We start from the raw sequence: 61,780 nt of genomic DNA, 5'->3' as shown, positions 1-61,780 counted from the left end.
ATTAAAACATAATCGTAACATAATACCCAAGTACTTACACTTCAGGCACTTAGAGACTCATCTTAGAAACATTTACCAGGTACAGGACAAGGGTATTATTTATAGCACAGAAGTACCAAAGGGCTCACTCTGTCAGGATCAGCTGCCATTGAGCCTGACAGTATGCAAACACAAAGCAACAAAGTCCCTCAACCCTACAGCTTGTGAGTGGCTCAGGACAGAAGGTTTGTTTTAAAACTCTGTGCATATGATCTGACAATTGCTGCAACTACTGTTAAAAGACTGGTGTATACTTAAAATACAAATGTATCCAAGCCTTGGCAAATTCAAAATCTATATCTAGTCTGAAATATGATGTCGTGAGCATGATAAAAAGACAACAGCAGACCAAATTATATGACTGGGAAAGCTGGCTGGCAATGAAACTTAATTTTAGCAAATCCTGTGAAACATCCGTTATGAAATATAAAATCATCTGTCCTTGCCCTGGAGTAGCAATCACCAGCCAGCAACACTTTGTCAGCATCAGACCAGAAACAGTCCTGACAAGGGTTGTGAAAAAGGGGAGTGCAGCAGAAAACTGGTTTCAGCAAGTATATGACACGTTAGGGATGCAAATGTTCACAGCAAAGTTTTGCTGAAGTTACTAAATGCAAGAGCGCAGCTACCAGCAAAGACCCCCCCAGGCTCACCCTCCACGCCTTCCCTTCACCAGTGTGTTTAAACCATTTGTGTACATTAAACGCCCTGAGATGAGTTCCTTGGACCCTCTGGGTGGGATTCAACAAGCACACAGACATCCCACTTGAGCCAGGGACCCTGCAGTCCCACGCACCCCTGTGTCCTGTACCTTTGTGTGTTTCTGCCCTCCCAGTGCAGCTGGTCCTGCTCTCAGCCCACCCTCAGCCAAGCTGGTGGCACTGGCCAGGAGAGATACTTCTACTCCTTTTTAGTCTGCCACGTTCCTTAACTTTTTCTTAAACGATCTTTAAATCCTTTCTTTTTTATTTTGAGTGTCCTCCCCTGTCATATGTGTGGCACTGAAGCCCACACGGCACTATTCAGTAGCATTTCTTTCCTCGGGAACTGGGAGAGTTTACTTTTCCACAGACAGAGCTTTGCTATTTTGAGTGTGGAATGAGGTGCATGACTGCTCCTGAAAGTCCCACTCAAAAAAAAGAGAGTAAAGCAAAATGTTGGATGTCTCCCAGTGCAGTGCTGAGCCGAAAGGGGTCATCTTTGCCAAAAAGGATTAGCAAAGCCTCAATTATGTGTTCTTAATACAACAGAGAGAACGATTAAAATACCGTAGGTAACAGTAATACAGCAAGCTCTGAGGTGTATGTTATGTCCACAGCCCATCATGCTGACAAGTATCAAGGTACATGTGCTGTGAGTGAGACTGCCTCCAGGAGCATTTGTGGCAAGGTCTACAGGGCACAGGAACAGCTTTGAGATGACCAGCTGCTACAGCTGGAAAACCAGGCAAGCTCTGGGCACGTAAGCATCTCTTTACATCCTTAACATTTTGCTGTTTCCCTGTGCTCCACCAGCCATCTCCATTTCTTATTTCTTGTCAAGTAAAAAGCTTTGGGCCACTTCAGTCCTATGTTTCAGCAGTGCCCAGACCTCAGCTGCCATAGAATGCAACTCCTCCACCCTACAGTTACACCAAGAGTCATGAATAATAATACCGAGGATACGTGTCTCTCTGATACAACTGCAGCTCAGGGAGGCTTTTTGTCCTATTTCTTCTTTACACCTCCTTGGACATAAATTGTAACTAAAGCCAGTCAAAAATACAAAACAAACGTTTAAAGATCACGATTCTTAACTTAGATGCCATAAAATATTCTGCCCACCTCAAACAATAGATGATTCATTTGTGAAAACCGATGATTTATTTATAAAGATGCAAAGTGTAAAGCTGCACCAAGATCTCAGAGAAAGAGAGTGGAACACGCAGCGTGTTACGAAACCCTCCACTGACATCCGCAAAAGATAAAGTGTGCGGCAGAGGAAGGAATACAACAGGGAGAACGTCCTGAGCCTTAGTACAAAGCGAGTAAGGGTTTCTTTGGACTCCTCCATTTCTGCCAGAAATAAACCACTTGAATAGCTCTTTTTAAAATAGCTGTTGGCTTCATTTGTAACGCTATCAAATGCCACAAATCCTCCAAAGGGCCTTCCTCTGTTTCCCCATGCCACGTCTTTTTCCCACGAAAGCTGAAGCCTGGATTTGTTTTTAGGAATAGCGACCAATAAACAGAGGCTCAGTAACACTAGCAACAGGAAAGAAACATTACCAGATTCAAATACGAAAAATGAAGGAAAACAAAACATTTTCAACAATGCCTGAGGAAGCCTACAGGTCCTAGGGCTGATCCAGAAACCCTGATAATCCAAGGATTGCTTTTCACCTTTAGGATACACTTTCAAATTCAGCCAAAGCTGTCGCTAATAATTAATGTAATACTAATTTTTGGGTGCTCTCCCCTATATACATTCCAGAGTACACCATTCCAGCATTGAATTTATAACTAAACAACTCAACTTTATTTGTAGGGTATTTCTGTGGATGGTGAAGTGATTCAGATGCTCTTTGCGTTCTCCTTACAGGGCCTCCTCTCCCAACAGTAATGGTGCCCAGCCTGCTTTCAGTGCTCAGCTGTTCCCTGAGCTTCACTTGGTGCAGTGAGAAGGGAACCACCAGGGGAAGCAGCGAGTAGCCCCGATTCACCACCCCGCAGCCTGACAGCAGCAGAAGCATCTCTGCATCCCTCACAGGCAACAGGCACAGTGGGATGGCCCCAGCCCATGCCCTGGCCTCACTTGGTTTGGCCCCAGCCCATCACTATAAAGTCTTTACCAAAGCCTCTACTTTTTCTTCCTTAACAGGAATTTTCCATCAACTGTTTCAGCTGGAAACCATCAAACTTCCTGCCCCAGGAGAGGCAGAAAGCGGCTAGGGAGAGCAAGCCCCAAACACTACGTAAGGCTTTACATCTGCCAGATGCCCCAGTAACTCGCCAGTCTGCCTCAGCTGCAGGGTATGGGGTCACAGAGCCAGCCCCTGTCCTCCCGTCAGAGCGCCAAGCCCGCTGGAGGAGTTGTTGCTGTCAGCATCCATAGTTCTGCTGCCTAAGACGTTTCCAGCCCTCGCAGACTGGCACAAAGAGGCTTTTCACAGAGGTCCAGATTGCCTCCAGAGTCTGTCCCTTCTTTATTTACAGGAAGGCTCTTAGGTTTAGTCTGAGGAGGTCTGCAGATTGCCAGGGGGCTCTAGGGGATGGGTTTTGTCAAAGGACGTATGTTGCAATGCATCCTCAGAAGGGTCTGCTTTCTGTTTAATTTAATCTTTTCTGGAAATTAACTTCACAGCCCCAGCTCCTTTGTGCACCATTTATCTTCAGATGGTATGTGCCTTTCACAGCCTTTATAATCCACTTTGTGCCTGAACAGCTCGATCACTTTGGATTTGTAGAGTTAAAGACAAGACAACTTGGAGGGCCAAGTGTGTACCTAAGCAGGCAGCTCTGTGACAGGGGGAGGCAGAAGGTGGCTGGCTGCCAGCTGCACACACACTGCCCTTGCTCACTTCAGCGTTCCTGCTGCGTCCCTTTCACTAGCACCGCCGTTCAGCTGACTCCGAAGCAGACTGCTTCAGCACTAAGGGGAGCAGTGGGAGAGCGATGCCAAGGGCAGAGAAAGTAAAAGTGTTGTCCCTTTTGGCTACCAGTATATCTACTCAAGCGTCAAACTGCACCACAGAAGAAGCATGACGAGAACAAGATCCCAAAGCAGACGGCTGAATGGATCCGGGCAACAAAACCAGCGGTGGTGACCTCAAAATTTTCTTGTCTTTGCATATTGTTTTCAGACATAGGGAAAGGATTTAGTAACGTATATATTGGTATCCAGTCCTACGTAGCCACCCAAGAATAGGTGACATATGGAGCTGCTGAGACACCTTTAAGCACCCGAGGCATCTCAGATGGCACGACAGGGCTACATTTAGGCAGCAGAATCCCACCCAAAGCTTCAGATACCAACCTAGAGCTGTCAAACACCTGGATTGCCCAGGACAGAGCCAAGGTCCCTTGCAAACAGGGGAATGGCCACTGCCTCCATCCATCTGGGTACTGCTGTATGTGAGGGGAGAGAGACAGCAATTATTACCAGCTGGTAACAAGCTCATATTTTTCTTACCTATCACGCACTGGTTTCTCTCTAATTCTACAGAGAAGACAGATATCTTTTGGTTTTTTGAACTAGAACAGGTCTCTCTCTCTCTCTCTGTTTATGCATGTGTAGGCACTGGGGCCAGCTACCCACAGCAGTACCATCTGACCCTGTTTCTACAGATTTTCCATAGGAATACAGATGCAGTCAGACTCCCCATAAGGTAGAATATCAAATGAATAAGATAGCACTGAATCCATGTCACACACCTCCATTAACCACACCTGGCACACAAAAGGGCAGCACCATATTCAAGCAAGACCATTAATGGAGTATTTGGGCCATGGAGCATATAAATGTATTCGTAATAGTAATGTTGGTGGGATGGCTTAATGATAGAAAAGGAGAAAGATGTGAAGAAACGTGAATATATTTTATTGGACCAGCTGATACACTTAGGAAAGGTAGGCCAAAAAAAATCAGGATGTAATTGCTTTCATGACAAAATGGCATCTGGTACAAAATGCTAGCAGCAGCAGCAGTGTGGAAATGGAGGGGAAAGCATCATGGAAGAAATTATCCAAAGATTCTCATAAAATAAACAAATCCTGCATTATCATGATGGGATAACTTGTGATGCTTCTGGAATTTTGTGATCCATGCACGTGTGTGATGAAATTGATACTTTTTAAAACCAATCCTGCTATCATGCTAGGATGAAATTACTAGTATGGTTTCTAGTTTAAAATTACCATGCAGATAGAAAGAACTGCAGCACTAAGAAGATTTCATTTTAGTGAAATTGCCATTAATGTTTTACCTAATGTAAGCCAATTTTCTCCTTCACTTAGGAAAATGTATCCTTTCACACTCTATTTTATTTGATTGCGCCAACAGAATTCTATACCACCCGTTCAGAGGAAATCAGCAATGTGTTTCTTTCGTACAACAACAGACCGAACACCTGTCTTTTTTATAATTATATGATTGTATTTTTGTTAAAAGTAAAATAAAGAAAGGTAAATACTAACCTAGTTGGAAGAAATACCTTTAAATCCGAGGGTCAGTAACATACAGTTCCATTGCTTATCTTGTTCACAGATTAGAAGTCACTCTCATTCTGAGGTTAGTTTGGGTGGGACAGCATTACAAGTGTTTGAGCCATGAGAACAGCATTCCTCATATAGCTGTTTGTAGCTAACACAGTGGGTGGGATTCCCAGAGGAAACTATCAAGTAGCGTTACCGTATGTTAAAATAACTTCATTTTAAAGCCCCAAAAGCTATAGTCATTGATAGGACTCTGCCTGAAAAACTGAAGTGCTCAGGAAGCAATTGTTTTCAACAACAAAATCTTCACAGCAGCAGGCATCTAATGTTCACATAACCCACACCAAAAAAAAAAAAGTGCAAAAGGTGTTATAACAAGTAGAAAACAAAAATAAAGGTATGTTGATGAATGCAAACAACTACAACGCAAGGTAATTATATAAATTACATTCCGGCTATCCTTTCCACAGAGATACCACGGTTTTACTGTATTCCTCCCTACTTATCTTTAGAGTTTGGACATGCATGGAATGCAAAATGTTTTTATCTAGAAGTGCTAAATCCCTTAAAATACCAGACCTTTGATCTCTCTGGCCTGAAGTGACAATAACAGAAATGAAGAGACAACAGCTAAATCGGCAATTAGTCATTAGCCGTGGCACACCTGCAGTAACGAGCGTTTAAATGTGCCGCAGTTCTGAATGATTCAAAAAGTCATGCAAGTGTGCGGCTTGGTTTGAGAGAGGAATCATACAGAATCAAGTATTTTCAAAGAGGGCAAATTAAATTCCTATTTTAAAAAACCACGCAAGAAAGTTGTGTTTTATAGTACCTATATCAGCTACTAATTCTGAAAATAAAGTGCTCCGCATCTGTATTTAAAATGTCACTTAGGGATATTATTTAGCCTAATCCTTTAGATTTTCTTGAGAAAATTCCCCTGCAAGGACAGTATTTGGGTACGTTGGAGAGTATATGCAAAACCAGCACTGGATCTTGACAGCTGTGGCACACGCGCTGAGGCACTGTCTGTGACAATGAGGCGTATGAGAGCTGGAGACACGTAGGGGTCGCACGCTGCAGCACCACCCGTTCTGCAGGCGCTTGCTTCTGTGACTCCCAATACCACCTGCCTCGGACTGCAAGGAAGGCAGACCTCCTCCATTGCTCTCAATTTGGCAAGATGTTCAGGATCATGGCAAGGGCTGCCACGAAGAAGCTGGAGGCACAGGGCATCAGAAGGGGTACGATCAAACGAACCACAACACCCTCGGCAGACAGAGGAAGGGGCTGGTGGTCGGCAATTTTTAAGCTACTGCTCATCTATCAGAAGCTACCAACACTGAGTGAGTGAGATGATTTTCGGTACGATAAAAGAGAAAGAGGGCTACATGCCAGGAACAGACACTCCTCTGGGAAAACAGCAGATTTGAAAACCCGGGAAAGCTATATTTAAGTGCAAACTGATAGGACTCAGAGCCTGGCTGAACAAGAGACAACATCCACGAGTCACAAGAGAAAATAGACAACCTCCCATAAATAGTTCCACTTTTAGTTGAGTCTGACTGGTTTGTTACAGCCCTCGGGCTGCTCTCTGGCTCTGCATAAGGCGGGACATGCCTGAAGCTCTGCACGATTCCCAGACTTTGTGCCAATAGTCTTCATAAGAGGCAGCCTTCAGACCCCCCGACGTGTGGCCATGCAACCCTGAATCCTAGGCGATGTTGCCAGTATCACCTTCCCACACTCTGCTCCTTTCTGCCATGAAGTAACTAAAGGAAATAAACTGTTCATAGTAAGGATGGAGGCTTGACAGCGCTTTCTGCTCATGATTAGACCCTGCTTCCCCCCGCCAGCTTTCTGGGGCCACCCAGACTGACCATGAAACTGCCGGACTGCCAGAAACCTCCTTTAAAGTTCCATGCTGTCTGCTTCCCGCACCCAAGGACATCCACCAGCTAGCAGCCGGGTGGTCTCCAGGCGCAAAAGAAAGGGCAGATCAATATGACAAAAATGAATGCAAGCCATGCCAATGAAAGCGCCGTTTAAATGGGCAAATCTTCCCACTGACTTTGGTGAGAACAGGACCATACAAAAAATGAGGAACTGACATAAAGCACACTGGGGTTTTACCTGTACCTCTCCCACCAGCCTGTCTGAAAGCTCTCCCCAGACATGGTAGCTAAACTCTGGCATTTGTTTCCTGATGCAAATTCAGACAGAAACACACTTCTGCCACCTAACAGAGAAACAGGGCCGTGAATCGGTGATCACACCAGAGGTGTAACTCCTAAAGCATGCAGTCACATCACGGAGCCTGCCCCCCCTGCTCAGCTCCGCAACTTGCTCTGCTCTGTCCCCCTCCTTATGTAGGAATTGATGTACCTGCGGAGAAGGTAGCATTGCTGACTGTAAGCTGCTCCATTCCTTTCAAAAGTTGTCTCCACACCCGTAGACTAAATCTGGGGTTTAGTACAAGGTAGCAGAAAGGATACATCAGTCCTTTGAAAGCCAAATAAAGCAATGGGGGAAAGGCTCCCCTGCTCAGAAGCAGGACATGGACTCATTTGCTCACTGAGCCTGACCTTTCCCACCCTTCGCCAGCCCACACCCATCTCCATTTACCCCTGGGAGGGCAGTGGTGGACTCTGCCCTTGCCAGGGCCTGAGCATCACTTGCCCACCCACCTGCTGCTTCCCCAGCAGGCTGGGCTCCACTGCAGCAGGAGACTTCCATTAGGCTTTCAAAGGGCTGCTGGTATTTTGGGGCTCCTACCTTCTGCGTAGCAGGACACCACCTTGTCACAGACAGCCCATTTTCCCCCAGCCACTGTGTTTTTTTCTTTTTTTCCCCTTACTGTGCCCAAGGAACTAAATTCCCTGCTGCAATTCCTAGGTGTGCACAGCGGGATACAAGAAGAGGAGGTGTGAAGCGCTGCAATTCCTCTTTGAAGGACCCACTCCAGCATCAGTGGCTTGCACAGGTATCCCCCATCCCCTGTAGTCTGGTGGGGCCACCACAGGCCCTACAGCCTCGGGAACGGGTCTGGGCTGATGTGCACCAGGCTCTGGCAGCAGTGCTGTTTCACTGCCCCTGCAAGGCCATCACCCAAAATAACCCTTCCCCCACAGCCAGGCAGTGCTGTCACAGCCAGCCCTGGCCAGGAGGCTGGCTACACACCAGTCCCTTTTCCGGGCTCATTTCGATTTGCAGTAGCCACGTATAAAATGGATGCTGCCACTTCATAAAACACATGAGAAGGAACGAACATGCAATACTGTTTCGCTCCTAAAGGAGTTTATCATAAATAAAAAAAAGTCATCAAATTAAATCTATAGTCCATCTGATTAACTGACAAATAAAAAGTTTCTGTTATGACTAGATTTAAGGTCAGTCATCCCACCAAATACCATCTGTTTAGGCAGTATGATTATGCTTGATGTAAAGCACTCCTTTCAGAAAGTTTTGCTGTTACTGGTAAAAATCATCTTTGGACGGTTCTCTTTCAAATCTATTTAATAATATTTTTCCCTGGATATAAACAAAGTATTTCCCAAATATTCACACTAGGATTTTTTATCCCTGAATCATTTTTCAAATAAAGGCTCAAATATAGTATGCAGCAGTCACCTGAAAGACTACGCGTTTGCAAAACATAAAAAAAAAGGATCCAAGTGTTTTTCCAAAAGAAATCATCCAGTTCAACTTTGTAAATGCAAACTGGGCCTTTATTTTCCAGTCAAGAGTTAACAGTTGCATTCAATTTATCCCATACATAAAGTTATGACCAGGCTAGTTTTTGCAGCTCTAATATTCCCAAAGAATACTCCGTGATTTAAATTATGTGGTGGCATGGGAGAAGGGCTTTCCAAAGAGCCCGCAACCTACATCTCTTCTTCTGCAGAGGCTAACTGCTTATGCATAATTTAATTTTATCCATATAAATTTCTGTCCCTTCCCATCACATAATATTAAGATGCCTCTTACAACATTCCTGTGAGACAGGAAAAATATCATAGACCAGTCGTTGCCCTAGAAACCCCAAAGTCTCCTGTATTCTTTATGGGCCTTAATGGAATTTTTGCCTGATCTGCTAGTATTTTCAATTTGATTTTGTGCTGGTTTGAAGATCAATAGAAGGAGGTGACACTGAGGCACAGTAATTTTGGGTGTGCAGATGCTACAACTTTAATTATACAAGCCTGTCCAAAACTTCAGTGGTAAACAATCTGCTTACACAGGGACAGCAACAGGATCAGGAGCCATGAATGCATGTCCACGAACACCAGCTGCAGCAGCAGAGCTAATTGGGTATATCCTCAGAAGTGCATCCCCTATGGATACCTTATTAAGGGAAGTCAGCTACCTTGTTCAGAATAAACTGAGTTATATTGTTTTACATGGATTTTCACATAGATGAAACATAAGTCTTCAAATTGCTTTCTCTGATGCTTTTTTTCCAGCCAAACATATATAATGAGCTAAAAAAATACGATAAAAAATACAGTAATTTTTTTATAACTCAGCTTTTACAATTGCCACAGTAATGAGCCACAGACCAGAGCAGGTCACTGTAAATGTTAATAGAGAGGTGGTCAGGGATGGCAATTCAGAAAGATGGTACCTGACATGCTCATTAACAGATAAATAGCACTTGGCAACTTCTCAGTCAGTTCCAAAGTCTCCCTTGAGAGATACCATCTCTGAGGTTTGCCTGCGAAGGAAGTGGAACTGCTTTGATTATGCCAGAATATATTTACTACCTGGGAAGCAGTCATGCCAAGACTGTTAATGACAAAGAGTACATAAAAGGAAACAATGTACAATGCAAAGTATATACATCCCAGTTTGACAGTTAAGATTACCTCTGTATAGTAATTTTTGTTAAAAAAAACCCAACATTCCAAGGTAGTTAACATTACAATCTAGGCCCACTCCTGGCTACGGAGACAAGTCTGTTAAGGACTTCCAGATGAATATGAGGCATTGCGTCTAACTCTGGTTCTGAAGGACACATAGAGGCTCCTTTTGGGGGCTGTGGGTACCATCATGCACCTTCAGATCTCCTGACAAATTCTCTGCAGAGCCCAACATAAAACAGAAGCAGTCTCTTTGGGACAACTTACCAACAAAAGCAACAGAAACAGGCATAGGAAAAGAATCTCTAACCACAACTTCCCTTTTTAGAGCATTGTAATCATGGTTCTGAGATGCCAAATCCCACCCATTCTTACCTCATATTTTGTAACATTCTCAAGTTTGTTCACACTTCAGTTGGATACAGTCACCCAGCCTTCTTTGTCACACACGTCCTTATTCTTGGGCTGATGGCTGAGCTCTCTGCCTAACCATTTCATACAGAGCAGAAACCTTATTTAATCCACGATGCCTCTCTGTACTGCTTTCTCCTCTGAAAGAAATTTGACTCATGCATTCATGCCATACAATTCTTATCCTACCTGGCAGGTTTTTTTTGCAGAAAAATATTTTGTTCACAGAGGGGCTGGGCAGGCAGAGCCATCATAAAAACTGGATCCAGTTGCTTTCAGTACTTCTTTACTGATGTGTCAAATAACTTCTGGGGCAGGTCACTCAAATGAATGCAGTGCAACAGGTTGGGCATGTCTCAGTCTGTTCTCAAGTCACAAAACACTATAGGATTTGTTAACTGGCATAGATAAAACCTGCACTGTCACAGTGCTATCAAAATACAGATTGTGGAAGCCATGGCTATTAAGCTAGCTACGTAAAAAATAAGACTACATTTAGCCAAGAAATCGGCTATTATCACAGCAAAGCAAAGCATCCTGCAAAACAATTAAAAAAACCCCAAAATTTTATTACAAAACACAGAAGTCATAGTAATTAAATAAAGCATTTTTGTTCCGAATATGGTAACAAAAGGACTTGGAAAGCATTACATTAATGGCATTTCTAAACTATGTTGACTCTTACCAACTACTCATTCAGAGGCAGCCTCTGGATCTAGGATGAGGAATAATCACCCACAGCCAGTACGCAAAGATTGTTCAGGAAGGAGACTACTAACACCCACCTGTGTAAACACAAGAATAAGAATTTTTACCTGTAGTTATTGGGCTGCCAGACAATAGCACTGGATGAAAGTGAGCACCATCAGTTGCATTACTTTACCTCAACTCAATAGACAGATGTAATTTGTTAACACTATAGCTCTCAGATCATTTTAAAGGAAAACTCAAATCGAATTTCAGTATTCTAGCCTGCAGATCATAAACTGTAAAACAGAAGAATGATCTTCCAATGAGTAATGCTCTAACAGGACTCTGGCTTTCAATAAGCTAAGGCCTGACACAGGTGCTCATTTCTAACAGGAAACTAACTGTACATATTTATAAACAAAATATTGCACTTCCTTGGTCTTTATTTGGAAAAAAAAAAAAACCACGTTTGAGGAACCACTGTCGGTATCTAAAAGGAAGCACCTGCTTAGATATTTCCAGGGTGGTTTTTTTTCAGTAGAGCTCTTGGTAAAATGCACATGACAGCAAACCCATGCATCCAGTGGGTGTCCTCGTCTATGTTGTGGCATTTGTAGTTCCGTCACTTCACCTTGGGATGTTTAGGAACAAAAATCTAAGCACAAAGAAAACATACACACAGTTAAGATTTACAGGCAGACAGACCTATACATTTGAGATAACCTTAAACAAGAAAATGCCTTAAATGCAAGAAAACACTTATTTTTAAGACATTAGAAAAAACCTTTTTTGCTGTGAGGGTAACCAAACACTGGTGTGGGTTGTTCAGAGAGGTGTGGAGTCTTCATCCCTGGAGATACTCAAAACCCAACTGCTCAAGCTAACCCTCCTCTGAGCTGGAAGGTGGACTAGATGATCTCCAGAAGGGCATTCCAGCCTCTGCCCTTCTGTGATGAATAAAAACACTTAGTGGATCTGTATTGTCAATGTCAGGGAGCCCAAAACACATAAGCAGTTGTCTCCAACACCTCATTTCTTCACAGAAAAAATCTCATAATGAGGTAATCTCAGAGATTCACTTTAGATCCAAGTAACATGTATTTAATTGGTTCATTTGTTTGTTACATATTACTTGACAATCAAAGACTGAGGGACACAAGAGGGAAGCGGTAGGAACGTGCACTACAGCCAGGGCAGGGGAAAGACAGTGCTTTTGCCTCTTTCAGCAGCAGCTAATTGCTAGACCAGCTGGATCTATTTCTTAGTATGTACATAGAAAGCAAAAGGTGGGAGTGTGACAGAAAATAGTAACAGAGATACAAGACAGGACAAGTGAAACTAAAATACGTATGCACATCAATCACTGAACATGGATTAGCTGCAAAACACAAGTCATTAATGCAGGCCATACTTCCCACCAGCGATTCCACTCTCATATGAAAAAGTCTGCAACACATGATGAAATAGCAAGAGACAGGTGTCACAAATCCACCAAGTCACATGGTCTGGGAGTGATCTCTTGCCAAGAATTGCATGAACTGCTTTAGCAAACACTTAAAAATGAGGCAGATGAAGCCTTAAGGAAAGGTCCCATCACACTTCCAAGCCAGAAAGAAGGTCACAGTTGGGCAGATGATGAAGGAGAAGCAGCAGTCAAGGAAAACGAAGGAATCTGGAACGTGCATTCTTCTACTAAAAATCATTAGGGAAAGGCAGGCATTTTTGTAATTGCACACTTAAGACTGTGCACATTTTCTGTGGTCTTCAGACAAAAGCTTCTCCCTGGCAGGAAGAAAGAACCAATGCATTCAGATAAACTTAATGCAACTGAAAAAAAACCCAGAAAAATGCACATTAGTGTTCTTTAAGCCCACGCCCTAAGATCCCAGAGATCTTAGCTGCAATGTTCTGCATTACACTGCCTTCATTTCAGGGCATTCAGAGCCTCTCATTTAGGAGATTCTCTGGTGAGCCTTACTGCTGTAGTGTAAATTATGAATTGCCTGCTCCATCCTTCTTCCAGAGGCTACTGCCACCATAGCAAAGCCAGCACAAGGAAAAATGTTCCCAAACTGGAGATGATCTAATGCACAGACCAGCCTTTTAACACTTTCAGAAATACCCAGTGGTAATAATGCTGTGCTGATGTAAAGTGTTACCACCTGCATATATTCCTCCTGACGAGAACTGCCAAAAGGGAAGCCGTGCCCATAGCCCTTTACTCCAGTGCAAAGCTACTGCCCTTTGCCAGCGAGGGTGTCTTTGAGCTGACAGGCCAGACACTAACTGGAGCAGCTGAAGGGTGGGCACCTAGTCTCTTCTGATGGCTATGTTAGGCCACCCTAACTCTAAGAGAGTAACACTCAGGGTAACGTGGGGGGTGATGATGCTTTAAGTGACCATGGCAAGACTTTCAGAGCTCATCTTTCAGTCATAAGAGTAAACCTAACTCCATTTCATTGGCACTTTAAGTAAATCGCAGGGCTTTGCACTGCAATGATATGCAGACCCTTGTTCCATTCTATCAACACTGCAGTCCGGGCAGCTGAGCTCTTTGTACTACTGAAGTGCGATTCCCCAGGCCTTCTCGCTTTGGATTGAACCAACCTAGCAGGAAATCTTCTCTTTTTCCTCATCAAAACCAAGAAATAGTTAAGCAATAAAATGTTGCACATTTTATTTATTTATTTAATGTTGCACACTGTTTGGGAGTGTGTGTTGTAATGCGCTGGAGGAGGAGGAGGCAGAATTAGCTAACGTTGCTAATGTCACTTGGTTGTTGTGGCTATCGAGTCCAACAGAAATGATTGCAAGAAGCCACAGGTAAGATCAAATGCAGTCAGCAGATGAACAGCCCAGCAGCCGTTGAAAATGAACCTGTATAGACATACATGCATCCACCTTGGAACAAGTCTATATTATATAGTGGTAATCTTTGAATGTCAAGAATCCAGAAAATACAGTCTACCCCTCTTTTTCTATGACACAGGCCCCAAGATGAGAACAATTCAAGAAATAGCAAGTATTTTACATGCAGCTACTCCCGCTAACACAAGAGAATGATCTTACTTTACAGACTTCAAATTAGTCTGCAGTAACAATCAGATGGATTATTGTCCACCCTACATACAGCATTATACAACAGACCAAGAACTTCACAGTCCTTTTACACCTCCTTCCTCAACACAACATACTGGTCACTGGGAATGATGGGAAAAATGGTTTAACTTAAGTAACAAATTATATGCTTCCATCACACACTAAAATGTAACTGAGAAAAAGAGAGGTTTTAAGAGATTATACTATACTGAAATATCACCTAAATAATATTCCACCTAATAGGATGCCTCCTTATTGATTTGACCCCCTTCTGTTTATAAAGTCAGACACAATTTTGAGTTAAACTATGGCTTGCTGTATTCCTGTAAGACTTCCACTCTGTTCAGCACACATCATGCGTTGCTTCCTGGCTAACCAGTTGTTCAGTGCTTTGCAAGGTCTTCACAGATCGAAGTGTGGCTCTGTACCTTATTTATTTCATATTATTTTCTGAATTCGTTGATATTCTGCTCATGGGCTTGCCTAACATGACCAGGTTACATGTCTATCTGAATTCTTCACAAACAAGAATGAATTTGCTTCATAGCAGCCCATTCTGCAGACGGTGTATTTCTATTACCTCTATTTTAAACAATGGAAAACTGAGGTATGGAAGGATTAATGTCAAATATCTCCAATAACTTTGACTGCTCACAGACATATAAGACTGTACTGGTTTTGGCTAGGGTAGAGTTAATTTTCTCCATAGTAGCTAGTATAGGGCTATGTTTTAGATTTGTGTTGGGAACTGTGTTGATAATGCAGAGATGTCTTCCTTACTGCTGAGCAGGGCTCACACAGTGCCAAGGCCTTTTCTGCTTCTCATCTGCCCCACCAGCCAGTAGGCTGAGAGTGCCCAAGAAGCTGGGAGGGGGGACAGCCGGGACAGCTGACCCCAACTGGCCAAAGGGATATTCCATACTATATGAAATCACACTCAGCCTATAAAGCTGGGGGAAGAAGAAGGAGGGGAAGGGATGTTTGGAGTGATGGTGTTTGTCTTCCCAAGTAACGGTTACGGGTGACGGAGCCCAGCTTTCCTGGGGATGACTGAACCCCTGCCTGCCCATGGGAAGTGGTGAATGAATTCCTGTTTTACTTTGCTTGCGCATGCAGCTTTTGCTTTACCTATTAAACTGTCTTTCTCTCAACCCACAAGTTTTCTTTTACCCTTCCAAATCTCTCCCCCATCCCACTGGAGGGAGTGAGCAAGCAGCTGTGTGGTACTTAGCTGGGGTTAAACCACAACAAATACAATTTTTTTCAGAGACTGCTTAAAATACAGATGATACATTGATTTTACCTGTGTTTGTGAAAGCTCTACATTTCTGCAAATCAGGCTCAGGTTCTCAATATTGATACCACAAAATAAGGAATGTGAAAATGAGCGATTGTTTATGGAAAATCTATTTTAACTGACTGGCTCCTCACCAGACAGGAAATATGCAGTAGCAAAAGAAACATCCCCGGTTCATCAGAGTAGCATTCAACCGTCAGCATACGAAGCTGTTTTTTTTATTCCAGCTCACAGCATTAGTCACTACACTTTTTCCAATTTCTTCAACAAATGAAGTAAGGGTCCTACATATTATGACCTTTTTCAGAGAAACATCTCATCCACAGAATGGAGTCCAATGGAAAGCAATACTGTCTGAACTAAAGGCCAGAGTACAACAAGTGCATGTAAGAATGTCAAATTGCAAAGGCAACCTTCTTAATAAAACAAAAATCTTAAATCAAAATAATGGTCGGCCTCAGAGCTGAAACACATTACAGCACCCTGCCGCTTCACCTAAAATAGAAAACAATAACCCCAGCAGATTATCCTTTTCTTTGTAGAGAAGTGTAGGAAGGGGTTGGGACATACTTGTAGCCAGTATATTTTATGGATATTTCTTGTAAGCAGGAAAGGGTCAGAAGCCTTCTGGTCTGTTCCAGCTCTGCATGTGCTCTAACATACCATAATAGAAAGGAACACAGTTTCACCAAAGGACTGATGGAAGTTCTCTGCAAAACAAATATCTTAAGGCATGAGCTGTGCCTCTAACAGAAACATTTCTAACCAAAGAATTCAGCTTTCTATATTGCTTTATCATAAAAACTTTTTTTTGTTTCTGACACATTTTTGTCAGTGATTACTGTTCTTATAAAAACTTACTATTTTTATTTTCTACTTTTCTTTTTTCTTTCTGACAATGCTGAATAGCTGCCACTAATTCATCCTGTAACTGACGTAGCTGGGACCAAATTTTCATCAAGATCAGCACATCCACAAAATCTACATGAGCATTTACTGTATGTACAAACATGCTTGTAAATAAGCACATAAGCAGAATTACACAATTTATATGCAAATATGTGGGTTTGCAAGGGCAGCATTTTTCCATTACAACTTTACAGGTAAAATGTACCTTCAACCATGCACCAATTTTTACTAATTTGTACCTTAATGAAGAATAGGAATGAACATTTACTAAATAAAACATCTGAACCTGGCAGTACTGCTTTTAATGAACAGTTCTAAAAAGTGCAGTATGTTTTGCATTTACAATTTAACTGTGGGAACAGTCAGAAGAGACAATATACATACTTCCATTTCCTAGAAACTCACCACCAGACCACACGTCTCTCCATAATTCCCTCTTGACTATCATATTGCTGTGTTTATACCATGTCCACATTTGTGATGCTAGATGATCTTGTGCAGCATGTAATAAAAATATCCTGTCTGAAATATTTCACCTATTTCATATTGCGTTGAAGGCCCATAAGTTGTTATCTCTCTCTTGAGAGTTAATCCTTTATTTAGCCTGTATCATCACACAATATATTTGGACTGAATGTTTAGAATCATTTTTCAGCTCAAATTATCAGGAACAGGGTGGTTAAGAACCGCGATATTTACCTGTATTAGAATTCCACTAGCATGCTCTGGCAAACACCAACAGTTTAAAAAATGTCAGTCTGCACTTGATTTGTACTTCCCGCACGTTCAACATACCAGAACACAGTGATACTACTACCCTGTCAAAAAAACCCAAATCCAAAACCCAGACAACAAAACCATGCTATAGCAAACTAAACATCGCAACATGTACAACTGCTACATCTATCCCGCTAAAGAAAACAAAAGCAGGGAGGTTAGTCTGAACTGCTTACTCTGCTTAACTTTTAGCGGAACGCCTGGCACACTGGAGGGTAGAACGGGCACCAGGCGCAGGGCGGGCACCAGGAACAACCCCCCAGGAGCAGGGCTTGCGTCCTGCACCTGCCGGGGTCGGCCAAGGGCACCTGGGCAGCCCCACACCTGCTGACACCCCTGACACCCACACCCCCGGGCAGGCAGTACTCTCCCTCACTTTGGCATTGTAAAAGGCAGTGACAGGTTGTCATACAGCCTTCACAGTATTCAAAGCGCCTGGAACTGGGGGGAAGAAAATATACACGCAATAAATCCCTCAGTTGCACTACTCTGAGCAACAAAGCCACCCGCCGGGGCTGGGGGAGCTGGAGGGCTGAGCTGGGCCCAGGCTGCCTCAGCCCCAGCGCGACCCTCCCGCCACACGGGCGGCTGCGCCCTCAGAGGGCTGTTCGCGGGGTGCCGTTTAGGTGTCACTAGGCCAGGCGCGGGCCCCTCGTCAGGCACTTCTGTGGAGAACAGCGGGAACTACTGGCACGACAAGCGACGGGCGACGTCCGGTGCCGCTGAGGGGAGCCGCGACACCCAGCGCCGCCGGGCCCAGCCGCCTCCCTCCGGCTCCCCCGGAGGCCGCCGCAGCGCAGCGGGGCCCGCCCAGGCCCGGGGGCGCCGCTCACCCCTCGGCCCCGCCACCGCGCCGGTGACAACACGCGCGGCCGCCGCTGCCACACCCGCGGTGGCCACCGAGGCCCAGGCCCGAGCGGCCTTCGACAGACACGTAAAAATAAAGTAAAAAAAGCTCTTCGGAATTCAGTTGCGAAACCAACTTTAGGCTCAAGTTGGAAGTTCCGGCGTTCCGCGCAGGGCCCATGGGCCCGGCAGAGCCGGTCCGGCGGGGCGTACGGGCCCGCGTCTGCTTGAGCCGGCTCCGGCCGGCCGCCGGCAGCGCCGCTGCCCCGCAGGCGGGGTGCCGGCCGCCGCCAGCTCCAGCGCCGCTCCCCGCCTCCCGCCGCGGCCCGGCGGCTCCCGGCTCCCTGCGGTCGCACCTCTACCTGGGCAGCGGCCCTCCCCGCGAATGTCGTGGGGCCCCGGAAAAAAAACTACACTTACCAGGAGTGGGGTTCGAACCCACGCGGACATACATCCATTGGATCTTAAGTCCAACGCCTTAACCACTCGGCCATCCTGGTGCAGGTACCCAAACTCCTCCCAGCCGCTCCTACATCCATGGCCGCGCTCCTGGCCGCGACCCTCGGGCCGGCGTGGGGCTCCCCCTCCCCCGCCGCGCCCGCCCTCCCGCCTTTATTTCCAGCGCGGGAGGGCGCAGAGTGTACAGGGTGGCTTCTCTCGGCGGCAGCGGGAGGCGGCCAGGCCGGCTGGCCCCGGCGCGGAGCCTTGCCCCCAGCGCGGGGCCCTCGTCCCTTGTCCTACCCGGGCCGGGACGCGGCCGCCCCCGCCGCCCAGCCTGTGGCGGGCGCTGGGGCCGGAGCGGAAGGCGCGGGCGGGGGCGGTGCGCAGGAGTCACCCGGGCCCGGCCGTGACGGGAGAGCGGGAGAGCGGGCCGGGGGCGGTGGGCCCGGCGGCGGGCAGGTGCGGGGCCCTAGAGCTGCCGCCCCGCGCTGCGGCCGGGGGCGGTGCTGGGGCGGGCCGCGGTGCCGGTGTGGTTCATCGGGGCAGTGGGAGAGCTGGGGAGAGGCAGCCCCGGTGGGGCTCAGGGCACCGAAGAGCGACACCGCGCCGCCCCCCCCCGGCGCCGCCCCCGGTGCTGCCTGGGGAAGTTCAAGTGCCAAGTGCCCTTCCTTTTGAAAAGCGCCCTTACATCCAGACTCGTTACTTATTCCTGTCCAAGTGCTTCCTGGAGTGGATCTGTCCTTGCGCCTAGGTGGAATGCAAAGCGAAGTCCAAAGCTATCGATTATGCTTGTTTAGGAGAAAAACACTGCAGAGGAGAGATTTCTTGCCGTTCACCACGGCGTGCCAGGCCTAGGGAAGCACCTGTTGCAATACCCCGGTCACTGCCCGCACTGGGGCCTTCCCCTTCCCATGTCAAGGGGGGAATGGGGACAGGCCCCCACACCGGCTCCCACTCTCACGCCTTTGCTGACCATTTTCCAGAGGTGAAAACGGACATCCTGCATCCCAATGAACTTTGTTGCCTTTGAGCCCTCCCCCAACAGATGAGAAGGGAACGTTTGGCAGGGTGCGGGCTGGGGACACCGGGCTGTGACAGCCCCAGCAAGCCGGGGGAGGCACGCAGAGGCCACCTGCTCCCCCATGAGCAGAACGAGGAGTGCCCGTCCTGCCTGGCTGTTTGGCACCCGGGGTGTGGGTGGCCCTCTGTGAGGGGTCTGCGTCCCAGCCTTGCAGGGGGTACCAAACCCCTTCAGCTGCCAGTGCTGGGAGACCCCCAGTATGCTGAGTATGCTTGTGAAGGAAAATAATTCTCACGTATAACAGAAGTGAATTGTTAACATTTTGCATGCATGAAGAACAGATGTGACACTCGCGCCGCCTTTTTCCTTGATTTTACTCACAGGCTAGAGTCCATGAATGAAAGAACAGCTCTTTGACTGGAACTTACCGTGCTGTATGATTTGCTTGAAAAGGGCATCATACTGTAGCTAGCATTGCTCCCTGTTCAGTAGGGTTGTGCTTTTCAGCAAAGTATTGAGTAGAGAAATGTTATGTTAGATTATCTCATTCTTCATTCACGTCTAACATTATTTCTGAGAAATAGTAAAATATTACTTTTTCCTGTTAAGACTTTGTGCCCTAACAATGTACGTACTGTAAGGTAAGGTGTGATGGCAGAGCTGCCTTCCACTGGTCGTTACAGGCTGTGGCTGAACTAGTACAAAGATGCTATGTAATATGCTAGAAACGTGGAAGGAGATAGAACTGCTCTTGCCTTCTTATGTAATAGAGAAACAAATAACATGGCTACATGTGAAAATGACATTGTGTCAGAAACATTAACTGTAATCACCACATACATTAAATGATGTTTCCTGCCTTCATCATATCTGTGATAATTTCCTAGAGATAAACACATGCACACATAACTCCTTCTTTTTTTCAAAACAATTCCAGATATCTCCCATGGTTCAGATATCTGGATCGTTTTCAAGAAATTATAAAATACAACTTGGACTATGCATTTAAAACATCCTTAATGCAGGTTAGATTAGAAAAGCAGCAGTTTATCTTAGCTACTCATTTCAGCCTCCAGAAAAAAGATACCTGCATCTTAAATGAAGAGCTGTACCTTTACTTTGAGAAGTTTCTCCCAGGACACATGCCAGAGAGATGCCTGCTCAAGTGTGCAAGTGTGTCCATAGTCTGGGTCCTTCACGTTGAGGTAGCAATCATCCCACTCCCATTTCTCTAAAATTAAACCCATGTTTCAAAAGAACAGTCCTGTAAGACGAAATGGAGACTCATACACATATCCCGGAAGTTCACTGTTATATACCAAACATATTTTGTAGTAGGGGATTTTTTTTTCTCTTTTGTATTTATGCAATACTCTCTTACATTTTTAGATGGAGCAAGGCATGCCTAGTCAGCAGTTCTCATTTCTCCTAAGAAAGGGCTGCAATTCACGGCAGGGGGGGTGGAGGGGTTGTGGTGGCGGGGGGTGGGGTGGGGGTGGCAGCGGGGGGGGGGGGTGGCAGGGCGGGGGGGAGGTGGCGCAGGGTGTGAAGCTTTTGCTGCTTTCGGTAGGAAACAAAACCAAAGTAACAGCAACCCTAAAAGCTAAAGCAGCCCCTCTCCCTTTTTAACTACTTCTCCCTCAAACCCAGCTATAGGATATGCCACGAGGGAAGAGAAACAAAAAAACCCCCAAAAAACCATAGAACGTGGTATGCACATCTCCATAGGAGTCATGGTGACTTTCAGAATGAAAAGGCATCTTTCCTTAGTGAGCATGAAGATGTCCGTTCTGCAGCTTGTTATTAGTATGTCAACATATTATCAAGCTACTTCTATCATCTTCTTCCAGCCACCCTGTGATGCAATTACAGTGTGATCAGTTTTTTTTCAAACATGTTTAACTGTGACTAAGCAAGCTCATGGGCTGGCAAAATTGGAGTTCTTACACAACTGAAGGATAGGAAAAACCCCCATGGTATTAAGCAATGAACACATGTTTGCAAGGAAGAAAATTATTTCCTCAGTTACTGGAAGTAATTTCTTAAGTGCGTCTAAGCCACAATGCAGCTTAAAAATAATTTTAAAGGGTCTTAAGCTGGTATTTCAAGAATTCTCAGTTTCTTCTTTGCAGTAACAGCCTTAAGTCAGGAGAGAGGGTCTACAGTTAACTTTTCTCCATGCTTTCACTCTCTTTCCCTGTGGCTCAAATCAGACTGAAGATATGAATATAAGCTTTGCATATCTGCTAATGAAACCATCAAGATCTCTTAGAACAGGCAGAATAAATTTGATCTTTTATTGCAGTAAAGAATCATCTTGGAATGTATGAAAATAATTGTTCATGGTTTTTATAGGAAAAAATGTGATAAGACTATTTGAATATGCAGCACATTTTATTTACTGTGGCAACAAATATTAGGAGGACTTTTTCTTAGGCATTGTTTAATCTCCTTTCACCAACCCAGAGTTTAGTCCAGCATCTTTTAAGCTAAACTTTGACGACACAAGAAACTATTAAAAGCTGCTGATTCAATGCACAACATTCTGCACTTTCAGGTTTTCTTATTAAATCTTTTATTCCATTTGTAGACATACATATGTGCAAAAAAGAAACCAACAACAAAAATGTACGCATTTTAACTAAAAGCATTGGTGAGTGCTAAGAATATGCAGACAAAACTAAATACATATCTAATTCTTCACTAATTAACGCCCACATGCTGACCCTCGGAGGTTGAGGGTATTTCTCTACAAATGCACAGTTCTGTTGACTTGAATGGCAGTACCTACAGATCTGTCTTCTTGAGTAGCACCAAAGCTCTAGTAATGGTGCCAGCTCAACACCCTCCTTTCTCCCACTTCAGGTTTGAAGTTGTTGGGTTGTTGGAGACGTCCTCAGGCAAGCGTAATACTGGTATCATCACAGAATATCAAAATATCTTCTAGTTTAGAAGATTATTGTTCCTCACTCTTCCGTGTTATCACAGACAGGTGCTTCAGCAAAAGAGACTTTCACTTTCTGAGAAAAGTTATCCATTTAGGTTCTATTGTGTAAAAATCCTGTCTGTCTGGCTAAGAAGCATTTCCCACTAGGGTATGAAAGCTTGGAAGTTGAGTGTATTTTGCTGTTTTGTTATATCAATATAAATAGTAAGAAATGTTGGGGTGCTTTTTCACGTATAAAATTAGTGTGCAAAAGATCAGAAGGGAAAAATTTCATTGTGATCGGTGCAGGAAGATGTCCATGTGCATCTCCTGAGGAAAACTCCCACATACGAAATACTTGAAATGTTTAAATATATTTATTTAAATAGGTACAAATAGGACCAGACATTAAAAAAAGTCACTAACTTCTGAAAAAATGTCCTGCATTAATTCAAAGGATATCAATAGGTCACAGTGTATCAGGAAGCCACCTAGAAATACTATAGCTGGAAAACCTCCAGAATCACTCACCAGACCTTATGAATTCGTGTTTCACCAACAACACTCGGTGGTTTCCAGGGCTGCAAATTTTCTGTTCCCTCCTCATATTCCAAACCTACTGTGGGCAGATTCCCCTTACACATAAGGAGAGATTACTTTTCAGCTTGAAAAGAACACTGAAATGACATTCACATATTGTTTTCTTTCTTCTTCAGGTGTACTAAAGAAATAGGTCTGTTTTCTTTCCCAGGTGGGGATTTCATAATAATGGGAGAAAAGTTGTAGGGTTTGTACACCAGTAAAATGGCATATTAATATATTCAAACCTTCATGTTATTTAACATAGATATTAAAAAATCCATGTTCAATCAATGCTTATAAAAACATAAAAAGTCTACTGACAAGATAATTAATCCTGCCACTAAAACTGCTTGTATGTGCCAGCACAGGAGACTAAAATGCTTTCTTGACCCCCCAACTGTTGTCTTCTTATGGGTGCTTCTGCAGAAGGCCACTGCATGCATCTCTTCTGGCTAAAGTGTTAATTGACAGGAAAATGTATTAGAAGCATGAAATCATGGCAGTTTTGAAATTGAGAGTACAGACAGTGGCCCAAGTTAAAAGTCAGTGAGATGCCTCAGCGTTGCAGTGCTTCTAGTCACCTTGACAAAGTTGCAGGTACTCAAAATGGAGAAAAGCAATTCCTTGCACACAAATGGAGCAAAACGTGCATTTTATCATTTAAGGTGCAGATATGTCTGTAAAGACTCATGACAGGTGGAAATCAAGTTGAAATAGAAACTAGTTCTGTGTCCTGCTCCTGCTAACAGGCTCAGTATTTTGTCAAATGAACAGAGCAAAAATCTGTTCAAGTATTTACATTAAGCCGGCTCCAAACTAGTTAAAATTGAAACCTCCTGATTCTGTGGTGTATTGTGCCACCCCAGGTGGCAGGGCTGCAGCCTCACTTTGACAAATAAGAATAAAGTTACTTCTTGAAATTTCTCATCTTCCCTAGGCTGTTATGAGAGCCCATCATTCATTCCTCTTTTTTGCCTACCTGAAACAAGTATCACTACAGAGATCTTATTACACCTCTAGTTACAACAACAGATACATTTCAATTAAAAATAGATGAAAAATAGTTTTATCAGCATTTCTAGGATCACTCAAATAGAACAGCCTTCAACACATTTAGGAAAAAGGCAATGAACAAAACCAACTGCAGAACAGCCCCCCCCATTTATAGGGGTTGTCGTTACAGAGAAGTCACTGGAAAGAACGCCTGATTCTGAAGACATTCGAGTCTGTCTGTGACAGCTTCAGTGGGATAGTCACCTTCTGCAACAGGATAAGCAGCAACAGAGGATTGTTCTGAGGGGGTGTTTCCTTCTGTATTCCAAAGCTTTCTTCACTTGCTCTTTAGCTTCTCCTACATAGTCTTCGACATTTTGCATATTTATTTCAATGACATCAAAGGTGTCCGCCTGTTCCTCCACTAGCAGGGCCACCTGCAGAAAAAGCTCATGAACTTCCTTAATGCGACCTTCTAACTTCACTAGCTCCTTATGACGTGTTTCTATCTCATTCAAGGCTGAGCGAGCCCCCTTAACATCTGACAAGAGATTCTCAGAGAATACATCCCACTTGCCTTGCTCAATCATCTCCTCAATCTGGTTGCCAGAAACATCTTTGCCCATGATCTCTAGCTGCCTCTGAATGCGAATCTTGCAGTTCTCCCGTTGGTCCATCTCTGCTGCATTGTATTCAAACATAGCTTCCTGAAATGCGTGCATGAGGTCAACGTAGTGGTTCTTCGCTACCCTGGCGATGGCAGACATAGCCCCGTATTTTGTTATTGCATCTTCACTGAAATCTCTCATTATCTGGAGTTTCCTGTGGATGCTTTCTCCACGGGCCTTGATGTCTCTGGCAATACAATTAGTATCTCGTTTGATGCTACTAAGACGGCGCATGGAAGTAAGGAAGCGGCTGTTTTGCTTTCTGAGCCGCTTGACATCCTCTTTTAGGAGGTCATTTTCTGTCCGGATGTTCTCTATGTCTTTGTGAAGAATTTCCAAGGCATAATCAGTCTCATAAAGGAGAACATCGTGGGGTGAATTTTCACCATCCTCACTATCAGAAAACTGTTGGTTGTGTAACCTGGCAAATTCACGTAGCTCATTTAGACGGTCTTTCATCCTGCCTGTAAAACAGAGGAACAGGAGGAAACGAGTTTAAAGTAAATAAAATATTGGTTTACAAGGGTTGAAAGTTCCTATCTAATAACTACATCATAACTATAATGACATCATAACTATAACTACAACATAGATAACTACATCAAAGATAACTATTAATTTAAATATGTACACAGTATTTTATACAATGATGGATCTCAGATCTAAAACTCTGCTGCTAGAACACTCCTCTAGAAACTACAAAGCTTGGAAACTAAAAAAGAGCAAGAAAGAGGACAACAAATCCTGAAGACAAATCCAAAATAATAATAACACAATCACCAACCCCCCAAAAATGCCAGTCTTTGGGCAAATGATAGGAAGCCTTCAACAATCAGTGTGCATAGACGTGTTAATAACTGACTGCTTTCCACTGCTGCTCACTACAGAAATCTCCTATAGATCTTGCCCTTTCATTACATCAACCGTTCCAAGTGTCACGGGTCCTCTGTCATTCTAAGCTTGCTTTTCCTGGGAGTAGGAAGCCTCTCTGAAACAGAAATGGCATTTACCAATACAGCTGGGAAAGGAAAGTTTCAAGAAATGGTGTCGAAAGTATCAAGATACACTTAAAAAAAAAAAAAAGAAGCAAGTTTGTGCTCTCCTGATGTTATCATGTTATCATTAACCATAGTGTACCAGGCATCAAACAAAACAAGAAGTGATAGCAACTTTTTGTAAGTAAAACCATCCATCTGACCCCTCTTTTTTCTATGATGGAAGCATCCTACTAAATGAATAAAGGAACACCATTGTTACAGATCAAGATCTGTTTTCTATGCATTTGCCTCAGATGTACGTAACTACAAATTTCATTAAAAAGCCACAGAATGAGTAATCTGTACAGACCAGTTACGTGGTAACAAAACGTAAATCTCCTTTAAGTATGTTGTTTCCTTGAAACTCTAGACCTAGTGTCTTTGCAGAAAGTGAAATCTGAAAGCTTCAGCAAGAGCCCTGCACCAAGTGTTACAGCAAGCAGGAAGCTGAAAATGTCTCATCACAAAAGCTGCATATCCCATGACCTCATTTAAATTAATAAGAAAGAGAACCAATATAAGAAGCAGCACCAAGCAGGACATCTTGATCTCTGTGTCTGGAGGATTAATTTTTGTTTTGCCAGGAACTGAAGTACCTTCACAGAATTTACAAGTATGCTATCAACTGTGAACAACACAGTCCTTCAAAGATTCATCAGTTATTGCCAGGTTAAGAAAAAATGCATGTGTACATACCCAGTATAACAGGCCTAGATCTAATGTGAATTAAAACTTCAAGTTTCATGGGATTTTTAGATGGGTCAAAGATGTTAGGGAGGAGATGGGCAAGGTTCCATCACAGACACAGCCTCTTGAGCTTGTATAGTTCATTGGGGGTATATACTGGTCTTGAGAAATGTCCTGATCAGGATCTCGTTTACACTGGGGCAAAAAAGTGAATTTCCACTTAAGCAATTCTTTTACAAGCAATGTGGATCAAGAAAGTACATTAATATCCTGAGAGAAGAGCTTTCATTCCAGAATCTCTGCACTTAAGATAATTATTTCAATTTAAAACATAAGCCATATAGATTCAACTCAATCATATAGAGGGCGCTTTAGGAAATGACAGGTTTTCCACCTCCTCCCTTAGCAATGATAAAATCAAGACTTTCACCTCATGCCACAACATCAAGATGAAAAATCCCCATATGAAAGGGGGGGGGAAGTGTGGTGCAGCTTAAAAGTCAGGTTTACTTGGCTGTAAAACTGTATGACCAAGTTTGCCTAGTGACACTGAGACAGTGAAAACATCTATCCCTCCTGTCTGGAAATAGAAGTCCATTTTCTAGGCAGCATGGTGGAAAGGGAACAAACAAAGGTATCTAGCAATCTCAGGATTATTTAGATCTCTTCTAATCACTGTTTCTGAGATGCTTTTCACCTGAAATGTAGACCTGGCTCTGAAAACCAGCCACATTGCTTGCCTGACTGCATTCCTGACTCCTACTGGCTGGAGTTGATGATCCTCCCACTTCCACTCTGATCCTTGAACTGATGTGCTGTGTTCAGCAATTTATTCTTTTTGTGCTTAGCATCTACATTTGGAAACAGCAACCAATGTTTTCTGTGACTTTGAAATGACAATCCACAGCAGCAAGGTGCCATTCATGTAAACTAAATCACGTGTGTGCAGGACTATGTTGCCTTTGTGCTTACCATTCCTTGAATTTGAGAAAAACTAAATTTCATCAGCCTTCCGCAGACAGCAGACTGACAATTGGTTCAGCAATAATTATATTTTATTTTTTGTGCTTGACAGAAAACCACACTGAGTAAGAGCTCTTGCATAATAAACTCTTAATTTTGTAGGAATAGGTCTAGCCTTACTTCCCCCTACCCTCAAATGTGTAACTTGCAATTTGTCTTTCTCACCCTCAACTGTTTTAAGGTGTTACATAAAATAAAAATAGGAAAAAATGAAGTAGCAAATACACAGTAATTCACAGCATGAATATACTAATTCTGGGCTAAGTTCATGTGTATTCAAATTCTACAGTGTCTCTGTAAAAGTATGGCTAATTTTTTTTAATGCAATCCAAAAGGTTAAAAAGTCAAGCATTAAAAGAAGAGTAAAGTGCTGTCACATGAGACCTCAGGTTGCACCATGATGTTACCTACACACAGGAAGATCATGCAATTTAACACTGCCCTACCACTTCCACCATGTCTCTGCCCACAGTCTGTATAAGTTGTACAATGTAAAATTTAATAATTCATCCTTCAGTTCATGGACAGGTATCTCATTTACTATGTTGCTCCTGTTCATGTGCTCAGGGATTTCTCCTGTGATGTCCCTGGAAAGCTCCATAAACTTGTAACAGTCTTTGGGGAAGGAGAGCAGGTCTTAACAGCCCCACCCACAGATTCCAGCCCAGAGTAAGTAAGGACAACACTATCACTCTTGATGAGTTATGATGCCCACTTGAGACACCTGGAGCACAGTTCTCTGTACTGGTATGTTCAGAAGTCAGCTCTCTCTGACTTTGGTCACTGCTGCAAGCCTTGGGCACTTGGCTGAGCAAGTTCGCGAAGTAACAAGCTGGACATGAGTGAATGAACACATGGATCAAGGCTACGTGTGAGAAGCTTGTCTCCAATGCTACGTACAGAATCACCCACCATCTCCCTGAGCCAGAAAATCCAGCAGAATCCAATTCTAAATGTGAACAGAAGGAGCAAATTACAGTTGCAATGACAATCTTCAACCTGCGGTTTCCCACTGCTTAGCTCTAAGAGCCTACATTATTTGATACTACATACCAAAACTTACATTCCAGGTGGTCAACATTAGGATCTTTTACTCTGCATTGAGAACCTGTACCCGTGGATGCCACCACTTCAAGCCTGACTTCAGAGTCCTGCAATTTCAGGGTCTTTTTGACATCTTCTTTCATTCTCCCTGACTCCTGTCTTTTTCTCTCTGTTTCTAAAGTGCATCACCTAGCCTGCTTCACACTTCATCTTCATGTTTTCAAGATGCTTATCCTTATCTTCATACAGTGCCTGGAAGGACAGAGGAGGGGAAGAGAATTACTTTCTCCCTGTATTTCAGCATCCCGTTAAGCCACAAACACCTCAGATTGCTGACAACACCGATTCAGCTTTAAGCCAGAGCATGCTCAATCACTCTGTAGGTTAGCACTTGCAATACTTGGCCAGAGAGACCTGCGAGGTTCAAGAAAAATGTTTAGATTTCAGCTTGCTTGAGCACCTTTTGCTCAAGGAACACAGCAAGGAACACACTCAATTTTGGCAAAATTTTATGAGTTTTACATAAGGAAAACAGCAGGCTTGAATGCAACACCACCGCAGAGGCGTTTCCCCATTTCAGATTCCCATTTCAAACACAGGGGAACCGGATCTTCCCAAGAGAGGACAATAACTTCCAAGCATTCCTTTGATAGTGTCAGGGACAGAACTGACACTAATGAGTTGAAACAAATGAACAAATAAGCATGGGAGAGCACATGGGGTCAGCCATTTGAAAAACTGAGCTTAACAGATCAGTATTTAGAAAAGTTGACATCCTTTACCAGATGCTGGTTTTACTCATGGAAGTTTGAATCTACTTACATGTTGATAGCATTGTTTGTAATTGAAACAGCAATATATTGACACATAGTACATTACTAGTTAGGTATAGCCATAGCACTCATTCTTTAAAATGAGTGACAATCTCCCTTATTATAGGGCCCGGTGCAGCAGCAGAAGTTGTGTCCCTGGCTGGAAAGCAACTCTGCAGAAAAAAGACCTTGGTGTGCCGGTGGACACCAAGTTGAACATGAGTCAGCAATGCACCCTTGTGGCAAAGGAGGTCAACAGCATCTGAAATAGCATTTTTGCTGGTTTTTTAATTAATTTACTAATTTTTAATTTAGCAGTTTTACTCCGACACATTTGCTAGAGTAGCAAAAGTGGTCCAGGGAAGTGACCCCTCCCATCTGACACCTGAGAGTCCACCCCTGGAGTGGGCTCCCCAGCACAAGAGACATGGACACACTAGGGTGAGTCCAGGGGAGGCCACCAAGATGGTCAGAGGTGCTGGAGCACCTGATGTATGAGGAGAGTCTGAGCGAGCTGGGAACATTCAGCCTGGAAAACGGGAAGCCCAAGGGAGATCTTCTTGCTATCACCAACTGCATAATGCAAGGGTAGACCCTTCATGGAGATGTACAGCGACAGCACAACAGGCAACAGACCCAAGTAGAAACACGGGAAAAGCCAGCCAAATAGTAGATAGGGGGCAAAGCAACAAAAAACCCCCTTTCAGAAACACTAGAAAAGGTGCCCAGAGAAGTTTTGGGATCTGCATCCTTGAAGATATTCAAAACTCTACTGGACATGGCCCTCAGCAACCTGTACTACCTGTGTTTTGAGGGGGGCTGGATTAGACCCCCAAAGTTTCAGTCTAAGTTGGTTTAGTACCCAGCTTTAGGTCAAAAGTTTGCTAAATTGAACATGAGTGCTAAATATATTCAACCACTTGCACATGTTTATTTAAGATACATCTAGCACGTTAAAATAACGAGGCACCAACTACTCTATACTCTGGAGTAACAGCCCCAAGAGTATAAATACCTTATTTCTAAGCGTGTGTGTTTTAATACATCAGCTGTCAGTTTGATTTTCTTTTAAAATACTGTGTATATTCAAACTGGAACATCTACTTCCATGTTTGTATTTTTGGGCTAGATAAACCTGTCCTTCTAAAAACCAAGTTCCTTCTGCAGTCCATCACAGTGTGTGCACCCAAACACATGCTTGCACACACAGGAAACAGAGGCCAGGCACTGACTGCAGAGGTTACAGCTCTGAAGCCAGATACCCACCAAGTACAGTCAGCTGAGGACACGTTCAGTACACATCTCTTCATGTTAGCATGCTCCTTCTAGGTATTCATCACCACGATGACTAGCTTTCCCACGATGCATGAGAAAGACACAAGCTGTCCTGCTGCAATAAGGCTGCAGCCCCACGCAGCTCTGTATGACATGGGATATCAGAGAGGAAAGGAAATCCACTCCAAAAATCAAAAACTGTGCATATGCATAAGCCCCCTTTCCGTTAGCCCCATATACATACAAATAGGAGTCCTGCCCAGCATATTTCCATCTGCCCTAATGTTCTGAGGCCTGTTATCTACGTAGAAATAATTTAAGGAGGAAAAGTTACTCCTATAGAAACAAACGACTTGCACACTTCTATTTATTTCAGCTTTAACATTTTTATATCCACATCACTGAGTGTGGGGACAAATGGTAAAATAAAGCAGCGGTTTCAGCACAGCATCCATATTTCATCACCAGCAGCTGGGAAGGAACCCAGTGTACATTTTTTTCTTTTACAGCATTTATAAAAGGCAGCTAGCTGCTAGTTAATACCAGCTTCTGGATTACCAGAAGTCTAGTCAGTAATCTTTTCAGCCTTGGGTAGGGCCTTACAAGATGCAACTTCTACTTCAGTTGAAGTGGCCTATTTGAGGAACAACAGATATTTCAAAAAAAGGCCAGTTAAAAATAATTTTTATCAACAGTTCCTCTCCTTCAGAAGGTAAAAGTCCTTTTGTGCTCCACTGTGAACCCACGTGGCTCATCCTGTCTCAGAATGACATGTGCTTTTGGTTGCATGACACACAGTAGATGTGACCCAAGAAACAAGTGGTGAGCAATTAGGAAATAACATGCTCCTATGCAGAATAACTTCATAGCCAAGTGTGCGTCAGCACATTCCAGTAACTTCCCATACTGCTTGTAGAAGGTGCAGTACTGATGGAAACCCAGGCGGACTGGTGGAGTTGAACACACTCCAAGGCAAACAGTGTACTATTGCATAAAATTGCAAGTCACATATAGGTAAAAGAAGTGTTAAATGCAGCCAAAGCCTTTCATTTAAGAGTTGGAGTCCCAGATTCAACCATAATTTTCTAGTATCTTTCCATTTTGGAAACAACTGTCTTAGACCAGATTTAATAACTTGGCTTCCTATATGTTGTCCAAAAATAGATTTGACATATTAATTAACGTGGAAAACAGACTATTATTTACAATAGGTTTTCCTCTTTCCAAAAGAGCTTCAAGTTGACTCATAGCAGAGTGTTAGTCATCTTTTCAGACCAAATCCCCTGTCTCCCCAGTCATGTCCATCACTGGTGGAACAGCAAGCTTGAATTTCTCAAATCACTCCTCTTTTTTCTTGCTTCTTGTCTACAAGAGCTTGAGGAAACACCAAAAATCATAATCTAATGACTAGGACAGTTTGCCTTCTGGAGCTGTTTTAAGATCGTACCTGTATATTAACTTCAATATTAACAACTATGACAGAGATCAACATTTTGAAATCTTTTTGTCGCCTCACTGAGAGGAAGTTGTCTTTTCTGGAGTTTCTTGGATTGGGCAATGTTTAAAAATAAACAAAATGTATTCAGGATTGAAAATACATATGTTAACATAGAACACCAGTTATAAAGCTACAGAAATCCAGCAAAAAGCTGCAAATGTATCTGAAGGCTATCAGACACTAACTACTTCATTTTGTAGTCAAAGCCCACTTACAGCAGAATGTCATCCTAGTGAGAAGTGTATGCAGTTGCAAATGTCTCAGAGCAGGGTTTTTTTTCCCAAAAGCTTGCCTGAAGTGTCAGCTTCTCCATTTGCACCAGAACAAGTTACTTATTACAAGCCAACGCATTCAGAGAAGTAGGGATGGCTCCATTCTTTGCAGGCTATTTCTGCAGTCGTCAGAATCTCCAAGTCTCCCCTGTTTCCTTTCCTACCATAAAGGCTATGAAAGGCCTAGGGGGAAAAAAGAAGTAAAATTCAAATAGTTTGTTGCCTCTAACTCAAAGTAATAAGGCAATAATTTCTCGAATACTGATAGCTTTGGAGGTTCTGCTTTGACCTATCCCTGTTTCTTTACCAGCATTCAATCTCTTCAACATAAAGTAACTCTCAGTTTTGGTACAACAGCATATTATAAGTTCAAGGATCCAGGGTGCATCTCATACTTCCCAGATGTATTCAGTAAGGTTAACCAACCTGGTGTTTTCCATAGACTGGTTATCAGGTTTTCCAGACATTAGTATCAGAAACAGGAGAAGCTGCTGGTACGTATTACATGCACACATAGCATGCATTGCATTTTTTGCATATTTATGGTAAGACTGACAAAAAAACCCTGAAGTCTTAACTTGTTACTGCACAGTAGCACATGCTAATTAAACATCCTTGCATTGGAGAAGGCAGCTTGTTGTACATAGGTTGACTACTATTGTTTGTCTGCTGCTACTGCTACTACTGTCCTGATTTTAGCTGGGTTAAGGTTAATTTTCTTAGTAACTAAATACAGTGCCGTGTTTTGGATTTGTGCTGGAAGTAATTGATAATTACTGTGTGTTGATAATACAGGGGTATATTCATTACTGCTGAGCAGGGCTCACACAGAGCCAGGGACTTTTGTGCTCTCACCCAATCCCACCAGCGAGGAGGCTGGGGATGCCTGAGAAGATGGGAGGGGACACAGCAGGGGCAGCTGACCCCAACTGACCCAAGGGAAATTCCATACCATAGGACGTCACACTCAGCATGTGAAGCTGGAGGAAAAAGAAGGAAGGGGAGGGATGTTCGGAGTGATGGTGTTTGTCTTCCCAAGCAACGGTTACATGTGATGGAGCCCGGCTCTGCTGATAGGAAGTGGTGAATGAATTCCTTGTTTTGCTTTGCTTGTATTCATGGCTTTTGCTTTACCTGTGAAACTGTCTTTATCTCAAACCATGTTTTTTATCACTTTTACCCTTCTGATTCTCTCCCCCATCCCACTGATGGAGTGAGCAAGGGGCTGTGTGGTGCTTAGTTGCCATCTGGGGTTAAACCATGACAACTGGGTTGTCCAAATTTTCACTGTAGAGCTGTGCATCACCACTGACAAATTTTGAATCCTGGATAGATGATAAAATGGATTCTCAGTATCTCCTCTTAACATTTTTCTCACAGGTCACACTAATGAGCAATTGTAACTAAATTTGGTTTTGTTTGGCTGGGTGTGTGTGTTTATGCTGTACCAGGGCTGCAGGCAAAAAAAGTGTCTCCATCTTCACTACATGGCCCATTGAAAAGTGTTAAGTCTCCACCAGCGTTGTTTGAACCCCCTCCCAAATTGGGAACTCTCTCCAGCAGTCATCAATTCATCATGTTTCTGTATAGAAATGGAAATTAAGGACAGGAAAGACTAATGCACCCCCAGATTTAGCTACTTCCTTTTCCTAAGGATGCTAGAAACAGAATATATAGTCAGCAACTGTAGATATTGAAAACCTGCTAAATCCTTGGAATCCTTGAGACCTGTGAGACGATTCCAATCAGTTTTAATGTGCACAGCTTTCTAAAAACAGAGCACCATTACAAAGAGTAGATGAACATGCACAGGATTGTATTTTATTCAAGGGGAAGAAAAACAATCCCACCATCGCTCTCCATTCAGTGTTTTCCAGTACACGCAGTACGCTGTAGGCTGACTGCTGCAGCGTGCCCATTCCTCCTGCCATAGACAACACTGAGCTCTTCAGGTAAAACTGGCTTGGATGGAGACAGTGGAACTGTACCTCCATGGGCTTAGCAAATAGTTAAGACAGAGCCATACCATAGCACTAACATAAACAGTGAGACACTCATCCATGCATTTCTTGGCAATTACTACAGCTCAGCATCTTTACGCGTCACTGTGCAAGGAAATCAGACGACGCGCTCACAGGTAGCACTGTCACTACAGTGCCGTGAGTGTATACATTATCTTATTAATCACCTCTGCTTCCCTGAAACACATTGGCTCAGAGAAATAGCTATGTGCATACCACATTTATATAACTACTATTGTTACCACACAGTGGTATTTATAAGTGATTAAGACATTATGTTGGCATCTGAGTAGAAATATGAGGTTGCATGTGATCATCAGTCAGAAGCAACATGTTCTACAGACATTTTTGAATTAGCACTACAGCATTGCTTTTTAAAACGCACATGTATTTAAGGCTTGTAATATAGTGTTACAATCTGAGATCAAGCACTCTTTATTTTTTAAAACCCCTTTAAGGTTAAATACAGGGTGTTTTACTGGTAATTGTTCCTGTGGGCCAGTACACATGAGGCTCATTTCTGGATCCTACTGCAAAATCTGCACAACTGTAACTTGACCAAAAGTTTCAGTCAAGAAATAACCCCTGCAGCCACACATGCATACCCACAGCCTCAGGCCCAGGACACGTCAGGCCTGGCAGGCTTTACGGCAATTACTCTGCACTACTTAGCAGCCCATGGGTGCTCACAGGTCCGCTCAAAGTATCAGTGAAGCTGAGATAAGATATAGATGTGATTAGGGACACACTGGTCAGCGGTACTCAGAGAATCTGGTCCTGACTGGGCATACCCAAAGCTCAAGCAAGCTTTATTGTTGCTTTCAAAAATAAGTGATTTGTCACTAACACGAAGACGGCACAAAGGAAAGGCACAGCAGGAAAAGCTGGAGTGTTCTTGTATTTTCTTGGGTTTTGTGAATGTGAATTTATCAAGAATAATCTTGGGAATTAACAGGTTAACTGTCATACTAGATCAAGCAAAAGCTGTATGTGTGATAAGCTTCTGAAGTCAAGATATGTGACAAGTCATTCTCCCTGTGATAAACTACAGAAATATGGTCTAGATGAGAAGTGCCAAACACTTTGTGTGATAGGCTAGATGAGATATCAAGATGCTTGACACAATCAGCAAAAGCTATCAAGACAGATGTAGAGACTGAACTTCATTGCTTCCCTCCTGCGGAGCCCCCCTCCACTCCCCAAAAGGAGGTTCCCAGGAGCCAGCCTTAGGCAGGAGCAATGCCACCACTCCTGAGGAATGATGTTCCTCACCAGAGATGCCTCACATGGGGACCACCCCAAAATGCAAGTGTAACCAGAAATACCTTTTCTGCAAAACTGCATGAAAGTGGTAACCCCTCATTTGGTGCTGAGATGAGTTTATTGGATGAAATCAACATTGCCTCAGTAATTTCTGCACTGAGCTTTGTCATCCCTGCACTATGGGGATGACCAAAGAGTCAAAGGCAATCCATGGGCCAAATAAAAGGTAATGGGAAGTGTCTCATCCAGCACCTTCATACTTGACACAGCAGTTGCCTTTTCACCATCAGAACTGGTTTTGAATATGCCAACATTATGGTGGGTGTCTGTCACAGAGGTCATCCGTATTTTCCATTAGCACCTTGGAGAGTGGAAGCAAATGTGAACCTATAGAGGCTCCAGGAGACACTGAACTGGGAGTGGAAGCGAGCTTTTGGTGGTGGAAGGGAGAAGAAATGATGGAATTTAAGATGATCTTGGCAAGAAAGAGAAGTACTAACAAAAATAAAATGAAATTTAATTGGGATGAGCCTGGTATGGTACATTTAGAAGAAATTGTTTGCACAGATAGAAAGTAGGGCACACCTAGTCTGGTAGCAGGAAAGTATTAGTGAGGTTGTAGCAGACTGCAAGCTAAAAATCAAGTTCACAATATAATGCCGTTGTAAAAACACTGGTGTCTTATATGAGAGATGGCATGGGAAGGACTGGTTTTACTCTACTTGGCATAGGTAAGGCCTCAGCTGGAACAGTACATCCTGCACTGCTTATCACACTAAGATAGTTGCAGCATACTGGGCATTGTCTCCAAAAGGTTTAGAAAATACAGCCCTGGAAGAAGAGCAGTTAAACAAATTGTGTTCATCATGAAGAAGACCAGAGAGGGAGAGACAGCACTGAAATTTATAAAAGGAGTTTATAAAAAGAGAAATGATCACTTTGTTCCCTGTGTCAACACTGGAGACACATGAAGTAATCAATTTGTTTCACACATGAGATCTATGTTGAACTGGCTGTGCCCAGCTGAAAATCAGACCATTTATCTGAGGAAGTACTGCGGGACTCTCTTCCTCAGGGGACAGAGAGAGGCTACAGAAACCACTCTCAGGTCTGGTTTAGAAGCACTGCTACAATGCACCAAATGGATTAGGTAACGTCTGACACTCTCCCCATGGCCCTGTATTTCCATGATTTGTTCAGTGCCCTTGCTCACAGTCTTGCCGTGTGTCCAGCACAGGTGAGCGCAGGCCCACTGCCTGCGCTGGGGAGCAATTTGGTTGAGACTCTTCACCCAGCAGATTCTTTTCCCTCTCTGTTATTTCTGCACCAGTGGCAACTACCATTTCTCCTTTTGGAGCAGATCTTGGTTACTGTTATAATATAATGGAAGCTGTCAGAATCCCACAGCGTCAAAAATTTCCAAGGCTGTGATATAATATGCAGTTGTATTCCATAGCATCATGTTTATCTGCAGGCCCCATTTTAATGCCTCAACAGATCTTATGTAGTTCTTCATGAAGATTTCTCATGACAACAGGGTTTAACTTGCAGTTTTAGTTTCAGCCAAAACACCAGATACATTTGCCATGTGACTTCATGTGCCATTTCAGTTTCAGAGCAGTGGTCATACAAAGCAGTCAGTGAAAAAAAAGAAAAAAGTCATCAGAAGTGTTGGGCATCTCAACCATTCTTTCTTAAGGATGACTTTTAGTCTGTTTGTCTGTTAATCCTTTGGTCTTTTCTGAATAAAAAAATGTTTGGCTCATCCTGTAGTCTCAACACTTCCATATAAAACTATTTACATAGCAAGTAACAGCACTGGTAAGAAAGCAATACCCTTTAAACTTCATACTCATCTTACAAAGTCATATGTTGCCATTTTGATCCATGACAGCTTAGAAAACGGTTCCTAAAATACCATCTAAAGAACAGGAACAAGAAGTGTGAATGTCCGGTTTAGGCCGGTGTTACTCTTCTAGTCATTTCCTTTCCTGCTATCATAGAGTTACATGCAGTTATCTCAGACCTACACGAGTACCAGCTCTTCTTGGCAGGAAAGAAAATGAGTATCAGTTAATAGGAAGCAATCAAAGAATGCCAACTTTTGCACCCACTCGCAGATCTGGCCACGATGATGCCCAAGAAAGGACTAAAAGCTATTATAAGCATATAAACCAAATTTTCTACAAAATCTGCTCTGGAGCTCTTTGTAACCACACAAGAGTGTATTCATAACCACATATAAGCACTATGAATGAAATTTTAATACTCATTAAGCCAGAGAAACAAGGCAGCTAGAAACGCAGACACCTGTTGGGACTGGACGAGGAGACTCCATATTTGAAAGCACCTCTGGTTTTCCCTCGTCCTGTGCAAAACCCAGCTGCCCCTTTTGACGGACCAGAGCTACCCGAAGGCAGCCAAGGCACCTCCGGACCCGAAAGCCCGGTGGCCATCCCAGGTGGCCATCCCCTGCCGTCTCTTCTGCCTCTGCAGAAAGCCCCGCGGCTCCTGCCGCCTTGCCGCGCTGCGGGCACGCACCGGGACTCACCCCGAAGGCAGGGGACGGGGCGGCAGGGATGGCGCTGCCCTCCGCCCGGCGCTCGGGGACTCCAGCTCATGCTAAGCGCTGCTCGGGGATACGGCAGGACTCCCGTCCCGGGAGCTGACACCGGCTCTCTGCCGCCGCCGTCGTGCCCAGGGTGAAGGAGCCCAGCCCAGCCCAGCCCGGCCCAGCCTGGCCCAGCCCAGCCCGGCCCGGCCCCCGAGGAAAGCGCCGGCTCGTCCTCCCCCATCCCGGCAAGTACTCACCCCGGGCAGGGCAGAACGGCCCGGCCGGCCCCGGCCCGGCTGCTCCCCGGCGCTGCTCCCCGCGGTGCCGCTGCCGCCGCGGCGCCCCCGCCGTCGAGGCAAGCGCTAGTCCCCGCGGAGGTCCCGGTCCCGCCCCCGCCGCCCGGTCACCCGCCTATTGGCTGCGCAGGGGGTGATTTGCATAACGGCGCCCCGCCCCTGGCGGGCTGGCATCGCGGCCGTCGAGGGGCGGATGGAGGGGCGGCGTGCGCCGTGTCCCCTTCCTCCTCCTCCTCCTCCTCAGCCTTCCCCGTCCCCTCGCGGCGGCGCTCGGCTCGCACTTCCCAGCGGGGGGAAAGCCCGCCCCGACGGTGCTGGGAAACGTGGGTGGGCTGCGGTTGCCCGTATCTTTGCCGCCGTCCCCATGGACCCCCCTGCCCTTTCCTGCCCTCGCCTCGTCGCGGGAAGCGGGGGCTTTCCGATGCCCGCCGCCCGGCCGCGAGGGGGTGAGGGGGCGGGGCGGGGTGCAGGCGGGGAGGCCCCGGACGGACGGGGAGCTAAAACCGAGGGGGCGGGCGGGCGCCTGCGGAGCGAGCCGGGGCCAGGCGCCGCCCCGAGCACCTCCTCGTCCCGTCCCGTCCCGTCCCGCCCCATCCCCCGCTGCGTGATGCAGCGGCGCCCGACCCGTCCTGCCGGCTCGAGACGTGCGTGACGAAGTGGGGCGTCAGAGGAGCTGCAGGGAACGTCATTCGGACAAATGGCTGCTGCTTCGCGTGGGCAAGAGAAGGAGCGCTCTGCGCCGTGCTTCGGGGGAAGGGTCAAAGTTAGCCCGGGTTTGGCTGGTGACTTCGACTCTGATAACTTTGACCATTCCTGGGGAAAAAACCCACCACCTTCCCCATCATTCTAACTGAAAATAAAACCCCACCAAAACCAAACAAACAACCCCCCTAAGCAAACAACAAAACACCCTCCAAAAAAAACAAACAACAAAACGTTGATCACACATTGTTAATACACAATAATAATACACATTAATAAGTCACACAAGTAGTTAGAGAGGTTGTTCATGTCTTTCTGAGATAGGAAGTTTTTTTCTTTTCTTTAACATCTTGGACATTTCTTTGGGTCTATTTTTTTCTCCCTTTCACCACAAAAGCTGGCAATAATTTGAATCTGAAGTTACTTTTTTCTTAGTGCCAAGTGGGAGATGAAAGAGCAACTGTGCTTTCCTGAGCCGCTGTCAGCTATAATAAGGCTCCAATTTTTTTTTTTTTACATTGCATCAGTCCCATCCTGGGTGTGCCGAAAGAAAACTCTGTCATGATGGAGACAGTTGCAGAGATGTAGGAAGCCTATTCCCTCCTTATTTTCTATGCTGTTGTTGTGTCAGAAAAAAAAACCCTTAAGCAATACGTAAATACTTGAGGTTTAACAGTCAGTTAAAAATATATCTGACAGCTCTTTCTCCTTGAAAAATTCAGGACTGTACTGCAGGGTTCTTCCATGTGGAGTCTTTGCTGGGATTTTTCTCTTAGACCTTGATGCTGGAGCTGAATTTTGGCAGGTGGGTCCCATCGGTCCTGAGGGCACTGAATTATGAGTGGGATTTTGCTTCTTTTCCAAGCTGCTGCTCTGTGAGACCCGCTGTGGCATTCCCAACACACAGGCAGGTGCCTTTCTCTTTGCCACTGGACCACAAAAAGCAAATGGGCCTTTAATGTTGTTAATGCAAGTGGAGCTGAAAATAAAGCTGCCCGTTAAGGTAACATCATGGGTAATCAAAGATACAAGCTGCTTTGTATAGCATGGAACAACAATTACAAATTAACCTGCTGTTGTTGCAGCAGAGGCAAAGCTATGGGTTCATTGATTGATGTGTCTGATGACCCGACCAAGAGCAAAATGCCCATCTAGAAACATCTGGTATCTTCCTTATAATTTGTGAGGAGGGTATGGAAGACCAAATAGATGAGCGGCAAGTCTCCTCTACTTTGGGAGAGACTTCAGGTACAATTTCAGTAGATGAGTAGCAGCTAAGGTAGCAATATTGTTAAATTACTAAATTTCTAAGAAAGGAAACAAAGTGTAAGAGGGCTTCATTATTTCTATAGATTTTGTCACCTAGATTAGACAAGGTTAAATAAGGTTGAAAACTTTCAGAGACAGCCAGCTAATTAAGCTACATGAATTGGTAGCTAAAAAAAAAAAAAAAAAATCACCATTGACAAACAAGGACCCTGAAGTGCTTGAGCATATTATGTTGCTAGATCCTACAAAGGGTGCCCATTTGCATGGTGTTATGAGAAACAAACCCAAGTCAGTCATATGAAAGGACTGCCATGTCATCATACGTATGAAAGACACTTGTTTTAGACTATTATGCTCATTTCAGTCACTTCTGAAACAGCATGAACAGTGTAGATTGGTAATGAAAATGATTGGACAGAGAGAAGTGATTTGCCCATAAAAAAAGATTTTAAATGTTCAGTCTTGTCATTTTATCCTCCCTGAGCTCTGAGCAGTGTTACGCACAAAGTTACAAAAGCACCAAAACAATATTTTCACTTTGTACTATCTCTTATTATATGAGAGACATTTAATGAAAAATTGTCATTTACCAGTGAAAGGAAATACTCGATTTACATAGATAAAGGCAGAATCAGAGATGCCAGTAATTTTTTTAAAGGAGTTTGGGCAACATAATGGTCAATACACCTGGAGACAGGAAGCCTCTCTCTTCTTTTTTTTCTCTGAAGCATTGGGTTTTTTCCTTAAAGACTTATAAAGCTGAGCTAGATCTTGAGTGATGACTTTGGATGAGCCAGATTTTACTTCCAGTTTCCTCATCTCTAGCAAGAGGAAAGACATCATTACTTTCAGTGCTCATAAATGTGTAGTGAAAAGTAATACATAAACAATTTGGAGTCTTGTGTTTGTCAAAATACCCTGAGGATGTGTCATATTTCAAGGACAAGCCACAGAGCAGAGGGGCTGTCTGCACCAGGGAGACCCACTGTCTCTCTGCTTTGGTGCCTGATGCTTCTACCCAGGTTGCTTACCAGGGTAATCAGAGAAGAGCCTGATCAACTTTCTTCCAAACCCCAAGAAATCAGAAATTACCTGCATGCAGATTTCTCTTTGCTACCAATTGACAACATCTCCAGCCATCTGGGACTTCTGGGGAACTCAGTTTCAGGAAAGAGCAGTTTCACCAGGCCAATTATCTACTTTCAATTCTACACCCTAATCTACTACGTAGAAATACCTCTATGTTTGTCTGGAGTTTACCCATTTATACAGAACTGTTTGCACCCATAACACCTGCACTAATTTCAAGTATGGAGTTATAGCATTGTCAATCTAGAATAACTGGCACTTTGAAACTTTTAGCTAAAAATAGAGCTAAAAATTGCTACCAGTGCAGTTCTATATCACGGAGCCAGTTCTCAGACACATACAAAATTCAGGTATGCTTTTCTGGATGTGCAGTACAAACGAAACTCTTTTAAGCTGGAATCAGGGCTGATGTAATCTAGCTTACAGTGATTCAATTAAATTACTGTTTCATTGTCCTGCATAAACAACTTTTTTCTTTTTAACCTCATGGATCAGTAAGCGCTCCTGAAATTACATGATTTATCAATTGCCAAGGTGAGTGGAGACTGACACTTGGAAATTCTGTCACTATATTCACTACCAGTTCTTCAGCTGCAGTACTTCCACCCTGAGTAAGGCCCATCAAATGCTCCTGCTCTTGAGTTTTCACACATCCCTGCAGCCTTTGACAAAAGCTACTGACTTTACAGAACAGCTTCATCACTAAACGTTGCTGATGTAAAGAGATCCTCCTTGGTTGCATGAGGAACAGACTGATGGAAAGGACTCGGAAGCCGTGTCTCCACAGCTAACTAAATCCACCTTCATTCTTTGCTGAAGCCAGTGGACTTACTTGGATTTACAAGGGATAACACAGTGCTCTACATATTGAGCCCTGCAGATGTTTTTCTTTTTGCTTTCCTTTTCTCTCCTTCATTAGGAAGGAAGAAGGCTGTTAGAAGAGGATGGGGTGCTGAAAGCTGTACAGATGTAATTGCTGCGGAGCTCAGAGCCCTGTGCTAGGGCCCTGTCTCTTGCTTACTTAGGAAAGGATTTAACATTCTTCTCCAATTATGTCTGAAAGGCATGTGCAGCCAGCCCTGGGTATAATGCCTCTGAATTCCGTGTGAACCACAACTTGGCACCCATGCATGGCTTGAAAGGTTCATTACTCATATCTGAGTTCTTAAAGAGCTGCAAATCTAGTTACGGTTGTATTAAATGCCAGATTGGATGTACGGGAAATAGCCCTGGGACTTCTGTTGTCTCGGGAGATGACGGCAGGTGCCAGCATGTTTTGCTAAGCTAGTAACCGATGAATGAACAAATTCAAAATATTTTCACATGAAGGGTGTAAACAAGTATAGTTAACTGGAGCTGATGGAACAATGCTGATTTCTGGGAGCTGAAGGTTTGGTTCATACCAGGTAAGGAACTGGATTTCTCTGCTGATGTCACAGCTTGTGACTGCAAGAGTATGGCCCAGATATATAATGTGACAAGGATCCTGTCACGTCAGTGGGCCTAATGAAAAGTATTGCCTAACCCTATTGTTATACTTCAGTAAAGACGTGTATTCTAACTCCTGTTATCAGACAGGAGTAAGGTATCTCTCCTGTACATTTGCATGCACATAGATTAAGAGCAACTAGCTTCTGCACTGTAGGGAGTGCTTTGTAACCTGGCAGAGCAAAAAGGACAACTTTATGACAGTCAAGAGGGATCAAAAAGCCAGATGAGGAAGGCACATAGCAGGTACTTGGATTTCATTATAGTCCCAGTAACAGCAGGTTCTAGGAGCAAGTTCATATTGTCAAAAACTACATGCCCCATCACTACTCTGAGCAGAAAATGACCAGGCTGTATATCAGATGTGAAGGAAGATGTACCCGGGGGGTGAGAACATCCAGGGGTTAAAAGCCTTAGAAACCTTAGAAAGGGTCTGGTATAGAATAAGTAGACCTTCAAAAGAGGGCCATTGGAAAATGAGAACATTTCCATAGCTTTTTGGAGCATCCTTTTCAAATTATTAGTCTTTCAGAGAAAAGGTGGTGTTTTCTAAAACCCATCAAGTTTCGATGAACTAGAACAATTATCTCCTAGGATCACATCAACGTAAATTTTACACAGCCATGTTGATGGATCACCATATTCATGCTGCCAGTGCGTTTCAACAAGCAATATAACAATATTCATCCAGAAAGGCGTGGGGAGCCTGCACAAACTGCACGGTGTGTTTCTGTACCGTGCAGGTCCCCTCCTCTGGAGGCACGCTGCACCAGTGGAAACCTTCCAGGTGGCTTTGTGGCTAGATCTAAATGCCTTGTAGCAGACCTACCCAAGGGTAGCATGGCAGTGATGTGTTATAGATCTAAGAAGAAAAAGAAAAGCTTTTTGGTTAGCTGGAGGTGAGAGAAGAATCTTTTGGGATCATTCAGCTGCAAATACACAGCCAGGGAGCAATACATTTCACAGCCCAGTCATGACCGATTGCTGCCCAGGGTCCTCTGTGAATGGCAAGGCAGATGGCAGCTAGGCAAGTTGTACGTGACATGGTAACAGCATGACAGGTTTCCGTGGAATGAAACAGTCAGTGTTAATGTTTGCATTTTACAGGGAAGTGTTTTAGCTAGAAAAAGCTAAACATTAATGGTACATGTCAAAGTAGAGGGGTATTTGTCAAGCAACTTGCAAATTTTTTCTGAGAAAAGTGAAGGATTATATTTTATCTTTGAAACCTGTCTGTCAACTGGCAAGTATTGCAGGATTCTGGGAGGCAGCTGTTCCTGGCTGTGCTTCAAGCCTCATAGTTAAGAAATGCAAAGGTAGGAAGTACTGGGGGCACTGAATAGCTATGCAGTAACGCCACAGGAGCCCACAGGTCTCCTCTCATTTACTTCAGCCAGGGATTATCTCTGTACATGAATCATCTATGCAATAAAGTGAGTAAGGCAGAAGGGCAACTTAATAGCTGCACTGTTTTTATAAAGCTTTTATAAAGCTACTGGCTTTTGATGGATGTAGCTGCCTTGGTGGTTGGATACAGAAAGCTCAAACCTGACCAAATCTGCTGGAGTCCTGGGTGAGTCCCTCCCTGAGACACTGCCTGGCTGGCTCTGTGCTCAGAGGCAGCGATGGGTGAGAAAGACTCTGCAGCAGCTGAGATGTACAGTCACATTTTCATGTGAAGCAACTATTAACTTCCAAGTAAATGACTGTGCATCCCTCAGGATGCAGCTGGGCATTGGCACTGTTACACAGATCCCTTAACTTCTGGATCTTTGAAAGCATCAGATGCTGGCTTTTTCATTTGCTCCGTTCATAGCTGAATGAGCAAACTGATAGGGAAGTCCCAACAGATGAACTAAAACCAGAGCACAGCGGCCTCTATACCCATTTATCAACCTAGAGAATTATTTCACCTGAAAAATGTGTTATACATATATATACTTTACAAACAGTATGTCTGTGTAGGTTGTGGGTTACTATGGCAAATAAGGAGGGCTGCGCTGTGCATACACAGTCAGTTATTATTTCTTCCTTGTACTTTCAGCTTCAGTGATGCAACCTGTCCTGGCTGTGCCTCTACTGTGAGCTGGGTAAATATCTGCTAGGAATAATTCAGGTATGGCTGACGTTAAATTCAGGTGGGGAATGGATCGGTTGACTTCCTATACCTTATTTTAGCCTCATTTTCTAACTCTTTTTGAAATGTGTTAAGGTGTATTTAAATATTTATAAAATTATAAAATATTAAAATACACTAAAGTGTAAGAATACAGCTTCAGATAGGGTCAGTCAGTTCTCCAAAATTTAAGTCAATGTGTGAAAGTCTGTATTTCTTATTAAGCTAATAAACAGTTACAATGACATGACAGTTACAATGACACAGTGAGATTTTGAAAGATTACAGAAAAACTATTATTAATATCATAGTAAAAAATATTGTAAGGTAAATTATGTACCTGTACTTTTAATCCTGAGAAGTGAATTCACACATATTTTTACTGAAAGAAAATTATTGCTGGAGCGAAACATCTAATATACATTTGTACCATGCCTGACAAAATAAGCCTTGCTTCTTGGCCAAGGTCAGCAGACAGTCCCCTGAGAGAAACACTACAAAGATGGGGAACAAGCGCAGAAAACAATGTTACACACCCTTATGCTACATGGCCTTGAACCACCGGTTTTACTTCAGACCTGGCAGCTGACAGCAGCAGTGTTACACATGTAGGGAGGATGTTAAACACAGTGTCCGTCTTACAGAATAAATTTTTACAACATGATAGATAAACCAAAACCCAACTAACATATAATTATGCAAGAGAAGATCCTACATAAATGATTATTTTAAATACTGTTCACATTTAATATTAAGTCTACAGCATATACAATTGCTGTAAATGCCTATTTGGTGTGGATTTAAAATCAAGTATAACTTAACAAAATAATTCAACAACAGATAAACAAAATTAGTCTCCTGAAATATCCAACAGCAAATTTGTTTAAAGTTCACCAATAATCACTACTCAGAACACATCTAGAGAAGCAAGCCTATACTTCATTTCCATTCCAAATAACACACTAAATACCTGCATATCGGATTGCACATAGTCACTACCTGAAGACGACAGGAGGTAGACATGTCAGTTTCTGATAAAAAATATTTCTTTTATATGACATGGCAAGAAAATTTTCCAAGTGACGTTTGAAATCTTGCCACATCTGCAGCTTTAGTGACAGTTAAATTCATTACATGCAAGATAATACTTCACAGAGACCTTTTCCTCCCCTTTCTTTCCTCAAGGGGGTCAGGTCACCTGCTCAACTGATGCTGTGCAGTCCCCTCCTTTAAATCCTATAGCAAACATGGGGGGCCAAAAGATGCGCTGAGATGCCAGATTCCCCACATTTCCGTCTCCAGGCACCTTGGAATATACAGCTTTCTTAAGGTTATTCCATCACCTCAATGGCTTTATGGCTCTGTCTCCCTCTGACTGGATTTTCCATGTAGGATTTAGCCCCTTATCAGTCACAGAGAAGAAGGTCATAACTACTCTTGCAAATCAAAATCACAACCAATTTGTGGGGCTACTCTGGTCAGTGAGAAGGTATGGATGTGATGTTTGGGAACCTCAGTAATGTTCTTTCTGCTGCCTTATGCTTTGCTTACTCTTGGGAAAGAGCAGACCTCCCTATTTCTGCAGAGCTACATGACCCAGAATGGTAGAGTTCTTAGTCCCTTTCCTTTCTTTTTGTAAGGAAGTCAACAGTTTGGGGATTCTGAGTATAAGCAGGATGTAGATGAACTTGAGCAAGCCCAGCAGAGAGTCACCAAGGTGGTCAGAGTGTTGGAACGTGTGACTTGTGAGGAGAGTTCCCCACTATGGGGGAAAAGATTCCCCACTATGAGGGAAATGAAGCATTGGAACAGGAGGTTTCCTGGACAATTTGTGGAATCTCTGTTCCTGGAGATTTTCAAGACCCAACTAGACAAAGCCCAGAGATACCTGGTCATAAATAAATGTTGATTCTGCTTTGAGCAGGAGATTGGAAAAAGTATCTCCCTGAGGTCACTCCTGATCTGTGATTCTAACATGGTTCAAAGTCAACAGCTGTAGAGGCCAGACCTCCATGTGTCTAGAGGCAAAAGATGCCTCTCAAGAGGAAGCCCTTCAGTCCCACACCCCGCAGTACAAGAGCAGCCAGGCTCACCATCTACTGCCTGTTACTGCACAGACGGCTCGTTAGCGAAGGCAGCTCCTCATTAGTCAACACTCTCACTGTAACCCACCTACATTTCATTTTAATCTTGGTTACCAGTCCACTGAGTTTATTTTTCAGAGATTCATTGTTTATCATGACACATATCTGCAGTTCAACTGTTTGTAGCTTTCTTTGAAAACAACTCTGTCTTCGTTCAGGTGTCTGGGCAGAGCCATCTACCTACACCCTGTCTGTCAGTGCAAGGCATAAAACACACTCGTCTGGCACGAGCTGGTGGCCTGCCAGCCTATACTGCCAAACTGACACTGGATTAGTAGGTGCTGAGGTATATCCAGGCTGTTTGTGACTTGGTCACAGAATTTGAGCAGGCAGCTTAACAGTTTAACAAGTGTTTGCAGTATATTACAAGTCATAAGACAGATTGATTAGATGCAAACAAACTGTCTCCAACTTCTGTTACACACCCAGTAATAAACCCATCAGCCTTCAAACCTGTACTACATGGAAATTTTCAGAGTCTTATTCCTTGAAGATGAAAGGAGAAAGACGTGCCGGTTGTTGAAGTACAACATTTCACTCGCAAGATGATTTCCAAGTAATGATAGAAACCCTGCCATACATGTGGCTTTGTTGACAATTAAATTAAGTTGGTGGACTAAGCTAGGTTCTCAATATATGTGACAACAATAATAATAATATTGCATTACATTTATAAACTGTGTTCCACTTCAGGCTCTCTAAACCAATTTGCAAGCAATTAGTTAAAAAATACTGCTACGTGTATTGCTACCCGTGTATTATAGATGGGAAAGAAATCACAGAAAGCGTCAAAATGCCTACAGGTGTACAAGAAGCCTTGATCTAACTAGAAGTCGCATCCAAATCCCCTGAGTGCTAGTACTCTCCTTTCATGAAAAGGTTACATGTATTTTCATGTCTCTGCCTTTTTCTTACAGATATTTTGTTTCTCTTAAGGCTTATGCCTCTATACAGCCATCTTTCTACCTCTCTCCCTTAAAAAATTTCTTAGCTGTGAATGCTATACAGTTGGCATAGAAAATATTGTGTGCTACTTAATGAGAAATCTATGCCAGTTAAAATTAATTGCCAAATTCTGCCTTCAGTGAAGTCAATGGAACTTTTACCATGGCATCAAGTAAGACAGGCCCAATATTAAAATATACAGGAAGCGTGAGATGGAGGACAGGCAGTGGGCTGTTTTGATCCTGGTATAGAAGAGAATCAAAACATAACAATTAGGTGTCTTGGTGAGTGAATACACCATGTGTGCCCTCCAGCCAATGCCCGTAAGATAAGAACCAGAAAGCAAAATGAAATTAATTATACAAATGCTCTGGCAGCTGGCTTTGCCAGTTACAACACATATTTTTGATGAAATGCTTCCCAGATCCTAGACACAAGCCCAAACTAGCCCCCAGAATTCAGATACTTACACAACTGCAGATCACAACTAGACTTGTGATTGTCCCAACTTTCTCAGGAGCTGACCCAAAAATCCCCACTCTGACGCCCCAAACCTTGGGCAAGCAGGGCTTCACACTCAGATACAGGCGTAGCAATCCAAACCCAGCACTACCACACATCTGTAAGACATGCTTTGCACTTGTGTACCTTCATTAGAGCACCTTTCTCAGAAAAAACCTTCTACCAAAGGTCTGTCTAAGCTCAGTCTGTGTCTTTCACAAGCCATCAGTAACAGTCAGAAGAAAGCTGTAACAAAGAGGTTGAAGGTGACGTTTGTCTTGGAGGCAGCCCCCTAATAACCAACAGCTGTGGGATTTCTGAGATAGTGGTTGCATTCAAGCATTCAAGCAGCTGAAAAGATACCATCAGAGCCAATGTGGAAGTTGTTGTTTGAATGGAGCATATTGGTATAAGTACTTTAAAAGTGTAATCAGATGCATGACTCCTTCCCACCCCACCACCTCCTGGCTTATTCTGGGCAAACAGAGTTTAATTTTGTTTTGGGTAAGAAAGTGAAAATTTCCAGATTTGCTGTAAAGTGGTAGAACTTGTTGAAGTTAAACATATGACTATCTCTGCATACAAATCAAAATGCAGCTCTTGAAGGAGCTCCACGGTGTACAGTGTGAGAAGGGCGAGAAATGTGTCAGCGTGAGTGGGCTTAGCTCAGACACTGCTCAAGGATGTAGGAGGAAACAGAAACTTAACTGACAATAAAATTTTCCAGAGGGCTGATTTACCCAAAGCAAGCCATTACTGTCATAACCAAGTCTCACTTAGAGATGATGTGCTGGGCTGAGCTGAGTCAGTGAGAAATCTTTGGGGACAGCTGGAGGCACAGCTGGGCAATGGGCACAGTGCAGCGCCAGCAGCGAGCCTGCTCTGCCACCAGTTCCGTGTGCGGCTTCTGGCAGGGGATTTCACTGCTACTTGTGTCAATGTCCCTGCCTATGCAATTAGGCTACGATTTTCCTTGCTTAGTATGGCCATCAAGAGTTAGTGCTTGTAGGATACTAGGCAGTTCTCAGAAGACAGACTATTGCACTTCCTAATAAGTTTTATAAAGGAAACAATGACATCTATAAAGCAGATGACTGCCCTCAACCCTATTTTTTTCTCTAGATTTATGGCTACCTTTTTCTTAAAGCACAGTTATATACTTCTCTTTCTTTGGCTGATGGAGCATTGGACAAACTCTCTCAATGCAAAGTTTTTTCTAATTCCTCTTGAGCATCTGATCTTCTAAGCTAAAAGGCCAATTTTTTCTCCCACAAACTGCAGTAAGATTTTGGCTTATGATTTCTTATGCCAGTTTTGGAATTCCACACATAGATGGACAAAAAGATCCACCTTCTTTCCTAACCCTAACTTACCATCGAAAATGGTTTATTGCTGAGTCCTTTAAACAGGGTTGTAATAGTCCCTTGAAAAAGGTGAAAAGCACTGATGCTGGCTCTTTGACTTAAGCTCCATGTGAGGATCTGTTAGGATAGCAATAGTGACTGTTTTTATTAGTGAAGGAAAACACAGATTTTTTTTTTCCCCCTGTGTGAAGACACACTTGGCCATATCCCAGGGGTTATGGGAGAGAGAACAGAACAGCAGGGCATTTCAGAAGGAGACATTCCAGGGGTACCACTGAAATGATTCAAACTGTAATTAACTATCCCTGGCTACCTCAAAATACAGGTGCATGTGCATTTGGGAATGAGATGAGTATCAAATTGCAAACTGAGTCACTTGACAAGCTTGTTTTACCCTTCCAATTATGCAAGCAAGTTTGTGACTCAGCATCTATACAAGTCTATCCTTCGCTGACAAGACAAATTGTTTCTGCAGATGAGTCAGTCAGAGCAGCCCTTTTCACAGTGGTAAATTCAGCAGGCAGCCACAGGATGGAAAAGATTGTGGAGCCTTTTTTCTGTATGCAGTTACCTACGTGAGATAGAGTAAATATGTTTTAAAGGAGAATAATCTTCAGCTCATCTTCACACAAGGAACTAATTAAATGGGAGAGAGAAAAGCTGTCATGGGATTACACTGATCAGTGTTCATGGTCCTTTAACTAAAAGAGAATAGATTTTTTTTTCTTATAGTGTTTTCTGTTGCTACTGTTGTGTCTTTATCCCTTGCTTATAAAAATCATCCAGCAACTTGCTGCAATGGCAGCTGTAGTTGAGAATGGATTTATTTAATTGTCTTTGACGTTTCTTTCAACGGTTGCAAATAATTTCCTACATGTTGGAGTGTGACAGGGGTGGAGGTGTCATGCTAATTACAGGCAGTAAGAGACTCATGCACATATTGGCATGGGAATCTCTGCCCCAGCCTGCTCCTGGAATGTTGACTTTTTTTGCTGGCACATCTGGAACCCACAATAATCTTTCCTCACCCTTCAGGCTTGATTCTCTCGAGGTGCCAGGTAGGAATGACTGTTGCCAATGGTCTTAGCGCTTGAAATACCTAACCCTTAACACCTGCTGACAGAGCCTCTAGGCTGCATTTGGAGCTGAAAGTGAAGAACTCATGGGGTAGACTGCACTTCCCTCTCTCTGCCTGTAAGAAATATATCCCATTAATCCTGTTCAAAATCAGGTATCTTCAGGCCCATGTCCAGAGGTGAATGTCACTGACAGCCACGTTGGTTGCTATTATAATCCCACCATGAGGCCATGAATGAGGGCCCACTGTGAACTGCAGTACAAACACCGGAGAACAACTTAGCTAAGGAGCTCATTGTTACATTACACGAGGCTGAAAAAGACAGGGAAAAGGGAACAGAGAGACACAGTTTGCAAAGATTTTAATTTCACACTGAAGACTTTTCCAAAACGTCAAAAATGGGTTTCGGTACCCAGCTGTATATGAATACTGAATGTTCTGTTCTCCACAACAGCTATTCCGACTGCTATATCAGCCATCTTCTACATGATCTACGCACATCCTGTTGTGGCTCCAGATCACAGCCCCAGCACTGACAGTTTTCACAATGACTGGTGCTTTTCTTAAAGCCTCTGTCCCTGCAGCCATTTGAGTATGTGAACATTTCAGCTTTAACTTTCTAAAAGTAAATACCTTCAAACATCATACAAAAAAATACTTCGAAACATTTATGAAGAAAATCAAATACAAACTAAGTGAAATACAGAATCTCAAAATGCAAAAATAAAAAAAAAGAAGAAAGCAAACAACATATGTTAATTAAAAATGACAGAAAAAAAAAAATCACCATTTTAAAAGCTTAATTAAAAATTTCCAGGTTCAGGTGATTTCTGAATGCCTGGGTTTAACAACACTTTCTCCATCAGTTTTGGGGATTTTGTATGGCACAAGGTTTCTCGGTTTGCATGCTGCTGAGGAGGTGGGAAGAAATCACAGAATCACAGAATGGTCAGGGTTGGAAGGGACCTCTATTCCAACCTCCTGCTAAGGCAGGTTCTCCTGCAGCAGGTCACACAGGATCACATCCAGGCGGGTTTGGGATATCCCCAGAGAATAAGAGTCCACAGCCTCTCTGGGCAACCTGTTCCCATGCTCTCTCACCCTCAAGGTCTTCCTTAGATTCCAATGGAGCTTCATGTGTTACAGCTCGTGCCCGTTTCCCTTTATCCTGTCACTGGGCACCATGAGAAAGAGCCTGGCCCATCCTCTTGACACCTGTCCTTCAGAGATCTGTACGCATTGATAAGATCCCTCTCAGCCTTCTCTTCTCCAGGCTGAACAGGCCCAGCTCTCTCAGCCTTTCCTCACCAGGGAGATGCTCCAGCCCCCTCACCACCTCTGGACCCTCTGCTGGACCCTCTCCAGTAGCTCCCTGTCTCTCTTGAACTGGGCAGCCCAGCAGGGGACACAGCACTCCAGATGGGGCCTCACCGGGGCAGAGCAGAGGGGGAGGATCACCTCCCTCGGCCTGCTGGCCATGCTCCTCCTCACAGCCCTCTGAGCTCTGCCGTTCAGCCAGTTCTCAACCCACCTCACTGCACACTGGAGGGCTGGGAGAGAGAGCTCTCACTTGCTGTTTAGAGGGTAGTTCTCTATTCCAAAGCCATCACTTTGAAAATAAAAGCCCCTCCACTAATGTGATTAGTTACTTCTTCAGGCTGAAAATAGAGATAGTAATAGTCTGCCAGGTGAATTGAAATTGCTTGTGTGCATTACATTTTTGTAATGGGAAAGGTTTGTTCATGTCATCCATTTCTAAATAAAATGGAGTAATAATAGTAAATGTAACAAAAGACTATCCAAACTGCAGCTATATTCTGCGCACATTTTTCTTTGGGTGTCTTTCCTTCATTCACCTCAGATAAACTGTTGCAGCTAGTACAGGTATTAATTGTGTTCAATAAGGTGTACAAAGTAGCAATGATGAAAGATACAATTTTAAATAGGCGCTAGAAAAGTTCTCAGAAATGTACACAAGCTTAAATTAGAAGAAATTGATTTGACCGTTGGGTAGCTCTGTATATCATATCACTGTCTTCTTTCTATGTGCAGGGAATAGTAAGGACAGAGGAGGTGACTTTCCTTTTTTTAAGGCTGACTCTTGAAGCTGCTTAATGCAGCTGTTTCTTTTTTTATCTGCGACGTATCATGTTTTAAAAATACTGATTTCTTCAAAACAGTACTTAAAAATGTTCTGTACCGGAAGCCCATCTGTAACCAGCTTTTCCCCCCTCCACCTTCCCCCCTACACACACATGCACAAGTATTCATCATTTCTCCTGCCATTCACATTGGTGTCAACATCTTTATCTCAACAAAAATCTGTCATCTGTGCTCTGCACAGATGGGAAAACTCACATGTTGATGCACAGCAAGTCAGTTCATAAAAGCAAAAAATAACAGCAGAAGCATAGAGCCACTGGTATCAGGGAGTCATCAACTCTTTTATTTGGTATGTGTTATACTAATTAATGTTGCAAAATTTCTGGCTGTGGATTGCTTGTGGGGCAGACAGCAAAGTAGAGAGGGGTCAGCAATGGATATTTAGGAAATTAACATCCTTACAGAAGGAAGAACGTAACGGTTCTTTCTGTGCATCTCTAGGAAAAGCCAAACCAGTAACTGCCTGTTAACCACTTGTTTCTAAACTTGGGTTGGGAACTTCCTCATCTCAAATGAGAAATGTACATAAGCCTCTTGCATTTACTGTAAAAATTAAAGCTTTCACTAATAAGGCTCTACAACATATCTCACTTTTCAGCTTTATCAAAGTATCGTTGTTTATTACCTTTAAGGCAGATAGAACACAATTTTCACACCACCAAGCACCACAGAGAAATTGATGTGTTCAAAGCGCAGCTCTTGATAACTCAGCATGTGTCATCTTGCTTGCTGGTTTCATTCTTGGGAATGCCTTGTTTGTCACAAGCTGAAAATTGTTTAATTCACCAGATCCTCAAAATAAAAAAGTAAACTCAGAATGTTGAGACTTGGCAAGGTATAAGCCACTAGAAGCAAGGTATTTATAGCCAGGACTGGGCAATGTTAGGAGTGTATAGTGATAACCATCCCATCCATGCATTTTGGCATATGATTTGGGAGCTTGAAAGAGAACTGTTGATTTTGGAAAGCAAATATGCAAGGAGTACAAGCAGAAAGCGGTTATCTGTTTTAGAGTGTAATATTTATCATTATGTTATTGCTAAGCCACTGTCCATCATCTTTGAAAGGTCATGGAGGACGGGAGAGGTGCCTGAGGACTGGAGGGAAGCCAATGTCACTCCATCTTCAAAAAAGGGCAAGAAGGAGGAGCCAGGAAAATACAAGGCAGTCAGCCTCACCTCCATCCTTGGAAAGGTGATGAAACAGCTCATCATGGAGGTCATCTCTAATCATGTGGAGGAAAAGAAGGTTATCAGGGTTAGTCGATGTGTATTCACCAAGGGGAAATTTATTAGGGACCAACCTAATAGCCTTCCATGATGGAGTGACTGGCTGGGTAGATGAGGACAGAGCGGTGGGTCTTGTCTACCTTGACCTCGCAAGCCTTTTGGCACTGTCTGCCATAACATCCTCAGAGGGAAGCCCAGGCAGTGTGGGTTGGATGAGTGGACAGCGAGGTGGGTTGAGAACTGGCCGAACGGCAGAGCTCAGGGGGCTGTGACCAGCGGCGCAGTCAGGCTGGAGGCCTGTGGCCAGCGGTGTGCCCCAGGGGTCAGTGCTGGGTCCAGTCCTGTCCAGCTTATCCACCAGTGCCCTGGGTGCAGGGACAGAGCGCACCCTCCGCAAGGCTGCTGGTGGGACAGACCTGGCAGGAGCGGCTGATACAGCAGAGGCTGCGCGGCCCTTCAGCGAGACCTGGGCAGGCTGGAGAGCTGGGCAGAGAGGAGCCTAATGCAGTTCAACAAGGGCGAGTGTGGGGTCCTGCAGCTGGGGAGGAACAGCCCCCTGCACCAGTACAGGCTGGGGCTGACCTGCTGGAAGGCAGCTCTGTGCAGAAGGACCTGGGAGCCCTGGTGGACAGCAAGTTGCCCACGAGCCAGCACTGTGCCCTGGTGGCCAAGGCCAGTGGGATCCTGGGGGGCTGTGAGGAGGAGCATGGCCAGCAGGCCGAGGGAGGTGATCCTCCCCCTCTGCTCTGCCCCGGTGAGGCCCCATCTGGAGTGCTGTGTCCCCTGCTGGGCTGCCCAGTTCAAGAGAGACAGGGAGCTACTGGAGAGGGTCCAGCAGAGGGTCCAGAGGTGGTGAGGGGGCTGGAGCATCTCCCTGGTGAGGAAAGGCTGAGAGAGCTGGGCCTGTTCAGCCTGGAGAAGAGAAGGCTGAGAGGGATCTTATCAATGCGTACAGATCTCTGAAGGGTGGGTGTCAAGAGGATGGGGCCAGGCTCTTTCTCATGGTGCCCAGTGACAGGATAAAGGGAAACGGGCACGAGCTGTAACACATGAAGCTCCATCGGAATCTAAGGAAGACCTTGAGGGTGAGAGAGTATGGGAACAGGTTGCCCAGAGAGGCTGTGGAGTCTTATTCTCTGGGGATATCCCAAACCCGCCTGGATGTGATCCTGTGTGACCTGCTGCAGGAGAACCTGCCTTAGCAGGAGGTTGGAATAGATGATCTCCAGAGGTCCCTTCCAACCCTGACCATTCTGTGATTCTGTGACCTCTGCAAACAATCAGTGAAGAATCCTGTTACAGCAGAAGCAACATATTTTTTAAAAAATGTGCACTTTTAACAAATAAGGAAATCTTCCAGACATAGAAATTAATTTCTTATCATTATTTAATTTCTTGTCCCATTCTCTCCAGGCTAATGCAATCTCGAACATTTTTTTTCTCTGAAATTGTAATTACTGGATAAACCAATATAGTGAAGAATAGAGGAATTTCTGAAAAAAAAAAGAAAAGAGAAAAGAAAAGAAAAGAAAAGAGACACACCTCTCATTTTATCATCTTTCTGGGTGTATGTTGGATTTTTGTATTAAAATTGTTGCATCCCCTTGTTTGTGCAATATTCATATCTTCACTCTTCTACCTTAAGAGTCAGTAGAAATGTAAAAACTAGGTTGTATCTTACAGTGGGCAGCCACTGTTCCTCTCTCGGTCCAGCAGTCTCCCAGTCTCCCGTTTTATGGAAGAGGAGTCGCTGCAAGTCCAACCCTGACATCCAGTGGCCACCGCGGCTCATGACACGCACCTGGTGACCGTTTGAAACCTGGCTGGAAGTGATACGGTTTTACTCTCCTAATAGATTATTTCAGCACTTAAACTAACACATTTGTGTGATTTCCCTAAGTAAGCATCGGTTGTTTCAGACTAATTATTTGTCAACATGACTTCAGAGACCAAGACATATAAATTAATCTGATAATTATATTTAATAGTATTCAGTACAAAACCCTTAAAATATCCTAAAATGCTAAATTGTTCAGGAATCCTAATTGCACAAGCATATTACCACTGAATAATACTTCTCTATTGATATCTCTACCTCTGTGCACACATGCATATTTACATACGTTCTCTCCCTTTACCCCAGTCCCTTAGTATTCCTAAACTTCAAATAAAAGTGCCCCAGTGCAGGCATCTATTTTGCATGGACCTAACAAGAATAACAAGGCCCAACAACAGATATTATTTTTGTGTGGAAGAAGAAACAAAGATAAAGTGAATGTAATTGAACATAATTCTTCAAAGCTAGCAGCTGAAACTTTGTATTTTTCAAGTGAAACTTTAAGTTAGGTAATCATTTGTAAGTATTTGTTACTCACCTGTTGGGTGGTAATTTTACTACCTATTTTTTCTTCCTAGTATTGGTAAGCTTGTCTAGTATTTTTATAGGAGTTTTTGATCAAAGCCAATATAGAATGAAATTTTGGTACATATTTTCTTAGAGCTCTGGATGCCTGAATGCAATGTTTTAATCTGGCCCACTATCAAGCTTCCTGAAAATGTCACATTTACACTTCCCTTTCAGGGTGTTTTTTTGAACTAGAACTTGAATGCCTGTTTGATTTAATGCAGCTATTACTCCTAGAAACTCCTGCAACAGCTGCAAGAGGTGGATAAGCTTCTAGGCATCTTTTCTATTCCAAAGACTGATTATTTTAATCAATACATCTCCTGGCCTAGAGTTTCCAAGACGATAACTTCCAAACAGCACTGAGATCAGTCCTACGTGCCACTGTTGGCATTGAACATCTACAAAGCGTTAGCATCCTTCATACCATCTTGCTCTTTACAAAGATACCATTTACAAAAGAAATGAAAGCTTTCCCATGTTCAGAGTATGTCTTTCTTTGACTTTCTATATACCATCATACACAGAAACTCCTGAGGAGTTGCATTTGTTTGTTTTTTTCTCTTGGTCTCTGCAGAAGGAACCACAGAATACAACTGCTGTATCCAGCTGTGTGAATGGCTCCCTGCTAAGTAAGCCTTGATAGCAATGACTCAACAGATCCTCATAAAAATAATAATAATAAAAATATAGTCCTAATTTAGATTTTTGCACTAAAGGGTAAGGACAGTTCAGGACGTTGTTTTGATGTTGCTTTCTGTGACCTTGGTTTTGTAAGACATTCGCTTTTAAACAAGTGGTTTATAATCATCCAGGTTTTCACAAAACACTTCTGTGGATTTCTTTTGACTACAGGGTGTTTACAAGGACAGGAAGAAATAGCAAATAGCTCAGTGTCTTATGGGAAAAATTCTGGCAACGTGTCTTTCCTATTTTAAAACAAGTAATTAAAACCACTACTATCATATGAAAGCATGAATCATTTCATGCATTTCAAACAACATTATGTAAGCTCTTGAATAGAGCTGGAGAAGATAGACTGCTTATTTGGTTGATGATAAAATTTATTTCGAGCTCCACTTTGACCAAAGAAGATAGGCAATGCAATTTATCATTTTGTGTTCTTTATACCTGCTTGTGAGTTTAATGTTCATAGAAAACACTACCTGCATTGCCAAAGAATATTTTTCAACAGCAATAATTTTGGCTTAAATCCCTTGACCCTGCTCACCTTTCACCTGACTGGGGAAAAGTAACCAAGAGCTCTGCACCTTGCAAAGCATCAGAGATCGGACCTACAGCACTTTTCCCCTGCTGCATGTAATAGAAGCAACCTTCCCAAACTACTTATTTCAGGAGGGCCCACAAATACCGTGCCCTTTTGCGGCCTTTCTGTAAGTGGACTTCTTGTATGAAAGCCACCGTAGGAAGCGCTGTGTTGCCCGCCAGCCAAGCAAAGGGCTAGCAAACAGGAGTGCTGGCTTGCTTTTGGCACCTCCTGGCTGGTTTTTTGGTAGCTTTTTCCTTTTTTCAGCACCAGACTTCCTGCAGCACTTGTTTAGGAAGCAGAACTGAGATGCAGTTTGTACAGAGACAGTGTCAGGAGGTGGGATAAGCTGTGCCCTGAAGTGTGAGCCTCAGGGTTTTGCTCTCCAATTTTCTTAAGTCTCCTAGCAAATGAAGACTTTCTGATGTTCATCCCTATGACCGATTATCTACGTATTTTGTAGCCAAATTTGATAGCACATGCCCCTTTGATTCTCAGGTGAATTAAGCAGCAGTTACAATATCAAAGCCGTACCTTTGCTTTACAAATCAACTTGACTCCCCAGGCTTTGCGTGGCGGCTCAGCGGAGCGCCAGACCCGAGGCTCAGGCCTGCACCCGCCGAGGCGCCGAGCCCGCGGCCAACCCTCAGCGACTGGCTTCACAGTTAACGGCGTGTTACACATGCCGGCCCGAAGCTGCAGCTGTCGTTGGGCTTACTGTTGGGATTACTCAACTGAAGTAACTACGCCAGCAGCAAAGTATTTTATTACAGATCGTATCTGTAGTTAATGGCACCAGGGCCCAGCCTGGGCCCTCTGCCCCCCTCGCTGCCCCGGGCCGGGCCCGCTGCCGCCGCAGTCCGTCCGGCCGCGGGCGGGGGCAGACGGCCGCTCCCGGCAGACCCTGCGCGCGCTCCCGTCGTGCACCGCGTCGGGGAGGCACCCGCCGTCCGCGGGTTTCACTAATTTCCGTTCGAAGCGGCCGGGGGAGCCGTGAGTAACCGCTGCCGGCCCGGCGGGGTTTGGCTGCCGCGCCCTGGGCGGAAGAGGCGCCCGGCGTCACTTCCGCTCTCCATTTCGCGCCGCGCCTGGCCGCAGCGCCCGCGCCGCCGCCGCCATGACGGACCGGTACACCATCCACAGCCAGCTGGAGCACCTGCAGTCCAAGTACATCGGGACGGGCCACGCCGACACCACCAAGTGGGAGTGGCTGGTGAACCAGCACCGGGACTCGTACTGCTCCTACATGGGCCACTTCGACCTGCTCAACTACTTCGCCATCGCCGAGAACGAGAGCAAGGCGCGCGTCCGCTTCAACCTCATGGAGAAGATGCTGCAGCCCTGCGGGCCGCCCGCTGACAAGCCCGACGAGTCTTAGCCCGGCCCGGCAGGCCCCGGCCCCGGGCGGCGTGCTGTGGGGGCGGGGTGGCCGCAGCGGGCGGCGGTGGCGCAGAGGCCCCCTGCGTGCGCGGCGCGGTGGCGGCCCGGCCCGGCCCGGCCCGGCTGTGCTGCGCTGGGCCGCCTGCCCGCATGCCGCCCGAGCCCGGCCCCGCGGGGCAGCGCTGCGCCCACGGCGGGTCCGAGGAGCTGCCTTTGGGCACAGCCAGCGTGGGCGTCTGCGGGCCGCTGCCCTCGGGGTCCCACCGCGTTCGAAGGACTCTGTGACGGGGAGAAGCCTTGTAAAATGCCTGCTTCTGGACAGCGTCGTCTCTCTCCACTGTGTAGCGGCTCGGATTTTTAAAATGGAAAATAATAAAACTTACTGGGCATTTCTAATGTTTTTGTGCGGTAATCTGCCAATAAGAGCTCTTTGTTCTGAAAGGAGTGCTGATTACTCAGTCGATAAAACCAGCCGAGGTGCAAGACTCATATACTCCACAGATAGCGTTTTCCCAGCCGGGCTGATTGGTGCTTGCTTTCCAAAACTTTGGAGGAAAGAGAGCAGGCTTGCTGACACTCAGAAGGATTTGATTTGTTGTTGGCATTTATTTTGTGGGGCAGTTTGTGGTACAGTGTAAGTCACTTGCTGTAGTGCTTTAAAACTCCAATGTGGCTTTTCTTTAAATACCATTTTCATGTTTCATCTTCCTTCCTGTACTTTGAGTATACCGAACCTTGATTCTCTCTGATCCAACTTAGCTTTTTTTTTTTTTTTTTGCACTAATGCTCTCTAGTAATCTAGTGTTTACAGGGTTTTTTCTACATTACACTAAAAAGCGTGTTAATGTAGGGCTAGACTGTTGATATGAAATAGGAACATAAGTTGTACTGTTACTATGAATTAAAATGGCTTGAGGTGACAGATCAGACTGCAAACTGAACTGATTCTGATTTTGATTTGTCACTTAAAACAGGCTTTCTGTTCACTTATTAGAGTAAAATTAAAATCTGACTTCCAATGAATGGGAAGAGTAAAAGTTGATTTCTCCAAGCAGTATGTCTTAAGTGCTCTCACTTCTGATATGGAGCATTCATTGTAACTTGTGGGTGGTGGTCTGTTTGTGGGGGTTTGGTTTTGTTTTTTACATTGGAATGAAAAGTTCAGTGTTTTCTCATCCTATTAAGACTGTGTGCAAGCTAAGCAATATCTTTTTCCTTCAATGTGATCTCAAAACATTCTTTATTGAGTCTTACAAAACTTAAGCTATCCGTAATACTGTTACGAAAAGTACAAGCTCCTGAGGCCACGTTCAGGTCAGTATATCAAACTTCTGAAGAATTCAAAGACTGCATTTTCCCAACTTTATTGCACATACTAAGATGAGGGCATGGGTGAAGTGGTCCTAAATAAATTTTACCTGCAACTTTTGTGGGGAACTACTGTGATTCCCAATAAATAAGAGGGATTTGTAGAAAACTTGTTTCCAGTTTTCATGCAAGCTGGGGCAGGTAATTTGAAGAGCATCTGTTCCTCACATACTGAGGTCCATGGCTGAAAGATTTTTCCTTACCTTGAGTTCAGGCACTTGTAGGAATTTAATGCAGTTTTGCAAAAATTGAGCAAAATTTGTATCTAAATCAAGCAATGTTACTGTTACTCTTAATAAAAGTCTGTTCTATGACTGAATCTTAGAAACCTGCCTTTTCCCTATACAAATATGGGACATGAAATAGGGTGGCATGAGAGAGTCCATTTTGTGAGAGTACATTTTGAGAGAGTTTTTGTGAAGTCTTGAATCTCTTACCTCTGAAGAGAACACAGAAACTGCGACTTAATCTACTCCTGCATAAATTAGAACTTTAAAAACATTTCAAGGAAGATTTCGTTGAGTGTAAACTGCTAACAGTTAACTCTATCCATGGTTATTAATACATTGTAAAATGTGAGCAACAAATAGGGCACATAAGTAAATATTAATACCCCCTTGCAGGCCAACTCTTTGTTAGAAAGGCCAAACACCCTTCGGGGGCAAGTCAGAGCTACATGGTGAGTGAACTTCCTGGTTCAGCTGAGTGTACTCGCTCGAATCCCAGTTAAGCATGTACTTC

At 44.0% G+C, this 61,780-nt stretch overlaps 2 protein-coding genes, 2 long non-coding RNA genes and 1 other non-coding gene across 10 annotated transcripts in view; 1 reads left to right on the top strand and 4 right to left on the bottom strand.

The window, feature by feature from the left end:
- The window catches only part of LOC129736379 (uncharacterized), a 4,462-nt gene extending 417 nt beyond the window's left edge, over positions 1-4,045 (bottom strand). Inside the window, exon 1 of the long non-coding RNA XR_008732882.1 lies at positions 1,863-4,045. This is a non-coding gene — a long non-coding RNA (uncharacterized LOC129736379). The remainder of the gene's footprint in view (positions 1-1,862) is intronic.
- A 551-nt stretch (positions 4,046-4,596) lies between these two features.
- On the bottom strand, positions 4,597-20,453 carry LOC106631425 (uncharacterized). Of its 4 annotated transcripts, none has more exons than XR_008732879.1 (4): positions 18,540-20,453; positions 11,696-11,846; positions 10,466-11,286; positions 4,597-9,945 (listed from the first exon to the last, which is right to left on the bottom strand). It is a non-coding gene; the product is annotated as an uncharacterized LOC106631425 (long non-coding RNA). The 4 variants fall into 4 exon arrangements; XR_008732880.1 differs by having other exon boundaries at positions 4,597-10,575; positions 10,691-11,286; positions 18,540-20,451; XR_008732881.1 differs by having other exon boundaries at positions 4,597-11,038; positions 11,187-11,286; positions 18,540-20,436.
- TRNAL-UAA (transfer RNA leucine (anticodon UAA)) lies at positions 18,537-18,619 on the bottom strand. The gene has a single exon. It is a non-coding gene; the product is annotated as a tRNA-Leu (tRNA).
- Positions 20,454-22,139: 1,686 nt separating the features above from the next.
- Positions 22,140-38,649, bottom strand: STX11 (syntaxin 11). Of its 3 annotated transcripts, XM_055714624.1 has the most exons (3): positions 38,494-38,617; positions 28,561-28,793; positions 22,140-25,214 (listed from the first exon to the last, which is right to left on the bottom strand). In XM_055714624.1, the coding sequence occupies exons 2-3, from the start codon at positions 28,682-28,684 to the stop codon at positions 24,343-24,345; spliced, it is 996 nt and encodes a 331-aa protein (XP_055570599.1). In that variant the 5' UTR covers positions 28,685-28,793; positions 38,494-38,617; the 3' UTR covers positions 22,140-24,342. The 3 variants fall into 3 exon arrangements, with proteins under 3 accessions (XP_055570599.1, XP_055570600.1, XP_014138597.1); XM_055714625.1 differs by lacking the exon at positions 28,561-28,793 and having other exon boundaries at positions 38,494-38,649; XM_014283122.3 differs by lacking the exon at positions 38,494-38,617 and having other exon boundaries at positions 28,551-28,715.
- A 20,636-nt stretch (positions 38,650-59,285) lies between these two features.
- SF3B5 (splicing factor 3b subunit 5) lies at positions 59,286-61,358 on the top strand. The gene has a single exon (XM_055714664.1). The coding sequence runs from the start codon at positions 59,409-59,411 to the stop codon at positions 59,667-59,669; it is 261 nt and encodes an 86-aa protein (XP_055570639.1). The 5' UTR covers positions 59,286-59,408; the 3' UTR covers positions 59,670-61,358.
- The last annotated feature ends 422 nt before the right edge of the window (positions 61,359-61,780 follow it).

The sequence above is a fragment of the Falco cherrug genome, chromosome 6 (assembly GCF_023634085.1).
Source record: "Falco cherrug isolate bFalChe1 chromosome 6, bFalChe1.pri, whole genome shotgun sequence".
NCBI lineage: Eukaryota > Metazoa > Chordata > Aves > Falconiformes > Falconidae > Falco > Falco cherrug.
This window is presented reverse-complemented; position numbering and strand designations above follow the sequence as displayed.

What these genes read in the sequence shown, in the direction of transcription:
- SF3B5 (XM_055714664.1), top strand. Translation starts at nt 59,409, where the DNA reads ATGACGGACCGGTACACCATCCACAGCCAGCTGGAGCACCTGCAGTCC.
- STX11 (XM_055714624.1), bottom strand. Translation starts at nt 28,684, where the DNA reads ATGAAAGAAGATGTCAAAAAGACCCTGAAATTGCAGGACTCTGAAGTC. An exon ending in TAATGTTGACCACCTGGAAT is followed by an intron (nt 25,215 to 28,560) that starts GTAAGTTTTGGT and finishes TCTGTTTTACAG; the next exon opens with GCAGGATGAAAGACCGTCTA.